The 62,303-nt window shown below is 42.3% G+C and overlaps 4 protein-coding genes across 15 annotated transcripts; 2 read left to right on the forward strand and 2 right to left on the reverse strand.

Moving 5' to 3' along the window:
• Positions 1–3,026: 3,026 nt before the first annotated feature.
• Positions 3,027–18,865, forward strand: gtpbp3 (GTP binding protein 3, mitochondrial). Its single transcript, XM_019875343.1, has 11 exons — positions 3,027–3,343; positions 4,439–4,710; positions 5,192–5,278; positions 5,861–5,943; positions 7,490–7,609; positions 10,007–10,079; positions 11,047–11,190; positions 12,305–12,470; positions 15,440–15,570; positions 15,788–15,974; positions 17,825–18,865. The coding sequence occupies exons 1-11, from the start codon at positions 3,279–3,281 to the stop codon at positions 18,054–18,056; spliced, it is 1,560 nt and encodes a 519-aa protein (XP_019730902.1). The 5' UTR covers positions 3,027–3,278; the 3' UTR covers positions 18,057–18,865.
• A 5,359-nt stretch (positions 18,866–24,224) lies between these two features.
• plvapb (plasmalemma vesicle associated protein b) lies at positions 24,225–30,678 on the reverse strand. 2 transcript variants are annotated; one of them, XM_019875500.1, is made up of 9 exons: positions 30,277–30,678; positions 29,763–29,939; positions 29,560–29,656; positions 28,702–28,903; positions 28,398–28,617; positions 26,071–26,220; positions 25,877–25,993; positions 25,434–25,541; positions 24,334–24,529 (listed from the first exon to the last, which is right to left on the reverse strand). In XM_019875500.1, exons 1-8 carry the CDS (start codon positions 30,478–30,480, stop codon positions 25,473–25,475), a joined length of 1,236 nt encoding a protein of 411 aa, XP_019731059.1. In that variant the 5' UTR covers positions 30,481–30,678; the 3' UTR covers positions 24,334–24,529; positions 25,434–25,472. The 2 variants fall into 2 exon arrangements, with proteins under 2 accessions (XP_019731060.1, XP_019731059.1); XM_019875501.1 differs by lacking the exon at positions 25,434–25,541 and having other exon boundaries at positions 24,225–24,529.
• Positions 30,679–33,493: 2,815 nt separating this feature from the next.
• babam1 (BRISC and BRCA1 A complex member 1) lies at positions 33,494–38,868 on the reverse strand. 4 transcript variants are annotated; one of them, XM_019875426.1, is made up of 10 exons: positions 38,749–38,868; positions 38,010–38,102; positions 37,672–37,944; positions 36,243–36,301; positions 36,037–36,157; positions 35,648–35,726; positions 35,542–35,566; positions 35,324–35,453; positions 34,979–35,065; positions 33,494–34,578 (listed from the first exon to the last, which is right to left on the reverse strand). In XM_019875426.1, exons 2-10 carry the CDS (start codon positions 38,061–38,063, stop codon positions 34,378–34,380), a joined length of 1,029 nt encoding a protein of 342 aa, XP_019730985.1. In that variant the 5' UTR covers positions 38,064–38,102; positions 38,749–38,868; the 3' UTR covers positions 33,494–34,377. The 4 variants fall into 4 exon arrangements, with proteins under 4 accessions (XP_019730985.1, XP_019730986.1, XP_019730984.1 ...); XM_019875427.1 differs by having other exon boundaries at positions 37,672–37,808; positions 37,965–38,102; XM_019875425.1 differs by having other exon boundaries at positions 35,660–35,726; positions 37,672–38,102.
• A 470-nt stretch (positions 38,869–39,338) lies between these two features.
• ushbp1 (Usher syndrome 1C binding protein 1) lies at positions 39,339–51,420 on the forward strand. 8 transcript variants are annotated; one of them, XM_019875416.1, is made up of 14 exons: positions 39,344–39,518; positions 40,507–40,712; positions 41,220–41,377; positions 42,429–42,604; positions 42,697–42,873; positions 45,789–46,012; positions 47,704–47,844; positions 47,943–48,031; positions 48,144–48,255; positions 48,333–48,561; positions 49,369–49,527; positions 50,010–50,107; positions 50,904–51,026; positions 51,144–51,420. In XM_019875416.1, exons 1-14 carry the CDS (start codon positions 39,513–39,515, stop codon positions 51,307–51,309), a joined length of 2,064 nt encoding a protein of 687 aa, XP_019730975.1. In that variant the 5' UTR covers positions 39,344–39,512; the 3' UTR covers positions 51,310–51,420. The 8 variants fall into 8 exon arrangements, 7 of the variants coding, with proteins under 7 accessions (XP_019730975.1, XP_019730978.1, XP_019730976.1 ...); XM_019875419.1 differs by having other exon boundaries at positions 48,147–48,255; XM_019875417.1 differs by having other exon boundaries at positions 45,792–46,012.
• Positions 51,421–62,303: the final 10,883 nt, after the last annotated feature.

Below are 62,303 nucleotides of genomic sequence, written 5' to 3' on the forward strand. Positions count from 1 at the left end.
CAATGTGAGCATCTTTGCTACTTGCAAATGTGACACAATTGATTGCTGGCAGGCAAACTCTTCTTGCATTTTCATGATTTCCACTTGATCACTTGGATGCTACTTGTTCAAATGATTCAATGGATTTCTTGAATTGCCTTTTTTGTTGACATAGCACGCATAACAGCTTCCTCCTCCACATCGCCAGGGAAGAACTTTACTTGTCGAAATAGCTTCATCTTTGGAAGTCATGACTGCGAATCTCCTGCGCGTTTCAATGTACATTTTGTCAATTTCTGTGCGGCGTGGTCGAAAATTAGGCGAGTTGTGGTACCGATCTGCGGACCGATGGTTGGGGACCACTGCTAATGAGGTCGTGGGCATGCTGGAGCCTATCCCAACTGTCTTCGGTACAGTGTTCAATAAACTTGACATGCATGTTTTTGGAATGTAGGATGAAACCAGAGTACATGGAGAAAACATGCAAACTCCACAAAGGAAGGCCACTGACCGGAATCGAACCCATGAAAAGAAAACATTTTACAAGAGTAACATCATACAATTGCATTCATTTAGAAACAGTTTCGACAACTTTACACACAAAACTATCTATTTATATTTAAAATGCTTCTCCTCCTGCTTCTCATTCCCAAAATGCCAATCATCCGTTTTTTCGGATTCGTAGTGGTACTGGGAATGCCCACAAATCGCTTCTGTCGGAACTTACCCCATCAGTGCTTCAAATTTACTGTCAGTCGTCATTCCACCAATGAAAACGGCAGTCCACCAGTGATGGACTGACAGACCGGTACTAATGGACAGGTGTAAATTCCCACCACTGTAATTGACGCTCATTAAAACGCATTGGGGGTGCTGACAAAAACATTCAATACATGGAAAAGGGGGGAGACCCAACAACCCGCGCCCCCCCCCCCAAAAACCCTAATTTTTTTAAAAGTTTAGGGGAAAACATGCATATGCTGAGAAAATTTGGATTGTTAAAACTGGCAGCACAGGACATCCTTGGGGTGAGCAGGATTGTTTGCAGTAATATCTTATTTTACGGACACAATCATTTTATAATATATACACACACACACACACACACACACACACACACACACACACACACAAGTTGAATTTGAAATATAGAAGAGGGAGTGTGCTGTCATGTTTGTTTGTTGAAGTTGAAAAGTCCTGTACCTTTCAAATAGCCTAACATTCACCAATGGGCATGTGCATTGTGGTGTGTCTTGTGAAAAGCCCTGTACCTTTCAAATAGCCTAACATAACCTATAAGACACAACACGTTGACACCTTATGTCAACTTTGGCTTCAACAAACAGTATTGATGGTTACATGGCGGTCAGATGATGCTTGGAATGTTCTGTTCCAATGTTTGTGTAACATTATGATACAATAGTGTTTGGAGACAACGACGTTTATCCAGTGCTGATCAACAGCTGTTGAGTAAAAGCTGTCCTCCTTTTTACAAACAAAGGGCAGCTATAATTTATTGCAATCCTGTGTGAAGATTGCTTCTGTATCTTTGGCCATATATGAACTGGATACTGTGTTTTATAGTGCAACCATGCATGCAAGCTCTGACCTTTATGGCTTGTGAGTTTTGTTTTTTTTTTTTTTTCCGTTTTTTTTGCCTTGTGAGCAGATTCTGTTTTCCATACTCTTTCACTTTTTTGAACTGACAGATAGGCTGAACTGACAAGAGTCCCTGTTGTGCGTCCCATTCACCAATGGGCATGTGCATTGTGGTGTGTCTTTACGGCACGATGAGCCACTGGTCCCATAGCCAACATAATGCACTTTCATACAAACAGGAAACCACAACAGTGACAGACAATTGTGCAAATCAAAGAACTAGATGTAACCATTACAGGGAAAGTTATGGTTTAAGCATCACAATTGCATACTTTTGTTGGCTGCCAGTGAAAGCCTGAATTTCTCTATTCAAGCTATTCTAAGAGGAGATTTTTATGAATAAAATCAGGAATCACATAGTTCAACTACAATATAGCTATCTGCATACATACTGTATTTTATGCTTGACAACCACTTTCATTTCATATTGGCTGCAGACACCAATACCATTTCACAGCAAATGTTGAGGGTAAAGAGATGTTAGCCAAAATAACCCAGCGTTGATTTTGTCTCATAAATAATCATGAACGCTGCAAAGCCCACTGGGAGTAATTTAGGGTTCCATGTCTTGCACAGAAATATTCCAACAGCGCATAGTCAGAGCTGTGATTCGAACATGTTACCCAATTGTGACTGGAGGACCTGCTCCACCAACTGAGACACAACTACCCGGCAAGTCCATCATTTTGCTGTTGCTCAGCTGGTTGCTGGTAACAACACTTAGCAAGATAGTGTCTGCAACTTGTGGCCTTGACAGGCGGCTACGGCTTAATCGTAGAGCAGATCATCCAATGACCGAATGGTCAGTGGTTTGAATCCTCACTTCAGCTTTCGGTTGTCAACATGTCCCTGTGCAAGACCCTGAATTGCTCCCACAAATAGTATCCTGTATGGCAGCCCCTGGTAACAAAAAAACTTATTTATTTTTTTTTTTTTGTGTCTTCATTGCTGTTCTTGTTGTTGCCTGCGAGACGAGCATATTGTTCTTGTCCTGATCGTATCTGAGGAGTAAGACCAGTACGAAAACACAACAAAACCATCATAAATCGCTGGTTTTAATGAGCATCTCTGCTGCTCTACGCTTTTTTTAAGTAAATACGTGAATTGTAATAACCATATTCACCAAACAAATGAAAAAATAGATTAATAAAATAGATTAATAAAATTGAAAAATAATTACATAATTTTGATTTTTATTGTCGTTTTTTAATTTGTTTTATTTTTTTTTATTTGATTTTATTTTGGCATTACTTCGGAAACACGAACGAGAATCTTGAGCAGCACGGAATGAATTGAAAGACGGAAAGTAGGAGGAACGTACTTTGATTGACAGGTTGTTTGACGAATTCAACTTCACGCCTGCCGCTGGAATTGCCCAAACATAATCGACTCGGAAGCTGCACCCTGCAGCTCTCTCCGTGCTTCATGATAACATCGCGTCAAAATGAGAATAGTTTTTGTGATTTCAATACGAGAATAGTTTTTGTGATTTCAATACGTGACATTTAAAATGTTTTACTTTCCGTAAATGTCTTGTTATAAAGGAAATGTACCCCCGTAGTTTCAAAACGTAATAATGTCATGGAATAAAATCTACGGGAATTGAAAAGTAACTGTTTTGTGTTAGTTATTTTTAAAAAATGATGATGCTACTATCGTCTGTCCATCATGGAGTAAGGGCAGCTTCAGTCCATTTCAAGAAAAGGTTTGTAGTCCACGCCAACTTTTTCTTTTGTTGACCGTTATCACAGGGGGAAGCTGAAATATATATTATCACTTCATAACATGGGCGGTACGGTGATTGATTCGTAAGCACGTCCGCCTCGCAGTGGAGAGTTGCAGGGTTCCATTCCGGCTCCGGTCTTCCTGTGTGGAGTTTGCATGTTCTCCCCGTGCTTGCGTGAGTTTTCTCCGGGTACTCCTCCCACTTCCCCAAAAACATGCATGGCAGGTGAATGGAACGCTCTAAATCAGGGGTCTCAAACCCTAGTCCTCGAGGGCCACTTTCCTGCATGTTTTCCATCTCTTCCTGATGCAACACACCTGATTGACCAGGGCCGTTCTCAGGCCTCTGCAGAGCTTGCTGATGAGCTGATCATTTGAATCGGGTGTTTTGCAGCAGAGAGAGACGGAAAACGAACAGGAAAGCAGCCCTGGAGGACCGGAGCTTGAGACCCTTAATTGTGAATGTTAGTGCAGATTGTTGTTCGTCTATGTGTGCCCTGCGATTGGCTCGCAGATTGTTGTTCGTCGATGTGTGCCCTGCGATTGGCTGGCAACTAGTTCAGGGTGTACCCCACCTGCTGCCCGGAGACAGCTGGAATAGGCTCCAGTACGCCCATAACCCTCTTGAGGATAAACGGATTAGGAAATGGATGGATGGAAACAGGAGTACCTGGAGAAAAGACACGCAGGCACGGGGAGAACTACATATAGGAAGGCCAGCGCCGGAATCGAACCCTGTACTTCTGCACCGTGAGGCCGACATGCTAAACAGCCACCATCGTGCGGTCTTTAACGAAACAATAGTAGTACAATTATATTTAAAAAAGCAATACATAAAATTTAAGCATTACAAATATGAATTATTAATTTACCAGTGCTTTATTTATTTACTTATTTATATTGCTTAACTTTGAATTAAAATAAAGTAATAATAAATAAAGTTACTGTTACTGTTTACCAGCCCTATAGTCCTCCTCAAATTTTAACACGTCTATTGACATAATATTTTAAATTATGGTTGGTCTCTCATCTCTCTTATGGAACTACATTACAGTGTATGTATTATTCTTTATAGCAGATGGACTCCACTCTTCAGGCACCTGAGCTCCTTTGATGGAGACCCTCCTGCACTGATTGATGCTGAAACTATCTTTGCATTATCATCAGGCCATGGCAAATGTGGGGTTGCCGTGGTACGGATTAGTGGCCCCGCATCCGCTACAGCCCTCAGGTGTATGGCGGGCCTCACACGCAGCCTGCCTGTTCCTCGCAGCGCATTGTTAAGGAGCATCACACATCCTCAGTCAAAAGAGGTGCTGGACCGTGGCCTTGTCCTCTGGTTCCCAGGTGTTTAAAACTGTGACATTACTCACACATTAGATTTTGATTCCTCTTTGGGTGATTTCTCCCTTTTTACAAATGTTTTTATGCACTGAGATATAGTACTTTATGTCCATTCATTTTCTATAGTGCTTGGCCTCTTTAGCTTCATGGGTAACAGGACCCTATACTGGGTGACTGTGGGTGACAGGCAGGGTACATCTTGAACTGGAAGCAAGTTAATCACAGGACACATACTGTACAGACTAACAACCATTCACACCTAGGCGCTTCCTCTCTCATCCCAAACGAAGGCATATACTGTAAAGTTAATTGTCGATATGTGCCCTGGGTTAATTATGCTCCAGCTCCCTGACCCACGACCCTGATGAGGAAAAGTGGCAAAGAAAATGGATGAATGTTGCTGTCTCAATTAGCCAAAATATTTTGACAAACCAGACATTTATATTTAGTCTCTGACTATTGTGTCCTTTTTTTACGTCGCCAGCTCCTCACAGTTTTACAGGAGAGGACAGTGTTGAGTTCCACATCCACGGAGGCCCTGCTGTTACTGCCGCAGTCCTTCAGGCTCTAGGTAGCTTTCTATTTTCACCCTTGCTTTGTAGAATTTGAATAAAATGAAGCAATGTCGTGCCAGTACAGTCATGGCGCACCCTCAAGCTTGACAAGAAAAGCAACTGACCAGGAAAAAAGGAAATTGTATGGTTGCACTTGCTTCCTTGTGCCTTTAGAGAGCAGCGTTGTATCAATTTGAAGGATGGTCTGTACCCCCTCAGAAGACAAAAAAAACATTGCAATCCTTTCTACAAGAGGCGAAATATTTTCATATCATACTGTTTTAAACAAATGATATGAATTTAAAAAGCTATAAAACATGCAATGTGTAATATTTTGTTGCATTTAAAGGCCATGATTTTAGTAAGACAGTTTTCCTTTCCCTTGATAATAGTTCTAAATAATTGTGGAAACTTTAAAAACAAACTCTTATTTGGAGAGTAGTTTCATGTAAACCCTACATGGCATGTGACCCTGCATTTAATTGTTGTAAATGTGTGTGTATGCATTCGTGCGTGAGTATGCGTTTTGTGCGCAAAGTGAATCAATTTTTTAAAAATCATGTTTGCATGCCGTGTTTGGTTGTGTGTTTATGTCTCAGGAAGTGTGCCTGGCATCAGGCCTGCTGAATCTGGGGAGTTCACGCGAAGAGCTTTTCAGGCAGGGAAACTTGGCCTGACGGAGGTATTGTAAATCGAATTCAGCATTTTTTCAGAGGTATTTTACGGTCAATCAAGACCATTGAGCTTATTCCAAATCGGACACAAATCCAGCGTCGTGTTGTCATACATTATGTCATACGTTTCATTTCATAATTTTATGTAATTTTCTGCAAAGTCCCTGTTAAGTGACACACCATAGAGAAGAGTGGTGATAACTACCCGACCAAGTTTGACCCCCCCCCCCAAAAAAAAAATCACTGGGTTTATGAAATTAGGTTCAGAATTTTGCAAAACCAATCTATTCTTCCCACTCTCAAACGCTTTGGGCATGTCTGCTGAATGCACTCAAACCGCGACCACACTCAACTCTCAACTGTCAGTCAAAGACCAGTTCTCCGACTTGGAAAAATGGAGGCAATTTTGGCTAGCATCTCACTTTGCGAGCACATAACTAAATGTTTGAGCAGTGAAAATAAATCAACCTACAGCATATATACAGTATATGTCACCATATCATTGCAGGGCTTTTCTACTCACAGCAACTCAATGATTAGGAGCGGCCATGCCAGCATGAAGCCCCTGTTCACACACTGGCTGCCATGTTTGACTGAAAATTATTCTATCACACTTTTCCACCTTTTCCTCATGACTTGCACACACGCCTAGCTTACGACATGGAGGGCTAAAGTGGCAATGCCAGCCTGAAGCGCCTGTCTTCACGCTGGCTCTCAATTTGGACTTTAAAAAAAAAGACCCTCTCCTTGCTCTCCCAGCGTTGTGTGCATTACATGCAAATATTCACAGCTGACAACGAGGCACTCCAAAGTGAAGCTGGGGTAGGGATTGCGAGCTAGCTAACTACACATCACAATTACACCAGATAACGTTGCGGTTTGAACAAGATGCTCAGGTTCGCTCATATTTGGGGAGGGGCAACTCATACCAGACTCGCAAGTGAATCATTGGCGCCTTTCGAGTCATGCCCAAAAATAAGGAAAACTGAAATGATGAAAAACACTTCAATGGTATATCCCCACACCTAAGTACCACATAATGCTAAGGATTTATGCATTTCCAGCAATTATCTTCATACATGTATAATGTATTTAGCAATACATGTCTAAATTTACTTTGGAGTGTCTTTATAAACGAGGCAACGCATTTAGCTCATCATCCCAGAATTGAGTGGTGGTGGTGGTGTTGTTATTTTTTCTTTTTGGTTCATCTTAGCTGGTGTAAAAACAGAATTGGTGCTGTCTTTGATGGATTTTCTGTTTCATGACATGCTCCTTTGGTACGGTATTTATTGACCACATGACTCTATTGTTTTTCGTATTCCTTTTCAAACTTTACAATATGCATTGTCGAAAGCCTTTCCATCACAGAAATGAAATTAAAATTTTACCTTTCGCAAAATGCAAACGAAGAGTAACATGTGAGGCCTGAGAAACATTCAGTCATGTACCGTACAATACCTACGGTAAGCATTGATGTCGACAAAGATTGTGCCTGACAGTGTGGATGAAGTCTATACTTTGACTGGTTCACTGTTGTGATGCCTCTTGAAGGTGGAGGGGCTCGGGGATCTGATCCACGCCGAGACTGAGGCCCAGAGGAGACAGGCACTAAGGCAAATGTCAGGAGAACTTGGCCATCTCTATCAGGACTGGAGTCACAGCCTGAAACGGGTGCGTTTGATTTACTCACCTCACCTTCTTCAATCTCTTCTCTGCAACGTTGTAGCAACAAAGGAGACGTTTTATGTCAGACAGCTTCCTCAGTTGTGACTTGAGTTAGTTAACTGCATGTCTCCTTAAACCATTGTGCTCATTCTCCTTTGACCTCTGCTATCACCAGGATATAGTTCTACACAATGAGCTGCTGCTTACATTGATATTTTTTTCCTTTCTGACATCATGTGTAAACTCTAAAGATGACTGTGGATGTAAATTCCATCATTTAATTAAAAAAAAAACTTGGTGATAAGTACAGGTAAGAGGGACTTTTGGAAATTTATATTTTTAATTGCAAAAAAAATAAAAGTTTCTGAATTGATTTCCAACCCATCAAGTTTGAAATTCTGAACAACCAAGTGAATATTTTATTAGCTGCCTATTTCCAAAATTATGTGAATTTCTGAATTATGATTTCATTTACAGTACATTGCTCGTACACCGTAGACACTGTATTTGTGTTTGGTGGTGTATCTGCTGCTTGCACTTTCTGAATTTTGACCAAAGAATGACAAAGACAGCTGGAAACTGGGGTGGGGTGGCCGGGTCAACTCTGTCGCTACACTCAGAAGTATCTTAATTCACATTTTTTCCCCATTCTGATGCTCAAGTTAAAACTTCAGCAAGTAATCTTGGCCATGCCTAAATGCAGTGAGTTGCTACCTCGCGATTGACCGATTACCTATTTGTGATAATAAGCAGTTTAACCTAATTGAATATCCTGAAAGAGATTTGATGGATAGAACGTGTACTTCTTAGTGACGTGAAAGAAACTGTGTGCCTTTGTGTGTGTCCGCCTTCATTGGGCTGGAGAGCATACAGCTGATGGACAGTGCTGACAGATGTTTGGCTGGTTCGTAACTCCATCTGAGCAACACAACGTTGTCTTTTGACATCATGTGACTGTATAGTTCTCTCAAGCCACTCTATCCATGCGGAGGAACTTTACGGACATCAGCCAAACGCTCCCACGTTGCACCAGTTTGGAGCAACTGTTGCAGATGTTTTTCTTGAGGTTTCGTAATAACATCTTAATTTTAGGTTCTGACCTTTGGGAATGTGAGAATAATATAATAAGAAGTACCTTTTTGTGAAGTTTTGGGTGAAACTTTTTTTAAAAAAACAATGTGGGGTTTTTTTTATGCGTTATCGCACGTGTGTAATAGACTTGAGTATGGGAGTCTGAGGCTTCCTGTTTTTCAGCTATACTACAATTGCATGTGTTCCGCAATGTCAATCATGATACTGATTTGTGGTGTGCTGGAAGTACAGAGGCTTTCCTTCAGCTGGATTCACTTTCCAAAACACCTTGGAATCTGTTCAGTTTTAGATTTTGGTTTCCATGATAAAACATGCAAACCTCCACAAAGGCTGCCGGAGCCGGAAACGAACCCTGTACCTTTGCATTGTGACGTGGACGTGCTAACCAGTCGGCCACCATATTTATATATTTATTTATTTATGATGCAAGATGTTCCAAAAAAGCTGGGACGGGGGCATGTTCACCACTGTACTGTATTACGTCACTCAACAAGCATTTGGGAACTGAGGACACTATATTGAAGCTTTGTCAGTGGAATCTTTTTTCCCCATTTGGGATTGATTGATACTGCAACCTAAGTTGCTTTGCAGTCTGGGGTCTCCGTTGTCATATTTCGCGCTTCCTAATGGGCCACAGATTTTCAATGAGAGAGACAGGTCTTTCACGATGAAGACACACCTTTGTAACACATGCCAAATATGACTTGACAAAATGAGCAGAGACATCCCTGTAAATGAGATCGCTCGGAATGTATCTTCAAGTTCAAGTCAAATTTATTGTCAGATAATGTGCTCTATGTGCAACATACAGCACAGATGAAATTTCTTTCCTCTCAACCACAGGAGAGAGAGGATATTATGCTGCTCCCAAACTTGTATGCACTTTTCAGAATTAATGGCGCCTTCATGGATGTTTGAGTTAACCATGGCATGAATACTAACACAGCTCCCTACCATCACAGATGCTGGCCTTTGAACTTTGGGCTGATAACAATCCAGATGGTCGCTAAATGAAAACAAAAAACACTAACATTGTATGACTTTGAACATATACTATCTTGTCTTTCTAATGGATTCAATTGAATATTGTGTCATAATTGGACAGAATAGCCACCAGCAGGCCACAATAAAGAGGATGACACATAGGTTGAAAAGGACTTTTATTCGCATTGTAAATGTCTCAACGTCACTGCAGGCGTTTGTTTCGATTCACTGAATGATTCAAGACAGGCTTGACCATGTTGACGCTCTCCTGTAAGGTGGGAAGCTTCAACAGATATTTCGTGATGCTTGTCTCCTCTTCTGTCTCAGTGTCTTGCCCATGTGGAGGCCTTCATAGACTTCAGTGAAGATGAGCTTATTGAGGATGGAGTCTTAACCCAAGGTATGTATATACTCCCGTCAAAACAAAACAAACAAACAAAAAAGATGACAGTCCTCCCCAGCTTTTAGAGGAAGGTGCAGGGGTGTGAGTGCTCTTCTTATTCTCAAAGGAGAGAGATGTCAGCCTGGCTTTCCTGTTTGGATAATTAACTGGCCATCGTGTGCTTTTGCTCTACCGCAGGGAGAAGCCATAGACATCAAACTGTTCAAAAAAACGGTTTCCTTTTAGGAAGCATGAAGAGAAAGAGCAGTGGGACAGTGGAAGCATTTGTCTTGCCTTCAAAGCCAAACTGCCACTGTGTTCAGCGGCTGTCAGCGTTACCATTTCTCACTCTCGAGACTGGTTTCCCACGTGTGTGTGTGTGTGTGTGTGTGTGTGTGTGTGTGTGTGTGTGTGTGTGTGTGTGCGTGTGCGTGTGCGTGTGCGTGTGCGTGTGTGTGTGTGTGTGTGAGGAATGCCTCCCAAGAGTCTGTCGCCTGCTGTCTGGCATCGGCAGAACTTTTTCGAGCCCTCAGAAGTTGTGAAGTTTCAACACAATATAGCCTGGGAACTGTTGTTTGTTTTGGTGGTACGGAATGTGGGCTCATGCCTCAGAGGTGCAAATAATAATAGACTCCTGCTTAAAAATAGCAAGCCCAGCTGGCACATTGTCCTTCCACTGCCACATGCAAATATTCCCTGAAGGATGTGGACAATGTGTCCTGTACATAAAGTATATCACTGCTTCACGAGTTTTAGGTTAAAGTCATGTTTTTGATTTTCTAGTCATGTGCAGAATCTTGAACATTGAAAGTGCTTTATTTATGCATTTGAACTTTCAGTCATCTTTGAAAAAAAAGACAGACCTTGACCCAGTTGTTGTCTAGACAAGTAGCGTCAGACAGCGGAAGTCTTTTCTTCAAACCACAGAAATTCAAGGCGAAGTTGAGCACGGTGCTAACGTCATGTCCCGTTCCTGTGTTTCCAGTTGATGGAATGGTGCGTGATCTGCAAGCCGAGATGGTGCGACACCTAAGGGATGAGAGGAGGGGCGAGCGGCTACGCAGTGGTGTGCAGGTCGTCATCGCGGGAGCCACAAATGCAGGGAAAAGCAGCCTCCTCAACACGCTCTGTAAGTGGAATATAGGACATGAGGGGACTATGATTAAATATTAAATACCGTACACTTACACGACACTACAATTAGTCTCTTGGCTGCCGTATTATTTGCAAAGAAAGCATGCATTTACCTCATTCATAACAGTAGTGAACATAGCAAACACAATATTAGTGTCACACAGGCGGTCAGCTTTACAGTGCCTGTGAAGCAGTTGGGGAAATACAGTAGATGCCATATCTCTACTCTGATTGATCCCTTGGCTGGGTGGGGGACTCAAACCTTGGGCCCTTCCAAGCCCAGTTTGGAACAAATTGCTCTTACTCATTGTTACAGTTGTAGAATTAGTGGAATAAAATTCTTAAAGTCATGATCTATATTGTACGTAAAATACTGTAAACAATATTAATAGGAAAAACTAGTATATGGGATACTTGTTATTTTGAGAGAAAGAGAGAGAGAGAGAGAGAGAGAGAGAGAGAGAGTTTATATACAGTTATATACAGTAGCGTTTACTCGAGCTGCGTGTCTTTTCCAGGCTTGTGTGGGCTTGTCATTTCCCATGTTGCGTCAAGCGAATCAAACACGTTTTGTTTATAGACTACGGATGTATTTGTTTGGCATGTTGTATCCTTCACATTACATAGACTATCGTCAGTGGAGACTCGTATAGTCTCCCCACAATTTCCTATTAGCATAATAACTCGGATGTGTTTGTGTGTGCAATTGAAGCTTTTTCAGGACCAAATGAAAGACATGTAATACAATTAGATGTGGCATGCTGAGAAAGTATGAATGCTGCCATCGAAAGAAATGTGTGTCAGTAATTTTTTTATTATTTATTGTGATCTTAATATTTTAATGTGTGTTTTTACTATTACATAAATGGCACAATTGAGCCACCTTAATTTTCAGGTGTTAGCTTTTTTTTTTTTAATTTTAAATCCTTTTAACACACGTTACAAAAACACTGAAAAACTAATAGCAATGTTTTGTAATATTTTTTCATTCTCATTGAATGAATTTAGAACTGTGTCTGTCTGGAGGGCTTCACTCTGTTCCAACTCTGTAAGTTATTTTGGACACATTCTTAATCCCATGTGCTTTATTCTGATGTTGTCAAATCCAGGCCAGAGACCTGCAGCAATTGTGTCCCCCATTGCCGGAACCACCAGAGATGTGGTGGAGACGGCTCTGGACATCGGTGGCTTTCCTGTTGTCTTGAGTGACACGGCCGGCCTCAGAGACAGTAGGGACCTGGTGGAGAGAGAGGGGGTCCGTCGAGCTCGTGAAAGGTAGTACAGTGTTGACATTACACTTCACATTATGGTCTTTTGTCCATATTTGCTGACATGCATTCAGTCTGTGACCAATGCCCGAGGTGTCTAAAAACAAAGGAAGGAAGAAATTAGTCATCACCCAATAGTAAAGCCTCTGTAACCAACAGAACTTGTCTTATTGCTCCTCACTGGATATAAATACTCTCAGGAGGTTGCATAATGAAGAGGTACCTTTCCTTGATTTACAACTCCTCCATATTGAGAGTTGTTTACTGACAGACACTTCCACTGTTTATCCAGAAAAAAAAAAAATCATTTGTTAAACGCGTCCTCACTGCTTTGTCCTGTACTAAGAGGCCATTAGACAGACAGACAGACAGACAGATGGCGGGATGAACACTCACACACTATTGACACTTGATGTTATTCTTATCATCATCGTCTATCCATTTCCAACACCGCCTATCCTGAACAGGGTCGCGGAGTTGCTGGAGCCTATCCCAACTGACTTTGGGCGGAAGGCAGACCATACCCTGAATTGGTGGCCAGCCAGTCACAGGGCACATATACAGACAAATAACCATTCACACCCACATCCACACCGTCACTGAGTGGGAACCGAATCCCACGCTGCCCGCACACAAGTCAGGCGAATGGACCACTACACCATCAGTGACTATTATTATTATCATCATCATCATCTTCATCATCACCATGATAATTTTCCTCATTATTATCATTATTAGGGCGTAAAAAATTGTTTTGTTATGACAAATGAAATTAGACGACGTTGTGCACAGGTGTCAAAGTCAAGGCCCGGGGGCCAGATCTGGCCCGCCACATCATTTTATGTGGCCCGCGAAAGCAAATCAAAGATGTCAACTTTCACGATGCTTGCTAAAATCTCGAGCAAAATTTCAAATTCTCATTTGTAATAAATAAGAGTGATATTGTAAGCATTTTCTTGTTTCCAAACCCCTCATTACAGTCACTTAAATACCTAAAAAAAAGGCAGACTGTGTTAAAATGCAGATTTCAAACCATAAACAAGACGACTTATTAGCTGATAAATCACACATGACATGAACAACATTAGCGTATAGTTTATGATAGCTGTGTCAAACATACGGCCCGCGAGCTGGAACCGGCCCCCAAGGAGGTTCGATCAGGCCCGCAGGATCATTTAAAAGTGAAAAAAATGCATAAAAGACACTGAATTTTTAATAAGGTGCAATTCGTGGAGTATCCGCTAGGGGACACACTGTTTTGATGAGAGTAGAAGACAATAGCAGTCTCAGTCTGTCACTGAGACAGACCCAACACAGCAGACGCTATCAAGGACATGTGAATACTTTATTCTTTACACATTTAATAGCACTCTCCTTAGTTTGTAAGGTGTAGGCAGGGGTTATATTTAGATTTTATATGCACATGTGTAAATGGTTGAAAAATTCCTTTCTTTATACAGTAAATCTTGTTTAATCTTAAAATGCATTACTATATTTTTCAATACCAATTACATGTTCAAGTTTTGTGCCTTTGTACAATCAGTGGGATCAGTTGCAATGCATATATGTAAATGATAAAAGTAAATTGCACATTTGTCTCAGGAAATCTAAGGTGCTTCATGAAATGTTTTGTAAAAGATATGTTCATTACATTTCAACATTTTCCTAATGTTCTTGTGCTTCTTTAGACCAAAACAAAGGGAAGACATATTATTTTGGTTATTTACAGCAGAGTATGATACAATTTTAATGGTCCGGCCCACTTGACATCTACAGAGGCCGTATGTGGTCCACAATGTGAAATGAGTTTGACACCCCTGGTTTATGACCTCTGTCGAGTAAGGGATGCTATTTTTTCTTCTGCCAGCCTGACAAATATTCACATGTATTAGTCACATGCTGTTTAGTGCCATTTTTAACAAATTGTTCAAGTGCTGAGCTGCTGTATAGGAAGGGTGTGCAGTTTGTCTTGTATCGAGAACTTTGTGTGCATGAAGCAGTTCAGACACTTGTGACCCGGGTCACTAAAGGAAGTAGGTGGTAAATACAAGCATCCGCTGCTGCTGCTAGCTCTTCTCTTGGGATAGATGTGCACCAGAGTTTATGCTGGCCATTGCTAAAAGAAGAAACTTGACATATTGTTCCTATGTTGTTTTGGGTTTTTTTTCCCCCCAGTGGAAATGCTAATGAACATGAATGAACCACATGACCCTAAGGCAATTATTGATAGCAACCTAAATAAATAGATGTTCATCTCTACGGGGCTGAGAGCATACCAAATGTTTTTTTAGAGCAACCGAAACCAATGTCAGGTTTAAAAATCCAGGTTTCCTACAGTATAGGAACATTTCTGGAGCAAATTTGAGTTTTGTTGTGCTCAAAATGGCTGCAATTTTAGTCTGCTGTACAATATATGTTGCTCATTTAGCAACCGGCTGAAGGGTTTGTTTGTTAGTTGGAGAAACAAAGGAGCAAAAAAAACAAAGAAACACTCGACTACTTGTGATGTTCCGCGATTGGCCCCGTGACCATTTTGTGGCCTGCGCACTGAAAGTCGGCTGTTGATTTATACCTGTAAAATGATTTCATCTTAGGAAGTTCAACTCAGGTCAACTCAACTCAGCTTTATTTATAGAGCACTTTAAAAACTGCCATAGCTTCGTACAATGAGCTGTACTGTACATGAAGTAAAAATCACAAATATAAATACAGATAAATTAATAACATAAAGACAGTAAATACAGTAATACACCAAAACTATGCAGAGTCTCATGCTGATTCAAAAAGCTAAAGAATAAAAATGTGTTTTGCGCTGAGTTTTAAAAACCGACAGTGAGGGGGGCTTGCCTAACATTTCGCAAGAGGTCATTCCAAAGAGAGGGACCGGCCACGGAAAAAGATCTCTGAGCCTCCGCTTAGTCCTCGGTACCTCCAGACGTGTAACAGCTGAATTGTTGATGCATTTCTTTTCTCAAGAGTTGAGCAAGCAGATTTGACTCTGGTGGTCGTGGACTGTTCTCTTCTATCCACGGATATCAAGCAAGCTTCAGACTTTCTTCAGGACCATCTCAATAGTGTCCTGCATAATCAGGAGCAGATACATACAGGTACTCAATAGTGTTCTATTTTTATTTATTTGTTTTTGTTTTTGTTTTTTGTTATATATTTTTGTGTTTGTAAATGCCTTTCATTGTTCTATGAATAAAGCTGCCTTGTCTTGCATTGCCTTACCTTGCCTAGAGACCAGATTGGCGTGTTCAAGACATGATAGCACCATATGGTTTAGAAATAATGATGACATGCATTTACTTACTTTTATTCCAGAATTACCATCTGACAGGTTCCTTCTGGTCTTGAACAAGGTGGACTTGCTGCCTGAGGAGCAGCGACAAATGCTGAAATTGATTTTGGGGTGCATCTCTGGCCTTCCTCCTGTCTGTATGATGTCCTGTCACACCAGCGAGGGACTTCAAGACTTCCTCACAACACTGCATAGCAGAGTCAAAACTTTGTGAGTCAATAAGATTTACTACACTTTCTTCTGTCCTTGTCTTATTTTCAGCTAAATTGCTTCCTTTTAAATTAAAATAATAATAATCGTATTCATAATCATCCATCCATCCATTTTCTGATCCGCGTTATCCTCACAAGGGTCGCAGGCATGCTGGAGCCTATCCCAGCTGACATCAGGCACTAGGCGGGGGACACCCTGAACCGGTTGCCAGCCAATCGCAGGGCACACATAAACAAACAACCAACCGCACTCACACTCACACCTAGGGACAATTTAGAGTGCCCCATTAACCTGCCATGCATGTTTTTGGAATGTAGGAGCCAACTAGAGTACCCGGAGAAAACCCACGCGGGCACGGGGAGAACATGCAAACTGCACACAGGAAGGCCAGAGCCCGAATCGAACTTGACTAATCATAATAATTCAGAAACAAGAATCCTAAGCTCAACAATCAGAAGTGGCATGCTTCTTCTGGACAGGCCACGCAAACCAAATAGCCAGAGCTGTTTGAAAAAAAAAAAAATGGTATTTCCGTCACACAGTCGCCCATCCTCCCTGCACTCCCGGCTGCTTGCAAACTGCGGGGAATATAAAATAACCTGCTCTGCAACAACTAACGAGCTGTGCTTGCTAGCTAGCGCGGCTAAACACTATTTTTCTGCGGTGCAGATCCCCTCCTATAAGTAACAAATCTGTGCCTCTGTGGTGGCAAGTAAGATTCAAACAAGTATCGCTATCACGAAAGGCGAAAAGGGAGTTGCCAAGCAAGCGACTCAACAAGCAATAAAAAAAAGACCAGGACAAGATGGAGAGGCCAAAGCTAATCGCTACGCTACGCTGTGAAATGAAAAGTCGCGAAACACCAGAATTCTCTGTCATGTTTGTAAATGCTACTGTACATAGTGAATGAAAATCGGACTGGCACTTGACTTGAAGAGAATTGTGACTTGAATTGAAATGGCAATATCTGACAGAAAACAGAAATCACAATTACATCTTTGCTTAAAATCGTTCGATCCTAAATTCCAAACAGAACTCCAAAAAATGGGACTGCAGAAAATTATTGGACCCTCATCCAAATTGTAAGCAATAATTGTATTGCCGGCATGCCATGCTCCCGCAATTTAGAAACCCACTTGCAGCCAGTTAAAATGAAGAGAAGGTGACTCAACATTTGTGTTGTGTACCACACTGAGCATGGAGAAAAAAAAACAAGAATTGTCGTAGAATTTGAAAACCAAAATTGTGGAAAAGCACGGACAATTTCAAAGCAATGTTTTTGGCCAATACTGTAATTTCCTGTCTTGCTGATGTTTATGCTAAGCTAACGGTTACTGTTTTAAGGCTTAAAGTAAGAGCCACATTACTACGGCACCTTCACTTTTTAACGCCATATTTCCTTCTGGGCCATAAATATAAAACAATCAAATGGAAAAACAGCAAGTTGAGCACTAACTGGGTGTGCCTACTTGTACCGCGCGCTGTTCGTCGCCTCAAAAGGATTTAAAAGACCATCTTCAAACCGAGAAACTCCATTCAGCGCAAATGCGTGTTTATGGGTTGTGATCAATATACTGCTGTCTGTTGATTGGTCGAAGGAAGGATTGTCCCCTTTGAGTGAAGGCAGCGCTAAGACAGATTAATTGAGACACAAGGTTTACTGCAGCAGCAGAGATTACTGTTTGAGTATAAGTGTGTGCTTTCGATTTAAACCTCCTCCCCGCAGGGGATAAATAAGTAAGGAAAAGGAAAAATAAAACAATGGAAACCTCATGCTATAAATAGAGGAATTATTTTTTAAAAAAATCCATATTTCACCAGTTCAGTATATCAAACTTCCTGTCTAGGTGTGGCGACCCTCTGTCTGGTGCCCCGACCCTGACCCAAGCACGCCACAGGTCCCATCTGCAGCATTGTGTCACAGCCCTGGATCAGTACCAGCGATACCGCGACCTCGACCTCGCTCTAGCAGCGGAGGGCATTCGCTTGGCTCTCACCAGCCTGGGCCGGATCACTGGAAAGGTCGGACCAGAGGAGATCCTGGATATTATTTTCAAAGACTTTTGCATTGGCAAATAGTTGGGCGGCCCATGTCCATGATGATACTGTCATAATAACAAGAAACCGCACAGAGAGCTCAGCTGCATTCTTGCGTGGCCCCACAGTACTGGCAAAGGAAAGTATCGTTGAGGATAGAACCTTGGCACTGTGCCGAGCTTTGTGTCATCAAAAGAACACATCAGGTTCTTGGCTCCAATTGGTTCCCAAGACACCCAAATGTTGTTGTTGGTTTTTTTTTTTTTTTTTTTAATCCGAGTGGAGTGGAAATATTTGACATGATGTCTCCCACACATGTGCGGTACACTTTGTACAAGTGTTTGGCCTGCCTTTAGTCCAGTTTAAAAACAGTGTGTTGGGTCTTTGATAAGTGTATATTGGGCCCTTGGGTCTGAGCAAGCCACATTTGGTGCAGCATAACAAAGTGGCAGCACCTGACAATTGCAAGGTCACAACTCTCAGCACGGATGTTTGGATGTACAGTCTGACCTGGAGCAACAGTTCAGGTTTCAGCTGCATCCACATATTCGTTGTTTTTGTTTTGCCGTTAAGATCTGGCATTTGATTCGACTAAAATTTTGCGGCAAAAATATACAAAAAAAACAACAAAAAAACAAAGAAAACAAAAAAAAAAATACATTCTAATTTCAGTTATAAATAACGGGCATCAATTCCCAGATTTTTGCTATTCGGCAAGGCAGCCTGGTTCCTATCCACTGTATATGCCTTTAATTATTTAATTTAATTTAAATTCCGTCATGGGATGAAAATATCAGAGCAGTAAAGAAGACCATTTATTTCGAAAATTAAAATACTTGTGCAGCCGTGAATCTTGAAGTCATCTTGGTCTTTTTGCCTCTGTCATCTTGAAATGCTTTTCTGCAATTCTTGTTTTCTATTTGCGAGGATGATGCTCCTGGACCCGCGGCCCGGTAGTCCAGTGGTTAGCACGTCAACTTCACAGTGCAGAGGGACCGGGTTCAATTCCAGCTCCGGCCTCCCTGTGTGGAGTTTGCATGTTCTCCCCGGGCCTGCGTGGGTTTTCTCCGGGTGCTCCGGTTTCCTCCCACATTCCAAAGACATGCATGGCAGGCTGATTGAACAGTCGAAATTGTCCCTAGGTGTGAATGTGAGCGTGGATGGTTGTTCGTCTCTGTGTGCCCTGCGATTGGCTGGCAACCGATTCAGGGTGTCCCCCGCCTACTGCCCGAAGACAGCTGGGATAGGCTCCAGCACCCCCGCGACCCGAGTGAGGATCAAGCGGTTCGGAAAATGAATGAATGAATGAATGCTCCTGGACCCTTATGTGTGAATTTTTTTTTTCTTATTAAACATCCCAACTTCGAAAACACTGCACTGTGTTGCCATCACGTGTTGGCAGGAAATGAGATTTGGAAGTACAAAGTGGTTACTATTTTTTCTTTGTTGGGTGTATAACTGTCATAATTAATCCGGTAATCGACAACTAATCGATGATCAAATTAATCGAAAACTATTTTTATCATTGAGTAATCATCAAGAGCCATTGTTTAAATTAAAATTGTCCAAAGCAGCAGTCGTAATTTCTGTCGTCCATATTACCTCCTATTTCATGAAGCAGATGCTTGCAAATCTTAAAGTGACAGTAACCAAACCAACATTAGTGTGTCTGAAGCGGCTTTCGATATCTGTCAAATTTTGCTGCCCTCAGACTGATACACGTGCTGTCATTTTTTTCCCCCCACCAATATCAGTTCGATAATTATCGGTCCGATAGTTACCGTGCATCCCTAGCAAAAGTTTACGTTTGGTTGGCGGCAGTGTGATGATTTGGGGTGGCATATCCCTCATTGGAAATTCATCATTGGAGTAAAAATCCAGAGAAAGCTGCAGATGGGCTTCTACAGCTCCCGGCAATGTCATCTCGCCACAGTCTGGTACTGGTCTCTATCCTCCAAGATTACAACGCTCACCCTCACAGAGCGGAGTTTATCATAGACTACCTCCAGAATTCGGGAGTGGAGAGGATGGAATGTCCTGAACTCCACCCCAGTGAATACTTGTGAGATCAGCTTGGCTTTTCCCAACCAAACGCTGTTGGCTGACCTGCGACAAAAGATTGTTGAAGAATGGGATGGCATCCCACCGCAGTGTGTGACCAGCATAAGGACTTGGGAGGACGCGCCAGGCTCACAAGTGTGGCTATGTGTGGTTCTTCCACTGGTAAAGTTGCAATACGTCTTGTTTCTTCAAACGGCAATCATCCAATCCACCAAACAAGAGTTGTCGGCAAGGGCAAAGTGAGCTGTTTGGCATTGACGGAGATTTGGCAAATTTTTCACTGCCGCAAGCCACATACTCATGACTGCTGTTCATCCCACAAATTCATGTTCCTTACAAGTGTGGCACAACATGAACAGACTTTCCAGTGCCATGTCATTTAATCTGAAGATGCATTTTTAGAACAAAGAAAGAATCAACCTGCTGTTTATCTTTTACATACTTAGATACTAGCGCAATAGTTATCAGCGGTACAGTATAACACTTTGAAAAAAATCTTTTCAAGACTAATTTTACATGACGTATTTTATCACCAAATTTTGGAGCCCCTGGAAATGCAGCTGCTCTGTGCTTGAAATCCTTGATGGTGTCATATTTTTGTGAAACCTCTTCAATTAAAGCTATTCTTACAATCAATTTATTTTTCAGATCCATTGTGATGGGTAGGTGAAAGCCAAAGAATTCCGTTATTGTCCCAATACTTGTCATCGGTCAGGTGTACCTGTTCTCTCAGATGCTCCATTAAAAATGGGACTATTGCCCATGCACGATATACTGTCCAGTCATCCATATGCAGTATCTGTGCTGGGATTTGTTCCACAATGATCCGCAGGTGGATGCCTCATTATCAAGCCCCAAGTAAATGTACCCAAAATATGCAGACATGAGTGACGCAGGTCTCCTTCAGTCTGTGAGGCAGGAACATTGTTGAGGCGTTGAATGCCGTGGCTTTTGTTCCCCTGTCAATCTGGCCTTGATCAAATATTTATGTTTCTTTGTTGAACTCGTCACCCTTCTTCCCCATTTGTTGGTCGCTGACGACATTTGCTCGCCTTTTACGGCAACAGAAGTGCCTGTCTGCGTCTTTTTGTCTTTCTCTTGCCAGTCTCCGTGCTCAGACTTTTCCTCTTCCCGCTCCACTTTGTCAGCCTTTTCTTGTTCTTGATAAATTACGACACAAGAAGGGAGGGCAGTGGCATTTTATGATAAATGTGGGACTTTCTATCCAACGCATCAAAAGCTATACATTTTTAACCATGTGCTGCAGTCGATCTAAATAAGTTTATATAACGCAACATACAATTTTACAAAAATTGTAAAAGTATTATTCCTGAATATTTATTTCACTTTCAACCACTCGACATGTTCAGTGGCATCAGTGCTATACATACACATATAGTTCATATTTTTTTCTTTGTATTTTTGCCCTCTATGGACAATAAAAGCGGTATTGTGCTATGACCCAAACAGAAATATAAATCTATATAAATAAAACATGAATTGGAATATTTCATATCACACACTTTTTATGCTGTGTCTTTGATTTAAAGATGACAATACGCAAAAATCTACAAAAATTGTAGAAATTGTAACATATGGGGTAACCCATGTGTTACAAACATCGTAGAAATTGCAGCACAAGGGTTACATCACTTATTCATACAATGCGTCCTGTTACAATTAAGTCAGTATATGGACCCACACCTGAATAAAAAAAAAAAAAATACAAATAAAAAAATAAAACACCATTTCATCTATCCATCCATTATCCATACCGCTTATCCTCACTAGTTTGTGCTGGAGCCTATCCCAGCTGACTACGCAATTGAACACTTTACTAAACAATCACAGGCCACACAAACATTCACAATCACACCACGAGACAATTTAAGAGTGTCCAATAAACCTGCCATGCATGTTTTGGGAATGTGCGAGGAAACCGGAGTACCCGGAGAAAACCCACGCGGGCACGGGCAAATTCCACAGAGGAAGGCGGGAGCCTGGATTCGAACTCACGTCTTCCACACTGTGAGGCGGCTGTGCTCACCAGCCGTCCACCTTGCCGCCCACACCGGTTGATAGTCTTCCAAAATGTAGTTGAACTTCTTAAAAAATAATAATAATAAATTCTCACTTGGTTTTAGTTGCCCTCATTTGTAAATCATTGAACTTTGAACATTCAAGGCATGGACAACTTTTTATATGAATGTTTAGCTTCTTGTATGCCAATATCCATCAGTTGTAATGGATCTTATGATCTACCGGTGACTAGGGCAATGTGTGTGTGTGTGTGTGTGTGTGTGTGTGTGTGTGTGTGTGTGTGTGTGTGTGTGTGTGTGTGTGTGTGTTGGAACCACATGTTGGAAATTGCTAAACAAAGGATGTCCTGTGAACAAACTGCTGTCATCCGTTGCGCTTATATCATCACTGAAGTGTCTCTTGTAAATCCTCTGCTCCAAATTCTCGGTTATAGAAATAACATTCTGATTGAGATGCAATTAACTTACACAAATACTATCAGGTCTCCGGAAGTATTCCGGACAAAATGAGGATTCCACAAGCGTAAACACAGATAACAGCGTGTGACAAAAATATGTTTAATAACGAAAACAACGCAGGACCGACAAAGTACAATCAAGACGCTGGTAACAAAGAACCAGGAAAACAAACAACCAAGTATGAAATGAAAGAGAAGACTTTCTCGTTTCCCCATGAAAAAAAAAGTTGTTTTCTGACTTTTTCTGTTCTTTTATAATCAGTAGTAGAACTAAGGTAGGGTGCGCAAGGTGCCGCCGTTTCTCCCACCGTGCTGCTCCCGTATTGGAAAAGAGGCATCAATGTTTTCTACTAGCGGATCAGAAAATGGAGGGATAGTGTAGATGTTTCCATATTTTAATTTACAGTGGAGTAGAACGATGCACCCCCCAACCTAATCTTCTGCCAAGAATTCCCCACAGTATTAACCTGTGACTACTCCAATGTGATATATATCTATATCTATATCTAGCTATCTAGCTATACATGCATACACATATATGTATATCTATCTATATTTATAGATAGATATAGATATGTGTAGGTATAGGACAACACAATGGTCGACTGGTAAGCACGTCTGCCTCACAGGGCGGAGGCGTAGGCTTCGATTCCTGTGTGGAGTTTGCCTGGTCTCCTCATGCCTGCGTGGGTTTTCTCGGGGTACTCCGGTTTCCTCCCACATTCCAAAAACGGGCATGGCAGGCTGATTGAACACTCTAAATTGTGAGTGTGAGTGCGGATGGTTGTTCATCTATGTGTGCCCTGCGATTGGCTGGCAACCGGTTCAGGGTGTGCCCCACCTACTGACCAAAGACACCCCAGCACACCCCGCGACTCTCGTGAGGATAAGCGGATCAGAAAACGGAGGGATAGCTAGATAGATAGATATGACAAGAGATTTATCCCTGTTTTTTCAAATTTTTTAAATTTGTTAAAAAAAACTAATTTTGCCCCCCGCCCAAACTCCCAATGCACTTATAATGGTTGTCATTTATATGTAGATATTCTTTATTTGCGAGCCTGAGTGGCCCCCACCCCACTCGAACAGCGGGAATATGCTTAGAATGTTCAAATTCCTACACAAAAGATGCACTGCAGTGAAGGGCAATGATATAAGGCATACTTGTATATGTGCGCGCACACATCTATACATGTTATACTGTCATCTTAAGTGCTCCCCAGTGTCACATTGAATGTATTGTTAACATTAACAGGATAATGGTTATTATTTATCCATAAAAGTCTGGCGCTTTGTCTGCCGCTACTCAGCCACTTGCATGTTCTAAACACGGTATGTTTCAAAAAGGAAAGGGAAGCAATAAAGCTGAAGCTTGTAAGTCGTAATAGCTGCCGTGTAAAACCAAAACGCATAAAAATGAGCATAAATCATTGGTATCGCTCAATTTAATTACTGACATCATCAATCTGTCATTTTAGCGCTGTCCTATTTTGAACTCTGGCGTGCTGTGACCTGTTGTACGTGCGGTTGCTCACTTGGCTCCCATGAAAAGCGGAAGCCACAGGAAACATAAACTTCGCATTCTCAAGAGCTCGAGTCATATTTTAGTCGCACGTTGGACGATTCATGACCAGAAACACAAAAAGAACACATTTTGATGGTTCATTTAATTTATTCAACTGACAAAAAAGAAACATTTGTTTCTCTACAAAGTGAGTTCCACCCACAAGCAATATTTACACCAGTGTCATTATCACGTGCTTTGCATGACCTTGACTGTCAGGATAAACACACATTTATTACACGTTTTTCGAAGTCAGAAGCAATCATGAGTGCATGACGAATCAGGATATTTACAGACTGTTCTGAGACTTGTTTGCGGCGTCTTGATATATCTTATGACGAATGGCTTTTTTACACTGATGGTGCGTCTTCCACACACAGCAGTTCATCTTACCTGGAAGAGAAAATAAAAAGTCGGACTAAATCTCAACTAAAAATCAGATTCGATGGGGTCACCAGAGGCGGGCCTTCTGTCAGACTGACTGTTTCCGGCATGATTTCAGGCTGACCCATGTAGGCCCAGTCCATCCAGGTGTCGTACAAACGACACGCAGCCCAAAAAACAAAATAAACAACAACAAAAAAAAAAAAAAACAGACACTGGCACAGTGTGGTGATTGGTGAAATTATAAAAGAAGATGCGACACCCGTCATTAAAATGTGTTGTGTACCTTTCAGACCCACAACACAATTTTTTTTTCTGTATTTGGCTGCATATCAGGTGTGCGGCACCTGTGTGTTACGTAGTACCAGTAAGTCGGTTCTGGACATCGTTTAGCTGTCGCCAACACTCGGGCGGACTGAAATACTGACGGTAGTTAACAGATGGACAAAATGGACGAACGATGTCCACCTCTTTTGGTTACAGCTTAAGTAGGCAATGACACTTGAAGAAAAACGACATCAACGATTGCATTCTTGTTTGTATCCCTCTGGATAGTCCTCAGTTGCTCTGCAATATGCTAATCTGTATTATAATGTAGAAAACTTTGCACTTTGAGTGAAAGTTGTAAAAATAGATAAGTATAGCACACATAAGGGTAAAAGCATTTGTTTATATGTAGACTTTTTCCTTTTGTTTTCTGATTGATATAAAAAAATGATCAATTTATATATTATTACATAACAAGGGGTAGGATAAATACATTTTTTACTTCTTCCTACTCCTTTGAACATATAATTGTGCTGTATGATGACTGTTTTCTTTTCCTTTTTTACAATTCTACTTCCCTTCACTTTCTGTCAATTTATGACTGTATATTTTTATATGTTCAATAAACAAAAAAAAAAAAAGTTACCGTTGGAGTTTTGCTGAAGCTTGGTGCTGCAATAGCGGCTCATTTGGCTGCAATTTGTCTGTTCTGCTGCGGGATCGACGGCACGCCCGCGAGTTGAGGCGGACCCACCTGCAGAACATGAAATACGCGTGCAGTTCACTGTGAGTGCACACACACGCACACACGCACACACACACACACACACACACACACACGCACACACACACACACACACACACACACACGCACGTTGGCAAGTTCAACCACAGAGCTTGAAAGGTGACAGAATTCAAGAGTTGTTATCTCGGCCGCCCATCCTTCCTGCTCCTGCTGCTGTTGCTGAGTCTACACGCGTCCACTTAACCTCTGCGCCACGCTCCATTTAATCAGAGGCCGTCTGAGGACGCTGACTGCCCCATTTTGTGTTTGCGTGCAACACGCCGTGTCCACTGAGAGTGTTGTACCTTGCAACTGGGCAATGCCCTCAGGGTCTGCAGCTCCTTTTCTCTCAGGGCCAAGGTATCCGCTTGCAATTGTTTCTGTTCTCTTAGCCGGTTCTGCTCAATCAGCAGTTTCTCCATCTGAATCGAATGCGTGCGTTTAAAAAGGACACGAGGAATACGAAGAGAGGGATGGCGGCGAGCGTGTTTCAAAGAACCTTCTCGTCATGAGTCTTCTGCTTGAGTTGTAGCTGCCTGCTGGCCTCGGCGAGTGTCTCGTTGCGGTTCTGTTCACATCTCTGCAAGTCGGCGCTAAAGTGCGAGTTTTCCACCTCCAGTCGGCTCGACTTGACTTGAATCTGAGCCACCTTCAACAGGAAGACAGATGTGGTGATGTTCTTTTATTGGATGCTACGCTCTTTGTGGAAGATATTAAGAGTGTTTCCTCCTACTGTGCCATTCCTTTTGCCCAGAGGGCACTTTCCAGTACATCTTACAAACTGTGTAAGTCAGGGCAACTGGCATGTGGGACCACATTCTGAGTGACAACTCGATGAAAAAAAAATCCAGAAAAAAAGGGAAAATCACAAACATGAAAAAAATATTGAAAAATCTGTTTATATGCGAATCCACGGGTGCCGAACTGCAAATATTCAGTTGTCACCGTAGTTTTTAAATTGTAATATCATCAATCACCACTAGATGGCAGACCTGTGTTAATTGAGCTCATACTGGGGCTTATTATGACCGGTACTGCAACATGAGTAGTTGTATTTTGTGTGTGCGTGCGTGTGTGTGTGTGTGTGTGTGTGTGTGTGTGTGTGTGTGTGTGTGTGTGTGCGTGTGTGTGTGTGTGTGTGTGTGTGTGTGTGTGGAGGAGGGGGGATTTGGAATGATGTGCATGCCAAATATAGCTCCTCAACAATATTAAACTTTTGAGTGATATTTTTGGGGAAAAGACTTACAAAAGAAGTTCTTGCACTTAATGTTGTTTTTTTTTTTTTTTTTTTTTTTTTTTTTTGCTGTCCTTTAATTTTTTATTTTATGGTAGAGTCCTTTGCACTGGCAACATAATACACTACAATCTGTGGTCATTTTGTTGTTTTCTACAACTGCTTCGTGCTTGGGATAGGATAGGATAGTGCATTGTTTCTACATGCCTTGAAAAATGTATTATCAAAGCTGCAATATGTGAAGTGTACAAATTTCACACACATGCACATATTATGTCCAGTGTTTATCGACAGCATTTCAGTTGCCCATTCCTGGTTAAAGTGGATGTTGACGGTGTCACTTGGTTTAGTGCGCTCGATCTCACGCGCATGGCACCTGATGCAGTTTTTCCTCAACTGCTCCATTTCTATAGTTAAGATTTGTAAGATAATTAAATGAACCAAGATACCTTATTTGTAGTAAACAAATAATTTCAGATCAGTTCGTGAAATTGGATCATTTACATTCCATTGAGATGCGGTTACACAAGGGTCCAGAATCATTGACTGAATCCTGTCATATTATACGGTAGTTTCCAACTTTTGCACGTGGCCTTGTGAAAAATTGAGAGTACTCATTGACTGCTGATAAGAACTCATTTCACAGTGTTACTTCGGCTCATCTCACGAAGAAAAAAGGCAATAAGATGAAGAGAAATGAGTCTTTGCCTACAAATTGAATGCTTTCAGAAAATGATGATGCATTCAAGCGCAAAAACAATGAGGCATCATTTTTACCCCTCACTTAGCAATGTAACCCCTTAGGCTTGGCGATTTACTTGGCGAGGATGTGTGTCTTTGTTCTCCAGAACTTGCTGCTATATCAGTGCAGCCAGAAGTCACCTCTACATTGACCATAAGATGACCTCGGTGGGCAGCTGTGTCCATAACTTAGTCTAGGAGTATTTTTCCAGAGGAAAGGCATCCTCTCTAGAGGAAATAAATGGATCGCAGTCGTCATGTCTGTATCAACTTCACAATCTAATGAGTCATTTATAGCAAAGTACCATTTCCCCACAATACAATCAAGTCATACTGGAGCGTTGACGCAATGTGTGTGTGTGTGTGTGTGTGTGTGTGTGTGTGTGTGTGTGTGTGTGTGTGTGTGTGTGTGTGTGTGTGTGTGTGTGTGTGTGTGTGTTTGATTCGGTTTGATTCATTGATATGGTACCACTCAGTTTGAGAGAGTATGATGTCATGAGTTTCTTGTTCTCATGTTACAAACATCCGAATGTGCTTTTGCATGTGTATTTTACATGTGTATGATCCTAGGTGGAATTTCTTAAATCTATATGTCTACAATAAATATCAGATGGATAGAAAAAATGATTTCATACATATCTCTCGTTACACCGTAGATGATTCAGTTTGATTTGATGCACTCCCATCTTTTAAATCAAAAAGAGTTTTTCCTAGTTTAAATAATTTTTTGTCACACCCCTACCATATACAGTATGTTTACGTATCACTGTTTACATATCATTTTGACTAGAATCGAACATAAAATGTGATGCACCGGTATAGCCAGTATGTATCTCGTCTCTGCACATTACCTTGTTGCCCACGTTGTCCAAATACAGCTGAAACTTGTTCTCCACATCCTTGGAAAGGCTGGTGCAGCTGTTTCTTATCGTCTCCAGTTCCTCCTGCTGACTCTCACAGGTGAGGTGAAAGGTCAGCTGGTGGGGGAACAGGTTGTTGATTTTGGTGAGAAATTCCCTGGTCACCGATTGGATTCCATTCAAAGAATGAGCAAAGTCCTCTTTACATTTCCTGGTGAAACACAATGTTTAAAATCAAATGTATCTGTATTTAAGCCCACAATGATTGCATTTTCGGCAAACAGCTTGTCAGTACCTGGTGTAGGCGGCAAGCTGCTCCTTCAGCATGGTGTTTTCTCTGCGGAGAGCGATGCCATCCTGGTGGTGGACGTCTCTGTCCTTGAGGGCATTGTCCCTCTCCTGACTCAGATAGTGGACCGTGTGGCTGAAGTTGGCTTCGATGAGTTCAATCATTGCTTTCTGCTGCGCGTTGAGGCTCTGTAAAGTTTTGAGCTCATCTGGAGGAATCAAGATAAGTCTTTTAGAATATTAGCAAGAGAGATATGGCTTTTTTGGGGGGGGGGGCAATTTTCTGACTATTTATTACAACCTCCAAGAGTGAAATGTTGCTATTTTTTTTTTCAGTAAATGAACACAAAAGTGAAACTCTTCCCTCCCAATTAATTAACATATAATTGAATTTTAAAATAAAAATGTTTTAATATCATATTTATATTTGGATGACTGGCGTAAAAACAGTAAAATGCCTCAGAAGCTAATTTGAACTTTTCTTGAAGATGTGATGTGATCTCTGGAAAATCATTTGCAGTGCTTAAATTGGCTTTGAATTGCTGAGGCCTGTGCTCTTGCCCCCATATTCAATCTTTTTTTAAGATCCACTTGAATCAAATACAAATTTGAGGTGGGATTTTGCATGATCATTTTCCCAATAATGGCTAAAATTGCTGAAAGCGAATACACAAAGGTCAGGAAGTCCACCGACATGTTTTTAACGGTGAATCATTCTTGACTATTCAAATGTAATAATCATTCTATAAAAATGGATCAATGAAGATGGATTACAGATGATTGGCATAAGCATGAGATGACCAAGATTTTTTGTTGCACTCAAATGTGTAAAACACGACAAGGAAGGATGGCTGAGAACACATACTGCTTGGAGCGACCACAACAGGTTGCTGCTGTATTCGGGGGTTGGAACATCGCATAAGCATGCTTTGCGTTGTCATCATCTGCCTCTCACAGTTGGCCTGCATGAAGAAAATTTTCGGAAGATAAAAAAAAAAAAAACAAAAAACAAAACTGTCCATCATCCATAATGAGCCGCAAACACACTGCTTAAATAGATCCACGTACTAATTTATTCATGAGGTCAAACTTGGTCGCGTTGGTATAAGTCATGAGCTGCTCCAGCTGCTTCACAAGAGCATCTTTCTCAGCCGTGCGTGCCCCAAGTTGAGCTCCCAGCTCGCCTTTCTCCCTCCTCAGCTGTATGTTGTTCTCACTCAGTCTGTTGAAGCCGAGCTCCAGCTCCTGCACAAGAACAGAGCAGGTGACATCACCTCAGAGAGGATTGCCGAGAAAGATGTACCCGGGGTCAAAGGGCTGCAGCAGAAATAAGCCCGCGTCCTTCTTGGTCTATTCCAGGGTCCTCGTTTTCCATCACTTCCTGCTGCAACACACCTGATTCAAATCACGAGGATCTTGATCAGGCTCCTGTAGAGCTTGCTGGTGAGCTGCAGAAAAGCAGCCCTCGAGGACCGCAGCTTGAGACCCCTGCTCTAAGCAGTGTGATACTCAAGAATGATCATCTCATCACTTTATGTTTCACTCTGAAACGCAAACGTTAAAAAGTAATCGAATCCCTCACCTTGACTCTCATCTCCTCAGCTGACTTCTCCGGTTGCCCGTAGATGAGGAAGAGCACAAGGCTGACGATGATGAGGGACTGGATAAGTGAGGAGAAGAAGAATACGATCCTCAAATAGTAGCCACAGCTCTTGCCTTTGGGCTTGTGCAAAGGCTCCCTCGCCTCCAGGCCAAACTTGGCCCGGGAATAGCTGGAGCTGTACATGTTTGGAGGTGAAATGGTGGCAACCGGTTTGGAAGCTCGAAAGAGGAATTGTTGGGAGGACGCTCAAATCCACAAGGTTGTCCCCCTTTGAAGCGCAGAAGCCTGAAGTGACGATGTCGTCCGTCTTCTGAGGTTGTGACAACGTCACAGCACAACTCGCATGGATGGACGAATGTAAACAAAGATCCCGAGGAGCGTAGTGGGGCCATGTTTATAAACGGTGCTGGGGGCACATTTCCAGTCCATCCTGGCCCTGCCCTCACCTCACATACCTCCCCTCCTCCTCATCCGACCACCCCCTCATCGACCTCTGCCACTGGTACAGCCTCTGGCCGCCTCACTCATACTTGAAGTCATTATTTTTAAAATAGATTGGTATGTATGGAAAATTCGACAGGCATACGACATTAGATACAATAGAATGAAAATAGCCGTTGTCACTACGACAAAAAGAAAAAACGGGGACCACTGAAACTGCAGCATTTGAAAGCAAATTACAGATCGCCTTGTGCAGAATGGGCACTCGGTTGCCATAGTTGATTATTGTTTTCATGTTGTTAGTTTGCTAAAAATGCTGCGACAGATTGTCGTTATACCACAGGGTGCAATAAAATGAAAGAAAATACATAATGAAGTGACGTTTTAAACGGGTTTTCCCAAGCCTTAAGCCTTTTGCATTTATTGTGAGTTCAGCCTGTGCTGAAGTGCTGCAGCCTGAAATTGTGTTTCAATTTCGTTGTAAGCGGGAATAAATGCATTTTGTAATATATAATCCATACACTCATCCATGGCGGCACGGTGGACAACCGGTTAGCACATCCGCCTCACAGTGTGGAGGTGCAGGGTTCGGCTCCGGACTTTGCATGTTCTCCCCGTACCTGCGTAGGTTTTCTCCCCAGGCACTCCGGTTTCTTCCTAGATTCCAAAAGCATGCTTGGCAGGTTAATGGAACATTCTAAATTGTCCTGAGGTATGTGTGAGTGTGAGCGTGGATGTTTGTTTTTTTCTATGTGTGCTCTGCGATTGTCTGGCAACCAGTTCAGGGTGTACCCCTGCCTACTGCCCCAAAACAGCTGGGATAAGCTCCAGCATGCCCGTGACCCTTATGAGGATAAGCGGATTCGAAAATGGATGGATGGATGGATGGATGGATGGATGGATGGATGGATGGATGGATGGATGGATGGATGGATATCTATTTTCTATGATGCTTAAAATTGACTTTGCAGGGCTGTGTTGCATTATGGTTATTAGCAACAACAGCAAGAATATGAATAATCCATTTTATATGCCAGACATTTTCTATCCGTACTTGGGATCCCTCTGCCAGAATCCACCCAAATTTGCTTTTATGAATGTTTTTTTTTTGCTGGCAACCAGTTCAGGGTGTTCCCCGCCTACTGCCCGAAGATGGTGGGATAGACTCCAGCAGCCCCCTCCCTCCCCCAACCCTTGTGAGGATAAAATGGATCGGAAAATGGATGGATGTTTTTTTTCAAGTGGTTGTAATTCATAGTTGGACCATTGACAGTGTAAGGCGGCAGTGAATTTCAAGGAGAAATATTTGAAAATACAAACTTGCAGAAAATAAATGAAGGCTCCGAGTGAAATAATTGACTTTCTGGTAATAATGTTGATTTGGTATGCTTCTGCAGATTTGCCGAGGATTCCTCCCCACATTCCCCAGACGGTAGATGAACAAAATAAGAAAACGGCATATCCTGTCCCAAGCAAGCACGGAAAGGAGTCATGGCAGTGGAGGAGTGAAGGAATGAAAACAATGGGGAGCTGTCATTCTTCAGGATAACAAATTCTGCCTGCAGGACAGAGTTGGTGGGCCCTCTCGCACGCTCTTATCTGCTACGATGACGTGAGGACCAGCCGAAACTGCAAGGGTGGAAAAAGGGGAAAGGTCTTCTGGGCCGCAAGCTTTCCTGCTCCCCATTGTCTCACCGGCAACATTCTGGAGTGGGGGGGGGAAAACCTCAATTATGAAGGCTCCTGAGTGACAGAAAGTGAATAACTATCAGAAGTGGAGACCGATGTTGGAGTAAAAACAGGAAACCTTGTGCTGCAGGGATAAGACAAAACAACTACTTTAGATAAGGTAGCAGGAGACGGGAGACACATGACGTCTTTAGGACCAAAGTAATATTCACACGGGTGGATAAGTGATATCATTCATGAAGATAATCGTTCTGCCCAATGTTCAATCAGCCAGCATTTGTGTGGTTGCTCAAAAGCAGTGGTTCTTAACCTTGTTCGAGGTATCGAACCCAACCAGTTCTTATGCACATTCACTGTCTTCTACATTTAATGCATTGTGGCTATGCAATAATAATTGAGAATTATTAATTCTCAATTAGGACTGTCACAAAATATTTTTTTGTTAGCAGACTAATTGGATCATTTACCTGTACATCGCAGTACAGTATACCGCACCAGCAAGCAGGCGTCAAGATGTAATTTTAAAATATGATTTTTTTTTATTTTTATGAATTAATAACGTATATTTTAAATCATAATATTTATATGGTTTGAGCAACTTCGTTATTTCAGGAGCGTGTACTCTCCAACTAACAGGTAGCTCCTTCGCATTAATCAGAGGCCAAGAAGTAGCTTTCGTTTTCAGAAAGGTTGGTGACACAGACTGGGTTAGTGCTCAACATGAAGCTGTTAATCACGTCACGTGCATAAAACGTCCCACGGAATGCAGAAAATGAAACCTGAATTAGAAATGTGTGTGCGTGCGTGTGCATTTGTGTGTGTGACAGGGGTGGTGTGGGGGGGATAATAACCTAACCCAAATGAACCGACGCCTTTCACCACCCTAAGTAATACAGTCAGCGTGTAGTGCCAGACGTGATTTTCACGTGAGTCCTCAACATTTATTTCCAGGAGAAATGCTGCCATCTCCTGACAAAATATATGAGCAAAAAAAAAACAAACAAACTTCGAAACAAAAACATAATGCAATTCAGAATTGGACTCACTAAACAGAATGCAAATACAATACGATCAATATTTCTTTATTGAAATAGCGCTTTCTTAACAACTGCAGCTGTAAAAAAAAGCGCTTTACAGAACAATTAAACATAAAATGACAAAAATAATACAACAGGATACATAACACAAATGGAGTCATTTGTCTTATTTGGTGTAAGGCAAAAGACGAAAGTCAATCCTCTTATTTTAGCAAAATATATTCAACCAACCAACAAAACGTACACAATGTGACCAAGTAAAATGAGGAAATCTTTCAGAAAGTGTGCAAGAGTCTATTATCTTCCAGTTCACTACTTCAATGTTACGGTTACATGGACTGAGATTTTGTCAATACATTAGCACGGCTGAAAACCTACAGAACTTCACTTCCGTAACAATTTGTCTGAATATTTTTTACATTTTGTTAAGAACATCACTACGCGACAGTTATTGTAGAGTATTAATGTAAGAGCATAAAAATAACTATTATGGATGAATTATCCTTCACCGATTCTGTTTTTGTAAAGAAAGCAAGTCTATAAAATCACATTAATCAGATCACAAAAGTCAAAATTGAAACTCAGCACTGTATTTTGCAAACAAAAAAAACCCCATTGTTGATAGACTGTATGAGATGATTTTAGCATGGACAAAATTTTGGTTTCTATTGTAATGTCTTGAACGGCTTCATACTGGTGCTAAAGTTGGACGCTGGATATTTTAAAAATATCTAACGCCAATTGCGTTACGGTCGTAACGATTCTGAATTCCGTGATTGCCGTAACAAAACACGGGCAATCCATAACATTTGGCAGTTCTGCATTCGATATTATAATCAAGTAACTGGAATCCGGGTGCTGGTCTACTCATTTACAGTGTACGTTTATTTCCCCACAGAACAAGTCCCCCCTGCTAGACGGTAGCCTCAATGTCCTGCGTCTCTTCTCCCTCCAGGAGGCTGTATGACGCGTGACTCTGGAAAGGCCTCTGCAGAGGGTGAGCGAGAAGTTTGGCCATGCAATTGTGCAGCTCGATGGCAGGGCCACTTAAAGAAACCTCAAAGCGATAGCACATGCCCTTGGAGTCAAGGTTGCAGAAAGACGTGTAGTTGTCCTGGAGACAGAAAACAACACTTTAAGGACCACAGAGTTGGGAAATGAGAAAATAACATGTGTAGGCCCTACACTTGCATGCTGATAGACAACCACAATGATAGATAGCATACAATAATCACTGAAACGCCTGATCAAATCGATCAAACACGCGAATGAATTTCACCTGGACTTCCACTACCGGTATTTTATATTTTAGAACGCTTATCGTCTTTAGATTCGCAGAGCTTCTGGGCGAGACCACACCTTAGACTGGCACAGGGCACATAAAGAGAGAGACAACTATTTATGTTGTCAGTTATTGAGTGGGAACTGAAAACATGTGAGTCAGGCGAGTGACCATCAGTGAGCTTCTTGCTTCGTCAAAATCAACTGTCAGCTCGGTGAGAGTTCCCACTCACCCGCCAGCTTGTATCCTCGCCGTGATCTTCGGCGCCGTTATGGAGGTAGACCACATCAAAGAAAAAATAGGGAGACTGTAGCATTTTCTGAAGGACACAAACAAGAAATGAACATACTGTGACCTTGCTCAAATGCACCTGGACAGTAGTTGGGAAGCAGACAACCATCTAGTCAAAGTAAAATTGCCTTTTTTTTTTTTTTTGGGTTGGGGGTGGGGTCATGCAGCGGGACTCAAACCAAAAGCCCAAGTCATTACAAATGAGCTAATGCCACCCCAAGGATGTTCAAAGTAAATGAAATTTGGTGTACAGGCGGAGATGGCGAGCATCTTTGGTCCAACTTACACTGACAGCCTCGGAGGGGTTGAGCTGGAGCTGCCCAGCATGACGGCTGTAAATAAGTACGGTCCTCACCACGTAAGGAGGTGGCACAGTCTGAACATTCTCCATCGATGGCAGCTCAATCTTCTGACGACTGTTAAACGGACACGCCTATCTTAGTAAAATCGTCTTCATACCGAATCTTTTGGGAAATGAAGAAGATGTGTTCTGAGAGTGCTCACATGACACTGAGAAGATCTTCCAGGTCTGCAGAGGACAGTTAAGGCTTGGACTAAAAAAATGACTTCTTCCAATGGTACCTGAATGGACAGGAAAATGGAAGGATACTGAAAGTCTCACACATGTTGGTGTCCAGATCATAGAGACAGCTGCACAGCTCCCGAGGGTCTGAAGTGAAGCCTGAGAGCTGAGACAAAGTGGAACATTTTGTAAAACGGGGTGCATTTGCTACCGGGCCGCAAAGAAATAATAACCTTCATTAAAATCACATAATTGTATTTTAATTAGTCTTCCGGGTATTCGGCACAGGTTCATTTTGAAAATCAACTACTTTGACCTGCTTACATGTCAGTGACATAATCTCCCCCTTCAAACGTTGACCCCAAAAACAGATATGACTGGAGAGCTTCAAGAAGTCAAAATCCCGACTGCATGTAGATGAATCGCCCAGCCCTAGGCTACATAGATACTATCTTCCCCAAAAGTCCCTGACTCACCCACAGAGCGTCATCATTCACCACCACCAGAGCAAACTCGTGCCGTTTGTCAATCTTGTGCTTCGTTCTGACAAACATCTCAATCATCTTCTGGGAAATGTTCAAGGCGTTTGTTTTAGAGCTGGAGAGAAAGACACATAATGAAAAAAAAAATAACACTACCACTTTCACTAGGGTGAGGAAAGTTTAGAACAACAGGAGCCTACCCGTTAAAAGATTCCAGCTTTGGTAAACACATCTCTTCAGAAAGGTCCAGGCAGATGATCTATTGAGAGGAAAACAATAACACATTAAGATATTAAGATCATTAAGATATCCTTTATTTGTCCCACACTGGGGAAATTTACAGTCTACAGCAGCAAATTTGGGGGGTAGAAAGAAGGAAAACAAAGTGTTTACAAGCACAAAAATAAATGTAGATAAAGAGAGCTGTACACAGTTCAATATAAGTGCAAAATATATATATATATATATACACACACACACACACACACACATAAGCATGATGTGGACTTTACACTGGTCAACAGCAATTAATTTAATCAGATGGCTTTATGTGTCCCTAAACGTATTGAATGAATGAATGAATACTTTATTGTCATTGCACACTTGTTACAATGAGATTTTTGCAGGAGCCTCCCCCCAAGTGTATCGCGAAATATATAAAAACAAAACAAAAAAAAAAACGCTGATTTAAAAAATGCCTTTAGTTTTTTTCCCCGCTTGTACAAAATTCCACCTGCTGCTCAACCTAACCCTTAATTCATAAATATTACTGAATATATTCCTATATTGCATTTTATTTTATTGTCATAATAATAGTACGATTATTAAGATAAGATAGGATAACCTTTATTTGTCCCACACTGGGGAAATTTGCATTATGCATTATGAAATCCTGCTATTATTATGAAAACCGAATGTGCTGGAGGAAAAAAATGACTGCGCAAAAATGAATCTAGAAAAGTTTATTTGCATCAGTCATTGAGAAAAATAATGAGTAAAAATTTGTTGACTGTAATTATTTGAATCTGTAAGAAAAAAATGCAAGTTGGGTTATTAAGTGGTGAAAATTTGCAGTCAATCTTTGGAGTTTTAGAAATAATGAGCATAAGTGACAACATTAAGTTTTCTTCTGAAGACATCTTTGCAAAATAAAACAATTATAAAAAGCATGACGTCAAATTTATTACTAATTATAACTTTACATTATCACTTAAAATATTTTTTGTACAATTAATACTTTCATTGAATAACTAAATATTACATATGCCCCCAACACAAGTGACCCAACCCAGTGAAAAATTAATAAAAATGCACACTTCCATTCGAAATATTAATCAAAAAGAGCCCCCCCCCCCAAAAAAAAAAAAAAAAAAAAAACATTGTCCTTCAAATTTGTCAAGCTGTGGTTCTGCATGTTTGTTAAAGCGGCCTCTCAAAACTCAACTTTTCTTACATGAAATCTGATTGTTTTATTCAGAATTATGCTATGATATACTTTCCTCATTTATATTAAAGATCCCTGCTAAGCGCGAACAATCACTTTTGGAAAATCCTGGTTTTCCTTCAATCCAATGGAAGTTCCCAATTTTAACAATACCCAGAATTTGGTGAACCCTTGCGTGAGCTTACCACTTTTTCTGGACAGTTGACCCGAGGAATTCGGATTTGGTACTCAGCTGCTGGGGAAACAGAGGCTGCCAGTGCAGGCTGCTGTGGCGTGGGCTTGAGCCTCTCCTTGCAAGCAGCGGCCAAAGCATGTTGTACGACTGTGGCGGCAGAAGCGGCAGCAACAGGGGCAGAAGTCTGAGCTCCAACCGCGGAGATGGTCGTGGTGGTGGAAGACGGAGGACTGTCGCTGGTCGAGGCCTCGCCCTCGCCCTCGACACGACTGCCCACGGCCGGCTGCGATAAACTGGGATTACCTCCGCCTCCGAGGCTACCTGTGCTGCTTCGACGGTCCTCCGCACCTTCAGGGTTGGAGCGGGTTCGGGGTCGCAATTCCACCTGGTGCTCCTCGCCATCTGCAGGGCCAGGCTCGGACGTTTCCATGGATACGCAAGCTGCTTAGTTCAGAACAAGACATTAGTGGGTGAATGCACAGATATTTGATTCATCCGTACATTTTTGATAGCGCTTGGCCTCATTTCAATTTTTGATGAGCTGGAACCTATTCCAGATGACCTATCCAACTCAGGACTGGTCGCCAGCCAATCGTAGGGCACACAGAGACAAACGACCATTCACACTCGCACGAATCACACCTATATGGATGGCTTTAAGTCACGTGAATGTTTTGGAATATTGGCCGAACCCACACAGGCACAAGGAGAACATGCATTTCAATAAACAAGATTTAGCAATTATATAATACAGTAGAGTGAAATTAGGTTCCCTGCTCAAACTAATGATAGTGTAAGAGTCACAACAAGCGGCATGTTGTTGAATAGTATCACTGAAATGTACTGTATGTAGTGAGCTGCATGCAGTGGATACGCGGCATCCTAAAGAGCAATTAGGGGGGAAAAAAACATTCATACAAGAAAAGAAGAAACCATTATGGATGGACAAACCAATATGGATGCTATTGTTTGATGACAGCGCGGTAGCAAAAATGAGCAGTTACCATTAGCTAGCTTTAATTAGAATTTTAAAGACCAATTTGCTCCGTGCGAAAAGACGTACAACTCATGTAAGGAGTAGACCTACCAAATTAATAGCTTTGAGAGTACAAGGATGCAAACACCGTCAAACTCATTGAAAGTAGACAGATGTATCCCCGAACAGCTAGCATTTGTTTTGAACTTCCGTCAAGGAAATGACAACTTAGGCCGCGTAGCATTATGGGTAGTGTAGTTTAGTATCGAAAGTATCTTGCCTTCTCTTTAAAACAAACAAAAAAACATATACATATAAAAGGACAATTTACAAATACATATATGTTGTGTGTTCTATGGACTAGAGGGAGATTTTGAAACTTTTTTTTTCAAACCATCGTGGATATGGATAGAGAAGATGACAAGAGTCATCAACATAAATACACATAGTCAGCTAAAGTGACACAAGTAAAATAATATTGATAGATGACAGGCACGTGCACACAAGCGTACAAATACTATTAAAATATTGTGTATTGTAAGGCTGGGAATTCTTTTTAAAACACCCTCATAATTCAGAACTACAATCAGCCCTTACTTAATATGCACACATCCTGTGTTAACACAAAATTTCATAGCCTGCTATTTTAAAAGCATGAATTTTCAAGCTGGTCAAAACAGGAAAGGGCACCAAGTGACGAGAATGGGAGGGGACTTTCCACTGACTTCATTCATCACACTAAACACTGGTTGGCAGATGTGCGGAGTAATGAACGTTTAACATTAAAATAACTGCAGCGACAGTATAATTCTCTATATTCTGTGTGTTTTGCGGTGGGAGGGGAGCATCTCCGGCAGAAAATTCAACTGTCAAGTATGGAGGTAGGTCAAGGATACGTGATTCACTCTTTGTTATTGAAATTTGACATGATGTTCTTATGTTGCATGATGTAAAGCTTTTAAATAACTTTGGAAATGACAGTAACGTTGCGATTTTGTTCAATCAACCACTAAGAAAACAAGATGTACAGTAGAAAAATGACGAACGTGCGAACGACTGCAGGAATAAACTGAATGAATCCTCTTCTAATCATGATACACTGTTACAGTGTGATTATTGCGTCAACAGAATTTTTTTCTTGACATTTCATTTTCACATTCTTCTATCAATATTCATACAGTTGGATATATTTATTACATATTTTGTGTGTGTGTTTGCATGAGAACATGTTAGGTCTTGGAATGTCGTCCACTGGATGTTTGGGATTGCCTTGCAGAACAGGAATGTATCCCTATTGTTCTCTGACTGGATGCCTTTGGAATGAGGAATTCAAATATGTCACCAAAAGGATCTACAAAATAAATGATAAATTCGCTTGGCCCAAGTGATTTATTAAATGAGTAAGAAAATGCACATTTTAGCTGAGATGTTGCTGTAATGCTGAACTTGTAGATAGGTGGTTAAAAAAACAAAGTCGATTTTTTTTTTGGTGCACTGCACAATATTGTTTGATGCACGAATATTTGTACAGGCAGGAAGTTACATACAGGATGTTTTAGTTTCCCCCCTTTCCGTAGCTCAAAACAATAGGTGCCAATAACACATCTATCTGCTTTGAGAGCACGGCAGATTTAATCCTTGAAAGTAATTAAAAACCTTCCCAATTCCTAGTTAATATACAATAAATGTGGTGGACAAAGCAGAGCGCCCCTCATGAACAAGAAGGGCACTTTCAAACAGTTGGCACTGTGATTCCTCTGCCCTGTATAGCATCATTATTGCACAGTTGTCTGTACCCTGTAACTTTACATTTTGAGAATTAGAATAAGAGTCCTGAGAGACTAAAAACCACACCACATGGTTTTGTAGCAGTTCAGCTTGGTCCGATGTGACAGCCTGGATACCTCGTCCGGCGGCAGTGACAAGGAACTGACAACGCGCCTTGACCACAAGAGTCTTTATCCTGAGGTGGAGCCTTCTCCAGCCGAATTGGCTCAGTGTGAAACTGAAGTGGGCATGCTGCTCAACATCATTGCTGAAGTGAACAAAAAGATGGGCTCACTGAAGGCACCAAGGTAATGTAAGTGAGGTGATGTCATTTTCTTGAAAAAGGCGGTTCTCAATCTCAATGGGACCAACCTGGTTAAATACATGTTAAACAAACAAATAAATACATAAGGGAATCAAAAGGATTCCCTTCAATTGTATTCACATTTGACAGGATTTTTAATCTATACCAAATTTACTGTGCTCTGCAATTGTCCAACGAGTACAGTATATACTCTGCACATTACATTAGGAACACCTGCACCATATGAGATCCACCATTGTTGGGTTCGAAATTCAACTTTTACAAAGAAGTTTGGAAAAAAAAAAAGCAAAATATTGGGGAAAACTTTCATTATTCTACACCACTGAACCTGCAACCACAGTAACAACAAACATAAAATAAAGTAGCACCTCTGACATTCGTAATAATTTCCTTGTATTTGATATTAAATTACACAGGTGTAACGAAAAAAGTTAATCGGTGCATATAGTTGTTGGCCTCACAATAATCACAGTTGCCTTAACTTAAGCAGCATCCTACCGCCCCTCTGCAGTGAACCAGGTGATTTGAGACCAGCAAGACCGGCCAGTCCTCTATTTCCTGACCTGCTTTCACACAGGCTAGTCAGAAGCATCCCAGAGAAGAAGACTGCCTCTGATGTCAAATGTCGACCTTCACTGCCTTACCAAGGTTTCTCTCGCTCTTTCTCTCTTTTTTTCCCGAATGTTTCTTATATAGTGGCAGAGATAGTGTTGTGGTGGGATCAATTGCCGCTCAATGACTGAATAGGAGTGTCAGTGTAACGTGCCTCTCAACATTCAGCTCACAAATATCCTGGTCAGGATTAGCAGTAGAAAAGGGATGGACAGTTGCTGCCTATGGCAGTTGAAGATTTAACGCAGAGTTGCCATTAGGCCATGAGAGTACTAACGTTCCTAAAGGCCCATGACTGATTTTTAATTTGTGGCATTGCTAGTGTGGAATCCATGAAGTTTTTCAGGGGGACTCTTAATCAAATGTGCAAAAGGTGACCCCTGCCCGTTACAAAAAAAAAATAGGTGGAAAAACATTGCCTGTAAAAATATGATGAGGTGATGAACAAACACAGTATGAAAACAGACACATAAAATCAAAGGCCGTCTGTCAGTCTCTACGCGACTTAATCCACTTTCTCTATCACGTTGCAATTAAAGATACTGTCAGTGGACAAAAACACAACATAATGTGCCATGTACATCATTTGTAGCAGTTCAAAATCAATATTTATCTAATAACATGATAAAATAAAAGAATCAGAATCAGAGGGTGGAAATGCTAACGTCATTGCGGGCTAGTTCGCTGGCCCCATCGACATGGGGCCCCACCTGTAGGGACACATTTTTAATCTTTTTAGTTAAAGAAACATTTGCTAATATAGTTCAAAATACATTGCAAGCACTATCGTTTCTGACAGCTCCAGTAAGATGTCATTGAGGTGGCAACACACAGAGGCTGAAATCAACATTCATATACATTTAAAGGAAGAGTGGAAGCAGCCAAGAGAAATGCCAGTTGTGGGAATAAATGAACACAATTTCATGAAAAATATGCTGCTTTTGGAATTATAAATATAGGTCAGTGCTTCTGGTGTTTAGGCCTGCAGAATAGACCTTGTTGGCCCTGACTGCGCTCCACTCCATAAAATCAACAAAAGAGCCTTCCTTAATCTTTTTTTAAATGATTTGTAATCACATCTTCACATATTTTCCTGTAGGGGGCAGTAATGTGATGTGGGCACAACTCAAGGGAGCCCTGACTGCTGTGGAGGACTCACTCAACTGCAGACGTTCCTGGGCAACCCCCATCACATCCTCTGACCGAGACAAACCCAAAGAACACCTAAGAGCAGCTCAGGACAGCTGGGCCAAGGCTACTAAGGTAACGCCACAGCAACAATTGATGCTTCCAAATGAACATGTGTCCTTGTCAGCATGTCTTTATCATCGATTTGCGTCTTCTGGTTCCTGCAGATTTTGGAGGAAATGGAAAGGGAATTTGGGATTTCTTGTCCAACAGATGTGGCAAGGGAAACATTCCAGGAGGTAGTCATGGAAAAGCGTGTCGACTCTCCTCCAGTGCAGGCTCAACTGGGAGAACTGCAGAGAGCGCACAGCATCCGCCAGGTGGAGGAGGAAGCGAAGAGCAAGGTTGTTGTATTCAGAATTTGTTATATATGTGTGCATATCCGAGGAAGTCGAGTCTCAAATTCAGGAGGAGCAGTGTGGTTTTCGTCCCGGCCGTAGAACAGCGGAGCAGCTCTCCCCCCTTAGGAGGGTCCTCGAGGGTACATGGGAGCTCGCCCAACCAGTCTACATGCGCTTTGTGTTCCTCAGGGAGTTCTGTGGAGGGTGCGTCGGGAGTACGGGGTACCAAACTCCCTGATACGGGCTGTTCGGTCCCTATACCACCGATGTGAGAGTTTGTTTCACATTGCCGGCAGTAAGTCGGAATCGTTTCCTGTGAGGGTTGGACTCCGTCAAGGCTGACCTTTGTCACCCATTCTGGTCATAACATTTATGGACAGAATTTTTAGGCGCAGTCAAGTCATTGAGGGGGTCCAGTTTGGTGGCCTCAGTATTGCATCTCTGCTTTTTGCAGATTATATGGTGCTGTTGGCTTCTTCAAGCCGGGGGATTTCCAAATCTCACTGGAGCAATTCGCAGCAGAGTGTGAAGCGGTTGGGATGAAAATCAGCACCTCCAAATCTGAAACAATGGTCCTCAGTCGGAAAAGGGTGGAGTTCCCTCTCCGGGCGGGGATGAGATCTTGCCCCAAGTGGAGAAGTTTAAGTATCTTGGAGTCTTGCTCATGAGTGAGGGAAGGAGTGATCGGGAGAGCGACAGGCGGATCGGTGCAGCGTCTGCCGTGATGCGGACTTCGTATCGGTCTGTCGGGGTGAAAAAGGAGTTGAGCCAAAAGGCGAAGCTCTCAATTTATCGGACGATCTACATTCCTACCCTGACGTCTGGTCACGAGCTATGGGTCATGACCGAAACAACGAGAGCCCGGATACAAGCGGACGAAATGCGTTTTCCCCACAGGGAGTTCAGGCTCTCCTTCAGAGATAAGGTGAGAAGCTTGGCCATCCGGGAGGGGCTCAGATTCGAGCCGCTTCTCCTCCACGTTGAGAGAAGCCAGATGAGCTGGCTCGGGCATCTGATTAGGATGCCTCCTGGACGCCTCCCTGGTGAGGTGTTCCAGGCATGTCCCACCGGCAGGAGGCCTTGGGGACGACCCAGGACACGCTGGAGAGACTATGTCTCCTAGCTGGCCTGGGACCACCTCGGGATCCCCTGGGAAGAGCTGGAAGAAGTAGCTGGGAAGAGGGAAGTCTGGGCTTCCCTGCTAAAGCTGTTGCCCCTGCGACCCGACCCGGGATAAGTGGTAGAAAATGGATGGATGGATGTGTGCGTATACAAAAGTTATACTTAGCATACTGTAAGAATTTAATAATTAATGGGGTGGGGGGGGGCACAAGATCTTTTTCTATTTTGTAATACATTTTTATTCCTGTGATGAAATTATTGATCTGTAGCATCGACTTTGGTGACTCATTATGATAAACAATGTATGTTTCGACAGTGTAAAGCAGGGGTGTCAAAGTCAAATGGACGGAGGGCCAGATAAAAATTTTTGCTGCAAGCCAAGGGCCGGACTGATCGAATGTTCATTGAAAATTTTAAAAATAACCACATATTGTTTATTGAACCAAATTTAATTGACCGAAAACCTAACAAATACATTCCAATACGGTCAGATAAATAAAGCAACATTTTTTTATGGCTATGTCAGTAAACTTTAATTTTCAACAGGCACAAAAAAATTTCCTTTGTATAAAAATACCCATAACATGAATGAAAGAAGCCGATATTATTCAAGGCACTATCACTAGTCCATATTTTCTCTTTTAGCAAAAGTAGGCTAAATTTACTTAAAAGAAAAACAAATAATAGTGCAGTAATTTTCGATCATTTACTCGAATAAAATATTTTTAAAACATAATTGGATTGAAATACAATAAAATGAAGTGCAAAAATGTATAAACCAAAAACAACACTTTCTTCAAGAAAAAAACTTGAACTGAGTAAAAACTCTTAGTATGTGATTGCACAGTATATTATAAGTAATATTCACTTCTTTGAGGCTGAGGCTGATACTCGGTGGTGTCTTAACTTTTCTACAAGTTCATCAATATTTGGGGTCAGGCTCTGAGCTGAGCAAATCCTCAACATTGAGTGAGGGTGTTCAGCAGTAAATCGACTTCTGTGTGATGTTTTGTTCAGCTTCATCAAAGAAAATAGTTGTTCACACACGTATGTGCTGCCAAACTTTCGACAACGTTTGAGCAGCCTGGATGCGCAGCGGGACCACTGTGTCGGGGAGGAAACCGTCAAACTGCGCAGCACGCACTGCCGTATCTTTGCAGAAACACTGCCATTGTGTTTCTGCTAATGCTCACGTTTAAAAAGAGTTGCTTTTTTTCGGGGTAAACTTCGTCACAAACACAAACTTTAAGTATACCGTTTTTAATGAAATCCCCCTTCCCCCTCCATGTCCATGTTCTTGTTTGCGTGTTTCGTTTCATGATGTCGTCTCAGATTACACTATTTCAATCGCGCCACACCTTCTCCACACAGAAGACACACAGGTTTTCCAGCTACGTCCATGAACATGTTCTTCGACTCTCACCTTGTTTGAAACCCCCGGTTCTCAGTGTCCACCTTCCGTTTTGCCATTTTTGATGGGTATCTGAAAGCTAATGTCACTGTTATGGGAACGACTGCTAGACGAATAAATATTTAAATAAAGCGGCCGACTGCTTGGCGCGTCACCGTTGCATTGTGGGAAATGTAGTTTTGGTGCGTGTAAAAGATCTGCGGGCTCTCGGCTTGCTGCGGTCCGCGGGCCGGATCTAATAATAAATCAATATCATCCCAGGGGCCACTGAAAACATTCTCGCGGGCCGGATTTGGCCCGCGGGCCGGCACTTTGACATATGTGGTGTAAAGGATTCAAATCAGAGTTAGTCTATGTGCTAAGTCTAAATTCTTCTGTTGTCCAGCAGGTTGATCAGCAGAGGACCTGGAGGTCAGCCATTTGCACTCCTTCAGGCACCACTGCAGACCGGGCCTCCTCGTCCTTTCCGTGTTCTCCTTTGCTTATGAGAAGAGCTGCCGGAGGCTCGTTATCTTCAGGAGGTGATGGCTCCCCTCTGAGCTTTGTTACCTCGGGAAGTCCTTGTTCAAGCCCCAGTGGCCTGGAGACTGAGATAGAACGACTGAACAGGTAACTACACCATATCAATTTAGACTTCCTCCAATTACTAACTGCTACTACTATGACTACTATTATATTCTTCAGCAGAATCTACCAACGCAAATCAAACAATATTGGGAACCATGATAAGACGGCGTGACTCTGTTTTAAAGTAGGGCAGTAGTTTAGTGGCGATGCAAGGTAGGGCTCAGACTGTTCCGAAGTCAAAGTGCACACGATCATAAACAACTGCATTTTTACTGCTTATCTCGTGAAAAAAAAGAGCGATTATCTATGTCTGTGTTTTTCAACCCGTGTGCCGTGGCACAACAGTGTGCCGCGAGACATTTTCAGGTGTGCCGCGGGAAAATATCCAATTTGTATGCCTGTGCAGTCTTTCGCCCAGAAAGTAATCATGTAGTGCCCTCCCACACCACTAGGGAGAAGCAACAGCTAGCCAATTGCCTTGTGTTTCAACGAGAGACAAGCGAATTTGTGACGCATGAATGCAGGACGACGGTGAAACAATAAATATGAAAGATGATAAAATACTGTTTTCTTTGTGTTCATTTGATTCCAATTCAAGCTGTTATAACGTCATTCTTCAATGTTAAAAACGGTTATAGTAACAATATAACACGTTAATTGTTAAAATAAGCCTTGGCTCAAAAAAGTTTGAAAAACACTGCTCTATCTATCCTTTTTTGAGAACACAAAGATAAAAATGAACTTCAGAGCACCTATTCATAGAGTATGTGTATGTCTTGATCCAGTGGCGTGGGCAGGGCGTCACATATCAGTGCGTCCGTCATTCTTTATCATGCAATCCACAGTCAGGGTTTCATGCACTGGTTCGCTAGCTAAAAGCTAATCAGCGTGATCAATTGTCACAGTTACCCGATGCCATTTTGCAAACTGATCAATGGCTCAATGACATTTATTTTATGAAAGGCATTTCTAAACTTTTGTCTGACATCTTTCCAAAGGCCTTAAAAATGTTTAAAATAAGCTCTCCACAACAAGATAAAAACTGGTCCGTCCGTCACACAAAGAAAGACATTCACACCACTTTAGTTGCCTTCACAGCGTTTTGTGTTTAAACAAAGAGGAAAAGTGATCGACCGGCACACACTCACAGACGCAGAAGTATCCATCCATCCATTTTCTGATCTGCTTTATCCTCACAAGGGTCACGGGTGTGCTGGGGTCTATCCCAGCTGTCTTTGGGCAGTAGATGGGGTACATCCTGAATTGTTTGCCAGCCAATCGCAGGGCATACATAGACGAACAGCCATTCATGCTCACAATCACACCTAAGGACAATTTAGAATGTTGCACTAACCTACGGTGCATGTTTTTGGAATGTGGGAGGAAACCAGAGTACCTGGACAAAACCCACGCAGACAATGGAAGAACATTCGAACTCCATTCAGGAAGGCCGGAGCCAGAATTGAACCCTGCACTTCTGCACTGTGAGGCGGACGTGCAAAGGTCATGGAATATTCATGGACTGTCATCCATAATAAAATGGATCTTTAATTGCGTTATTGTACAGAATGGCTCGTTTTCGAAATCACGGTGACGGACCACACACACGCAAAGGCCGAATTCTAAGAGAAAGTGGAGCCTGGGGCGGGGGTGGTCTGTTTGGTGGCTGGGGAGTGGCCAGTGGTGGCTGCCACATAGCTCCGCCTACTTCAATCATCTCTGGTGTTTTACAGGTACATTGAGAAGCTGAAGGCCAGGAATGAGCGTCTGACTGTTGCTTTGGAGCGAAGGAGAGCAGATTACGAGCAGATCAGTGTAACAGTCGAGAGACTTGCGGCCGACTGCTCTGCCATGCATCTGGCTCTCCGATATTGGTACACAAACACAACAACACCTGTCATATAACGTGCTTATCACTTGTTAGCAACATAGAATTATATCAGAATGGTGCTGTGGTTTGTTGGTTCACCAGTGAGGAGTGTGAAGAGGCTTACAGTGAACTCTTCTCACTTTACGATGCTCAAAGGCAACAAAGCATTCCCCTCCAGACCGACAGAGCAGGTGTTTGAATAACACTTTTTTTATGTTCGCTACTCAGTGCACACTCGTCCTCGCATTGTGTGCGTGTGCTTATCATTCACCAACACCAACTGTTGTTTTTTCTTGTCGCCAACAGGAGGCGATAACAAGCAGCAGCCAGGCAGTCCAGCTCAGACCAGGAAAATTGCAAGTGAGGAGATGTCAACCTCCTTCACCGAGGAGATGGAAACACACACAGTGTGGAGGTGATGTTTTGAAGGACTCCCTCGTACACTAAGCTAACATTTGAAATGGCAAAGTAATTCAGAATCTGTAACTCCAGAACTCCTGAACTGAGTGATCGAGAGGTTGCGCTTCGTCAGCTAATTGAGCGTCTGAAAGAAGACCGGGCGGCCATTTGCCTCCCGAAGCCACGTCCACATCAAGCAGTAGTCAAAATGAGCCCAGATGCTTGTTACCCTGCTGGACTGAGAGTGGGACACTTATCCAAAGAGCCTGCTGAGGGCAAGAGAGATAAGACGTCTCTGTTCCATGAGCTGATCACTACCAGGGTAAGAGTCTAGATCAGTGGTCCTCAACCTTTTTTTAATTGATGTTCTTGCTGAGACATATTTTTTTTCAGCCAGATTCCCCCTAACTAGCACAAATCATTTTTGGATGGAAAAAAATTTAATTAAATCAGCCTGCTGTGCCATTAGTGTCTGATTTCTTAGTTTTCTCAGACGCTTTGGTACATTTCTTATTTCAGAATTGCAACGTGCAAAACATTATTGGCATGCTCAAAATAATTCATGCAATTAGCAAAACATCATAGTTCCCTTGCAAAAGCCATGTTGTTTTTCACAATGCTTAGTAGATGTCTCAAAAGTAAATATCTGTATCATTGAACATGTCAGTGCCATCAAAATGTCAAGTCTTTGTGTCATTGTGTACAGACAACGCAGTCAAATTGCTTAGGCATGTTGTCAATACAACTGTGTAGTATCGAGGCATGTTCTGGGGTCAACTGCCACTTAGGTTTTCATGACAATTATTCTAAATTGAAAGTGACACTTTTTGATTGCAAGAGACTGGGTAAGAGTCACATCTCACTTTTACTGTACGCGCTGTAATTTGTTGACAAACCATCTAGCTGTGATACAGAAAAGACACCACTGCACAGGCACAAAAAATGAAAACAAAGAAAAGTGAACATGGGTCAAGCTCCTTAGAGGGAAAAAAAAAAAGAAACCATGCATAGACCAGTATGGTTTTCTTGTGTTTTTGTGCTGGTCTTGCCCGTGTTACCAGCTTTCTTACTGAACTCACTCAACGAGTATAACAATGAATCATATTAGCTTAATGGTCTACTTGTTCAGGAGGAGATGTCGGATCTCCGTGCTCAGATTCGTCTGAAGGAGAAACAGCTGAGGTGTCTGGAGTGGAGTGCGGTGGCCCAAAAAGCCCAGGAAGCATCTGGAGCACGTGCTCCAGAAAGCCTCCGAGAGGAGCCGCAGGACTGTAAGACTGAACAACAGGTAGATTGTACGAACAGCAGCACACTTCTCTGTTACTTTTTTAAGTGACACGAAGTCAAGGTGAAGTGTACAAGAGGGAGCAGGGCGTTGGTCTTTTGTGACAGACCCGATTCAAATCTGGGCGTCCCACCTGGGAAATCATACATCTCGCTACCAAAGCAGAGAATCCCTCCAGACCGAGAAGGATATTTTGGTCAAACAAGGTCTTTAGATTCGAGCTACTCTTCACACCTCTGCCACTGTCAAAGGACAAGGACACGCCAGAACACATTGTCATACACAGTACAGACAAAAGTATTAGGACACAGTTTGAAATGGTGTGTGATTCGGTCATTGCAAGTTCAACTTATTTGAATACACAATAACCAAAATTACATTTGGGATCCTTGCCAAAGGCTATTCAGTCACAGCATGTAATTTCATGCATTGGATATGTGTTAATGTTTTTTTTTTCTTGGGGGTGGGGGTTGTTTCCTTCTTAGAGGCTCTGCAAGAATGCCGATAAAGTGTGCAGTGATGGTGACGTGTCTGGGCTCAGGACGAGGCCCATCTTGAAAGAACTGCAGGCACTACTTCAGAGGTGAGGTGTTGGTTCGTCAGTTTTGATTTAACATCAGGTCACCTTACCTGATAGCTGCCAATGCTGGCGAATGTGTTCCAGCTTCTGTTCATTGCTTTTGAACAAGACCAAGTGGCTCTTTGTAGCAGGTGCAGAGGAAAGCATCTTTTTGAAAGACAGTGTCACATAGTAGATAACAACGACGCAATAATTGTTAAAGAGTATCTTATGTTTAGAGCGGTCAACTCTCTCGACGAAGAATTTTTTTTCGGAATATTATCAAGAAAGGTCAGGGGTGTCAAACTCATTTTTGTCATGGGCCACATTTTAGCTCCCGTTTCCCTTGGAGCGCCGTTATGACCAAAACCAAATTTAAAAAGTCACTAACGGTTTATTCAACTATTGTTTATAAAACTATTGTTTTTGAGCAAGTTACTGTACTGAGGGGCTTGGTTAAAAAATGCTTACAATATGTCTCTTATTTATTACATATGAGAATTAAAAATTTTGGTAGGGATTTTAGCAAACATCATGGAAGTTGACATGTTTGATTTGCCTTTGCGGGCCACATAAAATGATGTGGCGGGCCAGATCTGGCCCCCGGGCCTTGAGTTTGACACCTGTGAAGTAAGGTGTGTCCGAAATGGGTGTTGATATAATGCAACGGGAAAACTGTGGGTGTTACAAGGGCATGATGCCCTTGTACTAGTTTCCACTGGGTTTGGTCTTAGCTCAAGGACATATCTGATTCTTATATTAGTTAGACTTCAGAGATGTAAATGCTGCAGTTCATCTTCTTCACCTCATCGGCTTGTAGGGAACAAGCCCTCAAGAGGAGACTGGCGCTTGTTTATGACTCGCTGAATGCAGCACTCCCAGACAGCACCTCTACCAGTAGGGAGAGTGATGAGCACGTGGCACGGATTGCGCAAGCTCACAGGTACAGCATGGCGGTTTGAATTCCGAACCAAAGTAGCAAAAAATAAAAATAAAAATTGCAGAAACCTTTCAGTTATGATACGTGAAAGCGAATCTTCTTGCAATGTCACCATTCCAGTAAGGCCTTGAGCTCGTACAGACACATTCGCCGAAAGTACAGGGAGCAGGTGTGGAAGCTGGAGCAGAAACTAGCCGCCATGACGGAAAACCAACGCGTCCAGAACGAAACGTCGAAAACGGCGGGGGAAGATTCAGAATGGAGGAGAGAAGAGACTGTTCTGTGATCCGATTACGCGCCGCAGAGCCAAACGAAAGGAACATTTAATGTCGTTTCCTTCAAGTCATGCTTGTAAAGTTTGTGTCTTATTAAAAATATTTCAAACAACCGGCATGTACAAGAGTGTGCGGGCTCGTTCAATAATACAGCTTCTGGAAAGAGTAGAGGTTCTTGATTTGGACTGCCGTCGTGGTCGGAGAGGGAACGCAACAACACCATGCGTACAACTCGTGGACTCTCGTACGATTGCCGAACGGCTGTGCATGCTCCGTGTATCGCTGTGCGCTGTGGGCAGGCATCGCGAGTCGAACAAGCAAATCCGATGTGTTCATATCATTACAAAGAGCAGTTGAAATGACGTGTGCAGGAATGCATAACAATAAGACATGGAAAACAATGCTTGTTCTTCCATTGTGGAGGTATAATAAATGTCCATTTCAGAGCAGAACTCAGGAAAATTCACTTTTCCTGCAGTCAAGCCAAGCCAAGAAATTCTAAGAAGGGGGAGAGGCGCATCACACAAAGTATCTGCTCACCACATTTCAGTTATTTATTGACGTATTCATTTTTATTGTTGACTCGACTCAAGTTAAAGGATTATTATTAAAAAAAAAAAAAAAACATCCTTTGGTCCATTTCCTGATGCGCTGATCTCCATTTGAACCTGCCTCTAAACTCCAACCAGAGCAATAACTTTTGTGTAGCTTGACAAAAGAATGTCAGCCCTTTCCTCAAGACACCACGAAACCTTTCAATTGTCCAAAAATGGCACTTAATGTTTCCTTTATTTGCCTTTGTGCTCTCCATTATTGCTCCTTTCCGTCCTTGCTTCCCACAAGCAATCTCGCACCTCATCTCTCAATCCTCTTGCACCCCTCCCCTTCGGCCGACCCCGTGCTCCGCCCCACCCGACAAAGGTCAGCCGCAGCTGCGGACGACGGTCAGGAGGTTAAGGCAAAGGTTGGATGTCACGCGCGAAGGGTCGCAGCGATGCCCGGCTGTTGTGTTGTGCCTTGAATTAAGGCTTGACAGTGGCAGACAAGGTGGCGAGGCCTTGGCGCCCTGACTCTTGAACGGGCTGCCGTTTCTCTTGCAAAGGTCGCCGAATAAGGCCTTGACCCCCACCCCCACCCCATACGTCCAGGTCACTGGCGCTATTGTTGTAATAGTTGCCATTCAAGCAGATGAAACAATTATCATTCGCCCCCATGTCCTCCTTCTTGAAGATCGATGTCCAACTTTTTGAGTTCTTAAAAGGTTTTTTTGTATATTCCGCCACGGTCGTAAACTCTGCTTGACTCTTGTTGTTCGATGTCATTGTGTGGAAAGATGTGGATGATCTTTGATCATGATGGCGAATGCATCCACACTGGTGTCACATTTTCCTCATTCTCTTGACTTTTGGATTACTTTTTGGAGAAATCAGCAGTGGCCAGGCTCAGCGTAGCAGTTTAACTGGTTTTGGAAGAGATTATTAAGGTCAATTGTATGTTAGCTTTGTGACGTTTTTAGGTGGATGTTTTTCTATTTAAAGATATCTACTGTTTACTTTATGCCATTTTATATCTACCAAATCATGAAAAAAAATCTGTCCATTTATTATTAAATCTTAGATATATTTCATGGACAGGTTTATGTAAAAACAACGACAACGGCAGCATATGTATATCTATGCGTCATATTTGCTGTTGATATTTTTGTTATATGTTCTTGTTTTTACAAGGAAGTGTTGCATAAACAATGATTTTTAAACAGTGAGATTAAAAGTTGAATTTGAAGAGAATAAAGTGAAGTCTAAATATGTGATCTGATAAGACCAAAATCATGTTTTTCAAGGGCAAAGGAATAATATTATTCGAGGAGAATTAACGTTACTGTCAATTGTGCAGGGGCATCATAAAGGGGAAGAAAAGTTCGGATTATTCTTAAGGGTCCATGATGACTGACAGAAGCCCTAGAAAATAATAGTTCAAATTTTCACCGTTGAAGTAGGTATAGTGGTGATATATTTTCTCCATTGGGGCTTTCAAGTTCATGGCAGCACCCCTTTGTACTAAAACACACGATTCATTCCCTTCTAAGGCCTTTTACAAGCCCTTTTAACGTGCAGTACCTTTCCACAGGTCAGATTTTTTTTCTTCTGATATTGCACTTTGCTCCCTGTTGACTCAGACCGCTAAAAATGCAACTAGTATTCATCTGTAATAACAATGAATGAACAAAAACTAACAACTAAGAAAGTAGATGATGAAGAACTAAAATGGAAATGGGTTGACTTTAAAGTGAGAAAAAAAACCAAATACCCATACCTGTATGTGGCATCACTGGTTTGCGCGTCGGCCTCACAGTGCAGAGTTGCAGGATTCCATTCCAGCTCCGGCCTTCCTGTGTGGAGTTTGCATGTTCTTCCTATGCCTGCGTGGGTTTTCTGCGGGTACTCCAGTTTCCTGCCACATTCAAGAAAACATGCATGGCAGGCTCATTGAATACTCAAAATTGTCCCTAGGTGTGATTGTGAGCATGTATGGTTGTTCGTCTATGTGTGCTCTGCGATTGGCTGGCAACCAGTTCAGGGGGTCCCCTGCCTACTGTCTGAAGACAGCTGGGATAGGCTCCACCACCCTCTGCAACCCTTGTGAGGATCAGCGGATCAGAAAATGGATGGATGGATTGTTATGATTATTGCCCCCCCCCTATAAAATACATGCCTTTTTTAGGGGTGGGGGGCTGCTCTCTACAACTAAATTCATAAAAGATTAGGATTTTAATCTGTTTCTCAATGGCAATAATTGTTTGTCACTTTGTCTTTAGTTTGACTCAAATGACAATTCCGCAATTTCCACCCCTCTAACCTGTGGGTTTAAAATTTCAAAACTTTTTCAGCAAGTTTTGTCCTTGTTTTTCAAGAGGTCTGCAGATCTTATAATGCTGTAACTTTGTGTCTAATTTATTCAGAGAATGCCAACATTCTGGAAATGATTGACAAATGCTGGTCCAAAACTGTGGCTTTTTGGATGTGAACGTTGACTTGCGCTGGCTGTGTTTTTATGCGCACTAGTCACAGGTCACAGTGACCTTTGTTGACAGCATTATCTGGACACTTGAGCTCCGCTGTGCGCACTTGCCTCGTCCTCTCTGGATCTCATTCATGCTTACTTCGTTCCAACAACTGTCACCAGTTAGTGGATCGAGCACACTTACGTTTCATGATTTTCACAGACCTGCCAGATCTATTTTTGTTATTATTAATAATATGTATTATTAGTAGTAGTGGTAGTAGTCATAGGAGGAGGAGGAGTGTAGTATTATCATGGACGTCTGATTGCAGTTCCTTATAAACATACTTTTCACGTTTCGACTCCTGCAAATCAATTTTCTTCTTCCGCCATGTCAAGGCCTGTGCCTCTCGCCCGCTGATTTTAAAGGGAATGACAGGCGCCGTTTCTGTTGGCGGCGAATCACACCCACAACAGCACAAAATGCCTTTTTTAAACTGTGCCAAGATGTGGTCATCTGCAAGAATACCTAAACAAAGTCTCGGCCACCCCTGGGCAGATTTTGCCCATGCCTCAAGCCAGACATGAGCTGGTCACCAAAATGGAGCCCTCAATCTTCAAGCTATGTTGGCTAATAGGCACATTAAATAAATACTAAATATATGTGTTGTGAATTCACTCAGTACATGCAGGCAAAATGTACAGTAGGCACTTAGAGTAGGAAGCCTCCTAGCCTGCACGTTTGCAGTGCTTGGGAAAAAAATTGACCAACCACTTCCAATGACTGAGGCTGTCACTCAGCACTGCATGGGGGTGAATGGATGGCATCTCACCCTCAAACACACACACACACACACACACACACACACACACACACACACACACACACACACACACACGCACACACACGCACGCATACACGCACGAGGGTGCAGAGACTCAGGGGTTTTAGGTCAATTCATTTACTCTGCATCCGTTCCTTTTAATAAATTGTCCCTCTGTAATCTGTGTAAAGATCACAGCCGGTGCCCTCATCCCTTTCTCCCCTAAAACCATTAGCTCACCTGTCACAGCTCCATACCCACCCACCTCTTCTCCTCCTCCTCCTCCTCCTTCTCTCTTCATCTCCCTCTGATCTCCACTGAGCTGACACCAATGGGCTCTTGGAGCCAAGAGAGAGGTCAGCGAGGTGATGAAGAGCGGGGCAAAAGATTGCAACTCAATCAAATGTGCTTTAACATCCACTCGCATAATCCCAACATGCAGCAAGCACTGAGCTAGAGGATGCTGAGCCCTGGGTGCCATATGAGCGCTGGAAACTTGTTGCACGATAATCGTCTGTAATATATCATTTGCAACACAAGAAATCTGAAAGCATAATGTGAAGATGAATGGACTGCCTTTTATTAAGGTACAATAGCATTTGTAAATACCGGTAGGGGGCATCTTAAAATTAAATAAATTAAAAGAACATTTTGAAATAAATAACATTTTGAAAAATGACAAATATTTAATCTGGCCACTACAGTATAAAATAAGTTCATGTTGTGAAAAAATTCTAATTAAAATTTTCATCATGATTATACCAACAATGCCACACTTTTTAAAAATGATTTTTATTTGTTGTCCATGATTTTATCAAATAAAAACATTTTTTTACAAAGTCAGTTTTTATTTTATGAGGTCCTTTTCCACAATGGTTCTTTTACTTCATAATGCCATGTCCCATTGGGGGCCAGGGGGCACAATGACTTGGTCTGTCAGTCAAAGTCAGTGGGTTGGACCTCTGAGTGTGGTCAGTCGTCACCAGCATTAACATTTGATGCTGGACTGCACATTTTATTATTTTCAATGAATCAATTACCATTTTTTTTATTCAGCTGCATAAATAAAGAGAAAAAAACCCTGAATAAATACTTTTAACGACATGATTAATGTCAGTATGTAATACCAAATATTACAGGATGTATTCAATTACAAATTCTGCCCTCATTCTTTTTGTTTATTTCATATTGCATATATTGCTCCGAAGACATGCGTAACAGCTCTAAAGTCGGAATACTTCAAGAGTGTTGTGACTATGGAGTTCAAACAGAATGTTCTGAAAAGAGTTTTCTGAATTCTAACCATCACCAGCTAAGCTTGTGAGGCTTCATCTCAGTCAACATCAAAAGGATTCACACCACAAATATGTTTTGACTTTGTATTTTATTTTGGGGGATATTTGGGGTGAATTATATTGATGCCTGCATTGCCAAGTCGAGAAATTCGTGACAATACACTGAACCACTAATGTAGTTTCGGGATTGCACCAGAAGAAAGCCGTGGTTTCTGCTATTTTGTTTTTCTATCCACAACCCAGATTGATCATCATGATGAAGAAGTCTAATGCTTTAGATAACTTTGAGACAGATACGTTTTTGTTTCTGGTTGCAAATAAGCATAAAAAATGAACGGATGAAATAAGTTTTACAGTGAAAATTCACATCATGACTCTGCATTGGAATTCTGCTCTTTCAGTTGTAACCAAGGAAGTGCTGAGCCAATACACACAAATTTACATCCATCATTTGATTATTTTCAAGAAAAAGAGTCAGTTTACCACACATTAACGACGTACACCCAAAAATAAAGTTGTCTTTTTTTTTTCAGAATGAAACAGAGTTAGAAATGTGTGTTCAATGTGCCGTATGAGTAAGAGGGAACAGATTTTTTTTTTTTAACTGTGGTTTCGAGGAAACATAAGATCAATGTCTAGAGCAGGAGCGGCAGCAGATGAGATGAACTAATGAGGTTAGTTGGCAGCTTGTGGCCGTTAGATTACTGCACTAAGGTGTTTACAGAAGAAAGACCGCGAGGGGAGGGGCTTCCTTCTAATCCTGTTAGAGCATTTGAGTCATCTTCAGTGAGCAGATTAGGTTCATAGTGTAGCCCCTCCGAACCCTTATTTGACCTCTGGCCAATGTCTAGGGCACACGGACAGAGCGGATTGCAATAAAGAATTACAAAAGCAAGAAGTCAAGAGCTTGATAAAATGTTGTGGCTGCACTGAGAGTTATGTTAATGCCCTGTCTGAGAAAAATGTACATGGTGACAGTCTCTCTACTGGATTATCCACCGACGCCATATTGACATCCTTCTAGTGCAGGGGTCGGCAACCCAAAATGTTGAAAGAGCCATATAGGACAAAAAAAACAAAAAACAAATATGTCTGGAGCCGCAAAAAAATAAAAGCCTTCTATAAAACTTACAATGAAGGAAAGACATGCTGTATGTATGTAGGAGACTGGACTGTCTCAGAATTGTTTATGTTATTCATTCCTTTGTTGTGTGTTCACAAACGCCCCCATAGAATTTATTTTGTGATTTCCTCGCTTGATTTTCTGTTTTGGTGCATTTTTTTCGCTTTTCTTAGTGTCATTGAAGTGATCATTAATTTCCGTTTTTCAGATGCTGTCTTTGAACGCCTCTCGAGTCGAACGAGAAGAGAGAAGGCAAGGAGTCGGACGCAGACGTGTCTGTTTGTCGAGACTGTTAAAAGCATAAATAAAGTGTACGTTTTAAAAAAACAACACCACAGCTCTCCTTTTTCGGAGCTGCAACATGTATCTATATCTATTTGAGCTATATTAGCCTACTATCAAAATCTTTTTCCATTTTTTATAAAGCTCCAGGGAGCCACTAGATGTCGCTAAAGAGACGCATGCGGCTCTGGAGCCGTGTGTTGCCGACCCCCGTTCTAGTGGGTTAGCCTTTGGGGGAGTGGCGGGGGTCCCTGCATCCTCCAAAAATGAACACAATTCGCTGGCAAAAGAAATCCTACCAATTTGGCAAATCTACGGACAATGACTTGTTATCTTGTTCACAGCCATTTCATGGCAGCTGATTTGAATGACAAGGACACACACCAAATGGGAACTTTCCCACCACCTCCAGTAGGTCCTGGGCGTGGAGCAGGCCCGCTATTGATTGGACGCCGTGTGTTGCGCTGTGCGCTCACCCCAGCAGATGTTTTTCTTTAGCAGGTTCCTTTGCCCTGTTTATTCTCAATTGCTCAGTCATTCGCACGAGGTCAAAGGCCTCTGTTTGGAGGATGTTGTGAGGGGGTGAGAGAGAGAGTGTGAGAGAGAGAGAGAGAGAGAGAGAGAGAGAGAGAGAGAGAGAGAGAGAGAGGTTGCTCTTTAGGCCAAAGGGTGCGGGGGCTAATGAGGAAGGAACAGGGAGTCATGCGCTTGTTCTCATACACGTAAAATTGCTTATGCGAGTTAAAGGGCAATCAAACTCTTCTTACACAATCCTCGATCAGTAGTCAGTGCATTACCGTATTTATAAATGCATAAGCCGCTGGAATGACGATGCAATAGGTCATTTTTGAATAACGGCAAAAGTGATCTTACGACAGTATGAAGACATCGTACAATTAGATGTTTGTGTAATCATCACATGCTATCTGCCCCCAACGTCTTTCCAAACCAAAGAACACGCGCTTCCTGCCGCACTGCTTCATTGCCACATATTGACCTCTGCTCTCCAAACCTTGCTCACCCGAGGGTTTGAACACACACACACACACACACACACACACACACACACACACACACACACACACACACACACACACACACACACACACAAACACACACTCACACACGCACACACACACAATTAGCTTGTGCAAATGTTTTCAGACGCTTGATCATCAAAAGGGCTTTTGTGTCAAGATAATAATATAAGTGGCTGCAGTGGAGCATGTCCGACTACCCACAGGCCTTCGACTGGTTTAACCTGTACAGTATGTCTGGACATAGTACAACCAGAGGGTGTGTGTGTGTGTGTGTGTGTGTGTGTGTGTGTGTGTGTGTGTGTGTGTGTGTGTGTGTGTGTGTGTGTGTGTATGTGTAGTACTCAGGTAAATGTTTCTTGCCGGCGTTTTGTGGACTCCCGACTGCGTTAAGAATGCGACATTTCCGCAAAACGAGCACCTGCATTCCTGACCCGCCGTTCAAAGAGCACACAGCAAAAACCACGCTTACATCTATTGCATTCAGCTCAACTTGAGAATAAACACAAAGCGACACTCGTCCGGCTGCCGTCACTCACACACAAAACCTGAGGCTAAAACAAATGCATAATGGGTGTAATATCAGAGACGATAAAAGAACAACAAAAGACACCGCAGCAGTCAATGTGAACTTTTTGGCCCGTAATCTCACCTAACCAAACTTGACCCAGAGGTCAATGGTCCGACAGCATAGCTACAATCAAAGAAAATTTGAGCATTTTCCTTCCCTCGCGATAAAAGTCAGGAAAGGCCAGATTCTCGGATGTGGCTGAAAGATTATCCTGGGTGATTAACCTGTGGTGTGTAATGTGTTAAGGAGAGTGTTTATTCCTCCCTAATCTTCCCCGACAGCAGTTGGGGCCGACAATCTAAAACGTAAAAAGTTTCCACACGCGAATGTGTGGTTAATAACACCGTGTTTGGTTGAGCCACGAACTCCGCGGTCGCCGAACACCAGCAGAGAAGCAAATGGTTGTGTTGAGTGTCAAAAATGATGTAATTACTGTATCAGTAAGCAAAGCTGCTGCTCTTTCTTCCTTTTCCCATTTCACAGCAGTCTGCACGTCCTAGTGGCGCCATCCTTCTTCTCACAGGTCAATCTTGGTACTACGCCAAACTTCTGCTTTGGCGCCTTGCGATTGTCTGAGGCGATACGGTTATGCATGCGGACTGATGTCTCAAGCAAGAACACAGTTTGTGATGTTTTCCTTATATTTTTTAAATCCGTTAAAAATAGGCGCGCTTTAACCGCTTAGCGGAGTTGAACAGCCGCTTAGTTCACAAATATGCTTCCCTTAAATCATCCTTTGCACGTGTACAGTGTAAATGATATTTTCCTTGATTCTCATAAAACAGATTCAAATGTAGGCTGACAAAGGTGAATATGGCACGCAGTCCACTATGCCTGAAACACAGCAGCTTAAAAGACAGAACTAATTCAGTTCGCAGCTTAGCTGCCCCTGATAACCTCTCGGCTAAACAAAAGGTCTACCCATGCAAAATGAGTCTCGCTGTGACAGATGTAGGTTAAAGTTACCTTATGTTCACTGTCCAAAGCCTCAATCAACCTTAGCCTTGTTGGAGGGAAGAACTACACCGTGTTGTGACAGCTTTACTTTTTAATACTTTTTAATGACAGGAGATTCTCTTTCGAAGTGAAGAATGTTGCTCTGACGGGAAAACGTTTCCCCATTCAGGCGACATTCCTGCATAACCATGTGATGAGAAAACTTTTCTTTGAAGCAGTGATGAATATTTTGGGATATACGTTTTTATGCCTTTGTTTTCATCGCATTTGGTTCGCCTTGTTGAAAAAAAGCACATCAAATTCAACAAACAAGAAGTGTCCAGTTGCCTCTGTCCAACCTTTATCACGACCTGGATCACTTTGAATCTAGAGAGATGAGTGAAGGGAACACCGCCCCCCCCCCCCCGCCCCCCACACACACACACACACACACACACACACACACACAATTTTCTTTTTTTTTTTAATTGATATTGTGGCACAAAGTTAAAAATGACTGAGGCCGTTATGATATGACGCTAACGATTTGGAATGTTTGCAAGTTTTTCTTGTTTATATTGCCCTCGCATGACTCTTGGAATGAGAGACGCATCGAAAATTCCCCATCGACCGCAACGACGACAAATGCGTTCCATGACAAGATTTCTTGCTCGTGTACTACACTTTGTTTTCTAAACAGTCACATAATATGCCTCCAGTTCTATTATTTACGAGCATGAAAAGCCAAACGTGATCAAATGACATCTTGTGGTTTGCTTACGTTTGGGGAAAATACAGGTACACAGTGTGGACACTTTGACCTTTTCCTTAGTTCCTTCATCGTTTATTTCCTAAAGTAAAACTTTCTGTGACGCCACATGAGGAACTTGTGACCAGCGGTGCCGCATGTGTAGGCAGGGTGTGTAGGGGGCCTTCCAGCCCCCTCGTGCGGAGCCGAATGAGTGTGAACGTGAATGTGAGCAGCAGGTGTGAAAAGAGGCCGTGGCCTTATCATATAACCTTTTCACAAGTTGCACTACAACAACAACAGGCCCTCCCTGATATTATTGGGTCAACAATGTCGCAGGAAGTCTTGAGGATTAGAGTGGAGTGGGGAACAAGAGTATGGGTGCCATGACGAGTCAACCCCATTCAAAGACCCCCCCCCAACGCCCACCACCACCTCAATCCACCCCCCTTCATCTTCTTTTGCTTTTGGCAGTGTTGGGGTTAACTCCTCCTGCTCTCTCCATGGCCCGAGGTCAGGGGGGAAACAGGCAGCCAGTCAGGCATTCTTTCTCTATGACTACGTGTGTGTGTGGGTGTGTGTGGGGGTGTGGGTGTGGGTGTGTGTGGGGGGGGGGTTGTTGGCTCACATCTGTCATGTCAGCTCAGTCTTGATTCTTCTGTCACAATTTAGCTTGCAGCAAAGCAGTGCCGCTGTGGCCCACTCTGTGCTCTTTGACTCTGTTGGCCTTATAAGGCATCCGGCGTCATGGCAACGGCGGGGCTTGAATAGCAGTGTCAAATCCCTGAGCACACAGACACACGCTTACTCTCCCTAAAGGGGGAGACCGAGCCGAGAGAGGCAGAGAGAGCCTGACTGAGGCTGAGAGGAGGCTGGGTGCTCTTCACAGAACGGTCTGCCTTCCACTGGAGCTCCGTGACCTGCTTTTTCCTGCTTCTTTGACTAATTTATTCCTATTGGAGGAGGAGGAGGAGGAGGAGGAGGGGGCAGAGAAAGGACGACACAGTGCAACAGTACACCCCGATTCCCTGGCAGGGAATGTGAAGAGGTTCTGGCCTATGCTTGTAACTGTTGGATGGACAGTGACTTAACAAGACGGGCAAGAAAAAAAAAGCGTCTCAAGGGAGGTCGACTTTGTTTTTCCATTTTTTTTTTTTTTTTTAATTGTCTTTGGACCTTTTAGCCTTTA

The sequence above is a fragment of the Hippocampus comes genome, unplaced genomic scaffold (assembly GCF_001891065.2).
Source record: "Hippocampus comes isolate QL1 unplaced genomic scaffold, H_comes_QL1_v1.1 scaffold132, whole genome shotgun sequence".
Lineage (NCBI taxonomy): Eukaryota > Metazoa > Chordata > Actinopteri > Syngnathiformes > Syngnathidae > Hippocampus > Hippocampus comes.

Coding starts and splice junctions, on each gene's coding strand:
- babam1 (XM_019875424.1), bottom strand. CDS start 38,091: ATGGAAACGTCCGAGCCTGGCCCTGCAGATGGCGAGGAGCACCAGGTG. Junction 36,302..37,671: donor TCAACTGTCCAGAAAAAGTG/GTAAGCTCACGC, acceptor TCCTCTCAATAG/ATCATCTGCCTGGACCTTTC. Junction 35,727..36,036: donor TGAATGATGACGCTCTGTGG/GTGAGTCAGGGA, acceptor ACTTTGTCTCAG/CTCTCAGGCTTCACTTCAGA.
- ushbp1 (XM_019875416.1), top strand. Junction 47,845..47,942: donor CATCTGGCTCTCCGATATTG/GTACACAAACAC, acceptor TTGGTTCACCAG/TGAGGAGTGTGAAGAGGCTT. Junction 51,027..51,143: donor CGGATTGCGCAAGCTCACAG/GTACAGCATGGC, acceptor TCACCATTCCAG/TAAGGCCTTGAGCTCGTACA.
- gtpbp3 (XM_019875343.1), top strand. CDS start 3,279: ATGATGATGCTACTATCGTCTGTCCATCATGGAGTAAGGGCAGCTTCA. Junction 5,279..5,860: donor CGCAGTCCTTCAGGCTCTAG/GTAGCTTTCTAT, acceptor TTTATGTCTCAG/GAAGTGTGCCTGGCATCAGG. Junction 12,471..15,439: donor GTCCGTCGAGCTCGTGAAAG/GTAGTACAGTGT, acceptor TCTTTTCTCAAG/AGTTGAGCAAGCAGATTTGA.
- plvapb (XM_019875500.1), bottom strand. CDS start 30,480: ATGTACAGCTCCAGCTATTCCCGGGCCAAGTTTGGCCTGGAGGCGAGG. Junction 29,657..29,762: donor TTGACCTCATGAATAAATTA/GTACGTGGATCT, acceptor TTCTTCATGCAG/GCCAACTGTGAGAGGCAGAT. Junction 28,618..28,701: donor CAGCTTGCCGCCTACACCAG/GTACTGACAAGC, acceptor GTGTTTCACCAG/GAAATGTAAAGAGGACTTTG.